The sequence below is a fragment of the Dendropsophus ebraccatus genome, chromosome 11 (genome assembly GCF_027789765.1).
Source record: "Dendropsophus ebraccatus isolate aDenEbr1 chromosome 11, aDenEbr1.pat, whole genome shotgun sequence".
Classification (NCBI taxonomy): Eukaryota; Metazoa; Chordata; class Amphibia; order Anura; family Hylidae; genus Dendropsophus; species Dendropsophus ebraccatus.
This window is the reverse complement of record NC_091464.1, coordinates 65,659,087-65,731,175: the sequence shown is the minus strand read 5'-3', so window position 1 is coordinate 65,731,175 and position 72,089 is coordinate 65,659,087. Positions and strand designations below refer to the sequence as shown.

The 72,089-nt window shown below is 41.0% G+C and overlaps 1 long non-coding RNA gene and 1 pseudogene across 1 annotated transcript; both read left to right on the top strand.

The window, feature by feature from the left end:
• The first annotated feature begins 16,180 nt into the window (after nt 1–16,180).
• Nucleotides 16,181–16,710, top strand: LOC138767420 (large ribosomal subunit protein uL5-like; annotated as a pseudogene).
• A 7,617-nt stretch (nt 16,711–24,327) lies between these two features.
• On the top strand, nt 24,328–45,049 carry LOC138767928 (uncharacterized). The gene is made up of 3 exons (XR_011358883.1): nt 24,328–24,437; nt 25,469–25,575; nt 44,413–45,049. It is a non-coding gene; the product is annotated as an uncharacterized lncRNA (long non-coding RNA).
• Nucleotides 45,050–72,089: the final 27,040 nt, after the last annotated feature.

Genomic DNA, 72,089 nt, shown 5'->3' with positions numbered 1-72,089 from the left:
GCAATGACAGGCTGAATTTTTTCCAGAAAAAAATTCAAGGTGAGGTTAAATTGAAAAAAAAAACTGCATTTCTTTTATTTATTTATTTTTTTTCGTTTTCAAGCCGTTCGCACTGGGGTAAAACTGACTTGTTATATATGTCCCTCAAGTCGTTATGATTACAATGATATGTCCCATGTATGACTTTCATTGTATCTGATGGCCTGTAAAAAATTCAAACCTTTGTTAACAAATATATGTTCCTAAAAATCGCTCCATTCCCAGGCTTATAGCGCTTTTATCCTTTGGTCTATGGGGCTGTGTGAGGTGTCATTTTTTGCGTCATGATGTGTTCTTTCTATGAGTACCTTGATTGCGCATATGCTACTTTTTGATCGCTTATTACAATTTTTCTGGATTTGATGCGACCAAAAATGCACAATTTTGCACTTTGGGATTTTTGGGCGCTTACGCCATTTACCGTGCGAGATCAGGAATGGGATTAATTAATATTTTGGGCAATTACACATGCGGCGATACCAAACATATTTATTTATTTATTTTTATTTATAACATGGGAAAAGGGGGGTGATTCAAACTTTTATTAGGGGAGGGGGCTTTTTATTAATAACAACACTTTTATTTGTACTTTTATACTTATACTAGAAGCCCCCGTTGGGGGACTTCTAGTATAAGTGCACTGATCTCTCATAAAGATCTTAACTGCATAGATATGCTGCGTAGATCGATTACATAGGCACATCGATTGCTTCCGGCTGCTGAAGGTGGAAGCAATCGAGTGCCGAGTTGGGATCAGCGTCATTCTGCGTAAACAGAAACAAAAAAAAAAAAACAGGATTGCTGATTTGATTAAATTATATATCACAAAAAAATTCATAGGGAGCAATCGAAATTTTTCTGCTACACCAATATGATATTACTAAAAATTATAGATTATGTCGCAAAAAATGACACCCCAACCAGCCCTGTAGGTAGAAAAATAAAAGCGCTATGGCTCTTAGAAGGTGAGGAGGAACATTGCATTAATTTGACCCAGACTTTTGTGCATCAAAGGGCTCTGAAGGGGTTAATTTAATATCAAATTTAACATTTTATATCTTAATTCAATTTAATATGTGAGTATAATATTTTTATTTAACTTCCAAAACAATTCTACTTACTTCCTTATATTTTACAACTATCATATGTTTATAATAAATAAATAAATAAAAATATTTTGACTTTTGTCATGTGATACCCGATTGGTATAGTTTATGTTGTGTAATCTTGTGTTGCCTAAAGGCAGCCATGTTATGTTTTGTTAACCTTCATGCTTCTTGCTTCAGAGCTAGCACATCTTATCATTACAAGTTTTGCATGTTAAATACTAGATTTTCTATCTTTAACAACATAGACCTTATTATTTAGTTCTTTGGAGAGGGATCATATTTTGCAATATTAAATTAAATTAAATAAATAAAAAGCCATATAGATATGTTTTCTGCCAATTTTCCACTTACGTAAAACTGAAATAAACCAAACGAAGCAGGAACAGATGAGTGCTGTCAAGATCTTGCTTGGGTGCTTCATGCCTCTGTGAATGCTAAAATCCTGTTATGTCTTTGCCTTTCTAGTTTGTGAATAGTTACCTATCCAACAAACATTGTGCCTTGGGCTTGTGAGTTATTTGAACTTCAACATACTTCGGTCAGGATAAGAATAATATAAAAAAAAAAAAAATGAGTTGAAAAAGCAAATAAAATTCATTGTTGAACAATGGGAAATATTATACAAATACATTTTGATTATTCAGTTATTTAATGCTACCAGCTGAGTATACTGTACCTCTACCAATACCATAACAACCAACAAGGGTTACAAAGGGAAAACAGATTATCTCAGTATTTTGTAGTCTGAGGCTATGTTTACACAATACAATACACATTCATATGCCACTAATCTAGGTGGTGAAAAAATAAATAAATATATAAATATATACACACAGGGCAAACCAGGATATTAATACCCCTCAAAGACGATCCTTTCAAGGTTCAGGTAAGATACAGATATCCTGTAATACCACAAGCCAAGTGAAGTGTTGATACAATACTGATCTCCTACAGCACGTCAGGGCAACCGGACAGACACTGACTGTGCCTGCAGCCCACTGAAATAAATATCTGGCACTGTCAAGGATCAAGATATCAAGTGTCAACCATAATCACATAGGTGTATATAAAAAAAATCCACCAAAGCAGAAATCATGATAAACATTCGGGGGGGGGGGGGGGGGGGGTTATGAAGCGAACTCCAGAGGCATCCGCCAGGGAGAAAGTGCAGATTCGCCCCTTCTCCCTGGCGTACGCCTCCCGTACGCCCCGCTTGCCCGATGGGCGGGCTGGCGGAGCTTGCAGAGGCGTGATAAGGCGGGCAGGAGGCGTGGCCTCCTCCCACGCCTAATTTATCATGATTTACACCTGCTCGCAGGCGTAAATAATGCTAAAAATCTACACTGATGTTTTTACCGCGGACATCAAAATAATGATCATGATCATTATTTTCGGACGTCTTTTGCAAACAGTGGATATTTCACAGACAGTTTTTCTTTTGTCACCGTTCTTTCTCATGCTGTGTTTACACGGAACGATAATTCGCCTGATCGTACGATTGACGATTTCGAAGTAACAATTTTTTTTACAACGATCAGCGATTAGATGGAACGATATATCGTACGGAAAATCGTTTGGCGGTCGTATCTCGCACATTGGTTAAATCGGTGAACGAATGTTTACACGGAACGATCTGCGAATTTTTTGCGAACGACCAACGACGATTGGAGAACATGTTTAAAGATCATAATGAACGATTTCTCGCTCGTCGCTTGATCGTTCGCTGCATTTACATGTACGATTATCATTCGAATTCGATTGTTATTGTGCAAATTTGCACGATAAACGTTCAGTGTAAACGCAGCATCAGTTTTCACTATTAAATTCAATGGACTTTTCAATTAAGCCGCATCCAAAGGGAAATTAGTAATCCCAAGCTAAAATAATGAACCAGGAGCCGTCATTGTACTAAAGGAAGGCTAGACAGCTAAATGACATCTGTTATTTTAGACTCAAAATAACGGACGTCATTTTAAATGGAGCTTAAAAAAGATTGTGTGAACATAGCCTAGAAGTGTCAAAACATTGCTGACATCACAGAGGGGCCTGCAGCTGATTGGAGGGGCGCTAGGGATTATAGTTAATCCCCTTTTTTTTTTTCTTTTGTGTGAATTTCCTTAATAAATTGTCGGGAATTCACAAGCAAGTTGATGGCCCGGTTCGCCGCAAATTTTGATTCGCCCGATTTGCTTCGCTTATATCTAATCAGCAACACATATGAACTAAACTTAGTTTATGTGTTAGAAACGTTCTTCACGGCGAAAGTTATTAGTAAATTGACAGATTTTGTATTTTCATCACACATTAAGAAAAAATGTCAGAATTCTCTCTAAAAATGTGTAACATTCATATTATTTGATGTGAATCATCCATAATGAACTGGGATTTCCTAACACATTATAATTGTATAAAAATTAACAGATTAAAAAACAACATGCAGCTACAAGCATCTATTCTGGCAAAAATGTCTGATATACTACAGGATGTAGTGTTTCAATAGTTAAAGTGGATAGTAGCAAACTTACTGAAAGTTTGAGTTCTCACAAACCTGAATGATCTGCATTTGAATCCTGCTGCCTAAAGAAGGTAGATGCAGCCCAAGGTCTGCCTGAAAAGCCTGGGTACATAGGCCATATTCATGTTCAACAGGCAGTCCTTTGGTTGCATCCAAGTTCTCCAACTTCAGATGCTAGGTTCATTTTGATTCCAAACTGTGTGCCAGATTCCTCATCTCTAGTGCATAGTAAAGATGTTGCCAGAGTTCCTTTAAGCAGTTCCTCTTTAAGTAATCTCCTTAACGGGTTATCCTGAGTTCAAAACAGCCCAGGCCCTTAGAGTATTTTCACACTGAGCAAATCAACAGCAGAATCCTGTCTATGGGAAGTGACATGTCACTTTCCGCCGTGGAATTCCATCTGATTTGCTCAGTATGAACATACCCTTAAAAAAACAAACTTTCAATGGAACTGGAGCTGCAAAACTACTCTCAAACAAGACAAAAGTTAAGCTGTTTCCGGAATAAAAACAGCTACAGTATGTTTTTCTAAACCTAGCTAAAACCTTTAATTCTTTTGAACACTTTAGTGTTGCAAGGAGTAGTGTATGCAGTTAAGTTTTGCTAGTACAGATGTTGCTATATACTCCAGTTAACCCTTAGAGGACCCGGCCAATTTAAATTTTTGCCTTGTGTTTAAAAGGCCATAGCACTTTCTATATGGAATACAACTACTAGGTGTCTCACTTCAAAACGCTAAGGTCATTTGGCCTTTAGTAACAGCAAGAAAAGAGACTGAATGCAGGAAGTGATGTAAGTTGTCCTGCTCTTCACAGAATAACCCAATGAAGATAAATGCTGATTGGCTAGCAGCCATACACGCCCCTGTACACTGCTGCAGCTGAATAAACTAACTAATCAAAGGGCCCGCCCACCAGTGAGTGAAATGCAGAAGCCCCAGTAGCACAATGGGGGCCGCTGGACCATTGGAGCGACAATATTAAACTAACAGCATACATAAGGCAAACATTAAAGCGTAACTGTCATGTTTTTTTTTTTATTGCAGAAATCAGTAGTATAAGCGATTTTAAGAAACTCTGTAATAGGTTTTATCAGCCAAAAAAGCCTCCTTCTGTACTCAGGAAGCAATCTCCCAGCCTCTCCCCCTGACTTCTTATCTGTGCATTATCAGGCAAACACGTCTTCATTACGCAGAAGCCAGTGAAGACGGGCTCTGCTCTCTCCATTGTAAGCCTATGGAGGGGGGAGGGGCTGAGGGAGATGAAGGAGCAGGAAGAGGTGACATGAAGGTCAGCTGTTTGTAGACTGTCTGGGCACCTAAACCGCTAAATTCAGGTGTCAGAAAGGTCAGTGCTTATCTATGAACTTGCTGAGAGAAGATTGCAGGGTGTTGTGCTGTGCAAGACTGCTCCGTGCTCAGTCACTCCTAACAGCCCATCCCCTCTCCATAGCCACATAATGGAGACAGAAATCCTGCTTCATCTGATGTGAGGGGGGAGGCTGGGAGATTGCTTTTTCAGTACAGAAGGAAACTCTTTTAGTACATAAAACCTATTACAGAGTTTCTTAACCCCTAGATGAACCAGGGCGTATAGTTACGCCATGGAAGTCTGTCCCCAGACGACCTAGGGCGTAACTGTTCGCCCTGGGTGTTTCTCCCGCTATGAAGCGCGCTCCGGAGTGGAGAGCGCTTCACAGCAGGTGGGGGCCGGCTGCAATCAGCAGCCGGGACCTCACCGGCAATGACACGCTGCAGCGATCGCGCTGCAGCGATCGCGCTGCCGCGTGTCATTAACTCCTTAAACGCCGCGACCGCGGCGTTTAAGTGTAAGTGACAGGGGGAGTCCCCTGTCACTTACCGATCGGGACCCCCGCAGTGTGACTGCAGGGGTCCCGATCGGTAAAACGGGCCGCCGGAGGTCTCTCACCTGCCTCCGTGCGGTCCGATCGGCAATCTGCTACACTAAGCCTGCACAGGCAGGCTTAATGAGCAGATCGCCGATAACACTGATCAATGCTATGCCTATGGCATAGCATTCATCAGTGTAGAAATCAAACTAATCTATGTAAAAGTCCCCCAAAGGGACTTCAAATGTGTAAAAAAAAAAGTTAAAAACACTAACACACTACCCCAAAACCCCTCCCCCAATAAAAGTTGAAATCACCCCCCTATCCCATTATATAAATAAAACATATAAAAATAAATAAACAAATAAACATATAATATACCGTAGCGTGCGTAATTGTCCGATCTAATAAAATATAACAAGCGTCATTGCGAACGGTAAACAGCGTACACGAAAAGAGGGAAAAAAGTTCGCAGATTACCGATTTTATGTTACATTATATATAAAAAAAAATTAATAAAAAGTGATCAAAACGTCCGATCTTCACATATATGGTATTAATAAAAACTCGAGATCATGGCGGAAAAAATGACACCCCATACAGCCCCGTAGGTGAAAAAATAAAACCGTTATAAGCGTCACAATAGTCCCATTTTATTTATATTTAATTGCCAAAAAAAAGGATTTCATTTAAAAAAAATATATAACATTAGAGAATCTGTGTAACCTGCATATAATTGTGTTCGGACTGACCTATAGAGTAATGGTATCATGTCGCTTTTACCATATAGTGCATTACGTAGACACAGGAACCCCCCAAACGTTACCATATTGCATTCTTTCTTACGATTTCACCTATTTATATCTTCATAAATAATATATTTGGGATTCCATCATACATGTTATGGTAAAATGAAAGAAACCATTACACAGCACAACTATTCCTGTAAAAAACAAGCACTTACATGGCCTGTAGATAGAAAACTGAGAGTGCTAGAGCTCTTAGAAGGGGAGGAGGGAAAAACGGAAACACTAAGATCAAAATTTGCGCGGTCCACTGGGTCATTTTGGGCCTGGTCCTCAAAGGGTTAAAATCGCTTGTACTGTTGATATTTAATGTTTTCAGAAAAATGGCCCTGAAATGACAATTACGCTTTAACTATATATTTGCTGTTTTTTTGTACCTGTCATGACAGGTACACTTTAATTGTCACAAGAGAATTCTTACAATTTCTACCTCTCCTGTCTTAACACATTTTCCTGCCTGGATTAAGAACAAGTGCTTGAAGTGGAGTTTTCCTATCAGCGTGGACTGGAGGATATCATAGGTGATACTCCTAAACTAAACCCAATACCCAATTTACATAATAATGTAAACTTTCTACTCTCTTAACCCCTTCCCGCCGCAGGACATACCGGCATATCTCCCAGGGGTCTCCTCATAACTGTATATTTACAAAATGGAATTTATAAAGTAACAGAACAACACATCAACCTTGGCGAAAAAGTAATACATTCACCGTTAGCTTATGTACACAGAACATATCTATATCATAAAAATCAAAGTCTGTCTGTCTGTCTGTCCTTCTGTCTGTCTGTCTGTCTGTCTGTCTGTCCTCTATAGACTTCCAAACGCCTGAACATTTTGACCCCAAATTTGGCACACAGATACATCGGGTGCCCGAAAAGGTTTTAGCAAAGGTCCCGTCCCCGCCAGATGTACAGGAGGGGAGGGGGAGGGGAAAGAGAGGCGCCCCATAGAGATAAATGGGAAAATCTCCTCACTGCAAACACAGGTGATATAATTAGCTGCAGCAGACACGGCAGTTGGAGCCTTAGCAACCAATAGGATTACTGCTTTCATTTTCACAGGGAGCAATGGTTGCTAGGGAAGCTGCCTCACAACATCCACAGTAATAACTGGTAGACCCCCTACTCCATCTATACAGTATATGTATATACAGGACCCCCTACTCCATCTATACAGTACATGTATATACAGGGCCCCCTACTCCATCTATACAGGACATGTATATACAGGACCCCCTACTCCATCCATACAGTACATGTATATACAGGGCCCCCTACTCCATCTATACAGTACATGTATATACAGGACCCCCTACTCCATCTATACAGTACATGTATATACAGGACCCCCTACTCCATCTATACAATACATGTATATACAGGACCCCCTACTCCATCTATACAGTACATGTATATACAGGACCCCCTACTCCATCTATACAGTACATGTATATACAGGACCCCCTACTCCATCTATACAGTACATGTATATACAGGACCCCCTACTCCATCTATACAGTACATGTATACAGGATCCCCTACTCCATCTATACAGTACATGTATATACAGGACCCCCTACTCCATCTATACAGTACATGTATATACAGGACCCCCTACTCCATCTATACAGTACATGTATACACAGGGCACTACAGGTATACCAAACTGTGACTGGTTAACACTGCCACACCATACCTGACCAATACCGCCATACTGTGACTGGATAACACTGCCATACCAGACCTGATCAATACCACCATACTGTGACTGGATAACACCTCCATACCAGACCTTACCAATACCGCTATACTGTGACTGGATAACACTGCCATACAAGAACTCATCAATACCACCATACTGTGACTGGGTAACACTGCCACACCAGACCTGACCAATACCGCCATACTGTGACTGGATAACACTGCCATACCAGACCTGATCAATACCACCATACTGTGACTGGATAACACTGCCACACCAGACCTGACCAATACCACCACACTATGACTGGATAACACTGCTATACCAGACCTGATCAATACCGCCATACTGTGACTGGATAACACTGCTATACCAGACCTGACCAATACCACCATACTGTGACGGGATAACACTGTCATAACACACCTGACCAATACCACCATACTATGACTGGAAAAAACCGCTATACCAGACCTGACCAATACCGCCATACTGTAACTGGATAACACTGTCACACCAGATCTGACCAATACCGCCATACTGTGACTGGATAACACTGTCATACCAGACCTGACCAATACCGCCATACTGTGACTGGATAACACTGCCATACCACACCTGACCAATACTGCCATGCTGTGACTGGATAACACCACTATACCAGACCTGACCAATACCAACACACTGTGACTGGAGAACACCGCCACACCAGACCTGACCAATACCGCCATACTGTGACTGGATAACACTGCCATACCAGACATGACCAATACCGACACACTGTGACTGAATAACACTGCCATACCAGACCTGACCAATACCGCCATACTGTGACTGGATAACACCGCCATACCAGACATGACCAATACCGACACACTGTGACTGAATAACACTGCCATACCAGACCTGACCAATACCCCCATACTGTGAGTGGATAACACCGCTATACAAGACCTGACCAAAGATTTTCTGGCAAGTCTGAACGGAAGGTTACTGCCCCTCTGCAAGGTGTTACCCTACGCACCAGACCATGGGTGCCTAATGGTAAATACGACCCTGCAGGTATACAGGACACTACAGGTATACAGGACCCCAAAACTATACACTACAAGTTCACGGGACCTCCATCAACTATATACTACAGGTATACAGGACCGCAAACTTTACACTACAGGTATACAGGACCCCAAAACTATAAACTACAGGTATACAGGACCTCCACCAACTATATACTTCAGGTATACAGGACCTCCACCAACTATATACTACAGGTATACAGGACCCCAAACTATACCCTACAGGTATACAGGCCCCTAAAACTATACACTACAGGTATACAGGAACTCCACCACTATATACTACAGGTATATAGGACCCCAAACTATACATTACAGGTATACAGCACCTTCACCAACTCTTTACTACAGGTATACAGGACCCCAAAGCTATATACTACAGGTATTCAGGAACTCCACCAACTATATACTACAGGTATACAGGACCCCAAACTATACATTACAGGTATACAGAACCCCAAAGCTATATACTACAGGTATACAGGAACTCCACCAACTATATACTACAGGTATATAAGACCCCAAACTATACACTACAGGTATACAGGACCTCCACCAACTCTATACTACAGTTATACAGGACCCTCAAACTATGCACTACAGCTATACAAGACCCCCGAACTATATACTACAGGTATACAAGACCTCCACCAATTATACACTACAGGTATCCAGGACCCTTAAACTATAAACTACAGGTATACAAGACCTCCACCAACTATACATTACAGGTTTACAGCACCAACTATATACTACAGGTATACAGGACCCCCGAACTATACAGTACAGGTATATAGGACCTTCACCAACTGTACACTGCAGGTATACAGGACCTCCCTCAACTATACACTACAGGTATACAGCCCCCCCAACTACACACTACAGGTATACAGGACCCCCCAACTTTACACTATAGGTATACAGCCCCCCCAACTATGCACTACAGATATGCGAGACCCCTAAAAACTATACATTGTGGGTATACAGAACCCCTCCAACTATGCACTACAGGTATACACTAATTCCACTGATTAACTTAGATGAAACAATACCTTTAGCTTTTCCTCCTGGGCACCTTAGAACAAATCTAATTAACACACTGACACTTTAAACCCGGGCAGCGTCGGGTACATTTTCTAGTCTATATGATAAAAATCAAAGTCTGTCTGTCCCAAATAGACTTCCAAACGCCTGAACCGTTTGACCCCAAATTTGGCCCACAGATACATTGGGTGACCGGGAAGGTTTTAGCGAAGGTCCCATCCCCGCCAGATGTACAGGAGGGGAGGGGGAGGGGGAAGAGCAGCGCCCCATAGAGATGAATGGGAAAATCTCCTCACTGCAAACACAGGTGATATAATTAGCTGCAGCAGACATGGCAGTTGGAGCCTTAGCAACCAATAGGATTACTGCTTTCATTTTCACAGGGAGCAATGGTTGCTAGGGCAGCTGCCTCACAACATCCACAGAAATAAATGGTAGACCCCTACTCCATCTATACAGGACATGTATACAGGGCCCCCTACTCCATCTATACAGTACATGTATACAGGACCTTCTACTCCATCTATACAGTACATGCATATACAGGGCACTACAGGTATAGCAAACTGTGACTGGGTAACACTGCCACACCAGACCTGACCAATACCGCCATACTGTGCTGGATAACACTTTCATACCAGACCTGACCAATACCACCATACTGTGACTGAATGACACTGCCACACCAGACCTGACCAATACCGCCATACTGTGACTGGATAACACTGCAATACCAGACCTGATCAATACTGCCTTATACTGTGACTGGATAACACTGCCATACCACACCTGACCAATACCGCTATACTGTGACTGGATAACACTGCCACACCAGACCTGACCAATACCGCTATACTGTGACTGGATAACACTGCCATACCAGACCTGACCAATACCGCCATAGTGTGACTGGATAACACCATCATATAAGACCTGACCAATACCGCCATACTGTGACTGGATAACACCGCTATACCAGACCTGACCAATACCACCATACTGTGTCGAGATAACACTGTCATAACACACCTGACCAATACCACCATACTATGATTGGAAAAAACTGCTATACCAGACCTGACCAATACCGCCATACTGTAACTGGATAACACTGTCATACCACACCTGACCAATACCGCCATACTGTGACTGGATAACACTGCCATACCAGACCTGACCAATACCGCCATACTGTGACTGGATAACACTGCCATACCACACCTGACCAATACCGCCATGCTGTGACTGGATAACACCACTATACCAGACCTGACCAATACCACCACACTGTGACTGGAGAACACCGCCACACCAGACCTGACCAATACCGCCATACTGTGACTGGATAACACCACTATACAAGACCTGACCAAAGATTTTCTGGCAAGTCTGAACGGGAGGGTACTGCCCCTCTGCAAGGTGCTACCCTACGCACCAGACCATGGGTGCCTAATGGTAAATACAACCCTGCAGGTATACAGGACACTACAGGTATACAGGACCCCAAAACTATACACTACAAGTGCACGGGACCTCCACCAACTATATACTACAGGTATACAGGACCCCAAACTTTACACTACAGGTATACAGGACCCCAAAACTATACACTACAGGTATACAGGACCTTTACCAACTATATACTTCAGGTATACAGGACCTCCACCAACTATATACTACAGGTATACAGGACCCCAAACTATACACTACAGGTATACAGGACATCAAAACTATACACTACAGGTATACAGGACCTACACCAACTCTAAGCTATATACTGCAGGTATACAGGAACTCCACCAACTATATACTACAGGCATACAGGACCCCAAACTATACACTACAGGTATACAGGACCCCAAAGATATATATTACTGGTATACAGGAACTCCACCAACTATATACTACAGGTATATAGGACCCCAAACTATACACTAAAGGTATACAGGACCTCCACCAACTCTATACTACAGTTATACAGGACCCTCAAACTATGCACTACAGGTATACAGGACCCCCGAACTATATACTACAAGTATACAAGACCTCCACCAATTATACAGTACAGGTATCCAGGACCCTTAAACTATAAACTACAGATATACAAGACCTCCACCAACTATACTTTACAGGTATATAGCACCAACTATATACTACAGGTATACAGGACCCCCAAACTATACAGTACAGGTATACAGGACCTTCACCAACTATACACTATAGGTATACAGCCCCCCCAACTATGCACTGCAGATATGGGAGACCCCTAAAAGCTATACATTGTGGGTATACAGAACCCCTCCAACTATGCACTACAGGTATACACTAATTCCACTGATTAACTTAGATGAAACAATACCTTTAGCTTTGCCTCCTGGGCACCTTAGAACAAATCTAATTAACACACTGACACTTTATACCCGGGCAGCGCCGATACATTTTCTAGTGTTTTAAATAAATCATGTCTGTTGTTGCAATTTGCAACAATGGCTGTGATTTATGTAAAACATACAGTAAGTTGCATTTAAATGAATGGAATTTGGCCGGAGCGTACACCCATAGCATACCCTCCAGCCGGGATTACATCCGGCTGCATGAAGAACACACATGTCAGTTTTCAGCGGCTGCTATTCATTGAAAGCCGGCGCACGCTCCATTGTGTGCAGAGGTAATTTGGAATGTGGGCACAAACGGGTACTGCAGTACCGGCTGGGATGATCTTCAGTAACACCAGCTGGGTCACAGAACGGCTGATGTTATACGTAGTGTGAAAATGGCCTTAAAGGGGATATCTGATGATCAGGATATGTTCCTATTTTTCTACTCTTTGGTGCATCCCTTCCTCTCGATGTTGGGGGGGCATGTTGTGGGCATTGATCAATAGCTCAACAATGTTACCAATACCAATGCAAAATTGGGCAGCTATTAGACATATGTTCGGGTGTGGTACCCCGGGCGTGTACCTGTCCTTATAAAATGAAAAATCAGAATCAGCTTTATTTATACAACTCTTATTAACCTCTGTAGGAGTTTGGACCCTATTGCATGGAGAGATTATCTGCCAAATTAGGCAGATATTGTCCCATCTAATAAAGACAGTGATCAGCTAAGGATCCAATTACCAGCTTAGCACTGTCTTTAAATCACCAAGTAGTAGGAGATGTGCGGCCGACAGCTGACTACAGTAAAGGCTGCAAGGACATCGCCAGTGATTCTTGAGCCATGTGATAGGCATACAAGGCAAACTGTGTAACTCATCCACTTCAGCTGTTTCTGGGTTCCTAGTCACCTCAAGCCGCTACATGAAGATATAAGATGGAAATACCACTTTATATTTTGATGAAATCTATAAACAATCAGTTTTAGGCTATGTTCACACACCGTCTTTATTGTTGTAAAAGACATTCATCTTTGTGTGGCCTAATAACGCTGGTTATTTTTTATAATCACAGCCATCATTATGAAAAAACAAACAAACAGCTGTTATTTGGCTTAAATATTACAACTATCCTAAAAGGCTGCCATTAACGGCAGAAAAAAGTGACTGTTACGGTGTTCCTCTTAGACCAATACTTTTTTTTGAAGAAGAATAAGAGAAAAACACAAAGGAAAGATGCTCTTGAATTGTTGTTTTAAAGGAAATGTGTTTACTAAAACAGACATGTCAGGAGAGCTGACAGATCCTCTTTAAAAGTGCAGAAGAAAAATGCTAGCTTTGTGGATCAGTCTAGATAGCTTCGAGAGCCTGGGGGTGAACTATTAATTCGTCGACCATCTGCAGAGCTACATCTTTAGGATTTTTCCAACTGCCTGTGGGACAGGCAATGTACACTTACACTTCAGCTAAGTAGAATAGCTTGCTAAAAGCCCCCACTAACCAGATCTTGCTTAAAAGATTGAAGAGATCTGCCAATATTCAAGGAATTCATGTGAGTTGTCTAACAGTACCTGAATATATAGGTAAAGATACAGAAATAGATTTTGTTTGTAATTCTGCTTTTTTCCAACTTCTAAGTCTAATATAGCTACATAACATAATCTTTATTTAGACATATTAATTCTATAAGGGAATGGGGATTAAAAAAAAAAAAAGACACACCAACATTGCCATACAGCACTAAAACTAAAAGAGGACCATTAGCCCATGGTCGTGAACGGCGTGAATGAGATTTTTAGACTATGTTCACACAATGTAAAAAATAAGTGCACAAACTCTAGCAATTGCTGATGTTCAAGTTAATTAATAGAGATGAGCGAGTAGTACTCGATCGAGTAACTATGAAGCTGGGTTCACACTACGTATATTTCAGTCAGTATTGTGGTCCTCATATTGCAACCAAAACCAGGAGTGGATTAAAAACACAGAAAGGTTCTGTCCACACAATGTTGAAATTGAGTGGATGGCCGCCATATAACAGTAATTAACTGCCATTATTTCAATATAACAGCCGTTGTTCTAAAATAACAGCAAATATTTGCCATTAAATGGCGGCCATCCACTCAATTACAACATTATGTGAACAGAGCCTTTCTGTGTTTTCAATCCACTCCTGGTTTTGGTTGCAATATGAGGAACACAATACTGACTGAAATATACGTAGTGTGAACCCAGCCTTAGACTGAATACTACACTATTTGAAATACTAGCTCAGACCCAAAATGCTGTAAAAATTAAATGCTCTTCCCACCTTGCCTGGTGCTTTTTTCTAGCCAATAATTTTTCAGAATGGGGGGAGGAGGGTTGACAGGCCCTAGGAGCACGCAGGCATCATAAGAACATTGTCTACAATCATTGGCTGGCTTACTCATGTGCCTCCAAACTTGGCTTTTCTTGCTCATCATCAGATCTTAAAGGTAGTGAGGGAGAGATCCTGGTGTAGGATCAGTCAGGATTTAGCTAACTGTAGGGCTAATACACTATACAGCATAGCATAGGGCTCCAGATATGCAGTGAATAGGCCAGCTAACAGCACATCAGCTGCTTATTCTCACAGACAGGCAGCTACTCATTGTGAAGAATAGGCTTCAGTTCATCTATTTTCTCCTACAGTCTAAGGGGGATATTTATGAAAGGGTGTAAATATAAACCTGGTGTAAACTGCCCACAGCAACCAATCAAAGCTCCTCTTATATTTTACCAGAGCTGAAAGCTGAGCTGTGATTGATTGCTGTGGGCAGTTTACACCAGGTTTATATTTACACCCTTTCATAAATCTCCCCCTTAAGTGTTGTAGTAGTTAAGGGATAGATATTGAAGTAGGGACTGTGAGGATTTTAGCAGATTTTAGGCAGGCAAGACCACAAAAAGCCCTTCTTAGGGCTAATACACTACATAGCAGAGCATAAAGCTCCAGATATACAGTGCATAGACTAGCAGCATATCAGCTAGTTATACAAGCAGGCACACAGCTAAGAATTCTCCTGCATAGACCTGTGTTGGCCTATTTTGTCCTACATTTGAATTGTCGCAGGACAGTTTATTGCGCTCTGCGCCAGGTTAAAAAGACAAAAAAAAAAAGCTCTCACGTATCGCCTGCTGCTATACATTAAAGTCCAAAAAATATACTGTATACTTCATGCTTGGCATAGTTCCGTTGTGATATAAAACTGTTGCAGTAGATTATTGAAATTTGTTGCAGGATAGTTTATGGCTTTATGCACCAGGTTGCCAAAAAATTAACCTCTCTTACGTATAGCCTGCTGCCATGTGTCAAAGTTAATTGAACACTACAGCTCCCTGACTGCACACTGGATGAATGTTGTGGTAGCAGAGACCTGGTCACACCCTGGGACAGCCTACCTGTTAGAACTGCCCACGATTGCAGGCCCAGGTTCTGGTTGTGTCAGGGTTTACGCAACCCCTCCTCTTCCTACTCCTAATCCGGTGTAATGTCGCCCTCAGCCACTAGCGTTTGATCATTTTAGTGCCTTCTGCCTTTTTTAATCAGCCAGGTTTTTTAATCTTGAATTTGAAATTTAAACTTTATTAAATTGAAAGCGCCTCAAAAATGGATATATGGCTCATCAAATCTTGCAACATGGTGGAAAAATCTGAGAGGGAAAATACAATGCTGGAGCTTAGCCGCAATATTCGTGTTGTTGAGAGTGGTGATTGGCTGACCAAAGCCGCTAAAGTGCTGGAACGACTCACCAGGCAGACCCCTGTATTTTCCGAAGCTCGCTACATTGTGAGGTCTTTTGGCATCAGAAGTGAAAACGTTGCAGTTCACTGTACAGTTCAAGGAGATAATGGAATGGAAATTCTTAAGAAAGGTCTTAAGGTCAGAGAATATGAACTAATATGAACAACTTTTCTAACACAGGAAACTTTGGCTTTGGTATCCAGGGGCACATCCATCTGGGAATTAAATATGACCCAAGCATAGGAATTTATGGGCTGTATTTCTATGGGGTTCTTGGGCGACCTTGATTCAATATTGCCGACAAGAAGCGCAAAGCTGGCACTATTGCTGCAAAGCACAAGAATATGAAAGAAGCCATGCGCTGTAGTTTTGGCTGTCTAGGTACGATACAGTTGGAGGGCCTGAGTTTGACACCTGTGCTATAGATTATCGAAAAGGTTCCAGGTTATAGAGCTGTAGGCTGTGTTGAGTGCTCTAAAGATACTAGAGTTAAAAATAGTATAACCTACAGACAAGTATGGACATCATTGGCGTGTTGTTTTAACTCTTTCTTACCTGTGTATTCCTTTACATACTGCACCATATTCTCTTATCTGTGTATTCCTTTACATACTGCACCATATTCTCCCTTAGAATATATATATATATATATATATATATATATATATATATATATGTGTATTTGCCAGGTTTCCATGGATGTTGCATTATGGACATGTATAACATGAGTTTGTATGTATAGGCCACACAAATGCTGAGTAGCTGCAATATACCTTACATTTAGTTGATAGCTTGTCAATCTTTTAGAGACCATCAATTCCAGACAATTTAACATTGGACTTCACATACAGTACATTATTCCATCAAAAACCATTCCCACTAAATCCCTCGTATAGTCTTTCATTTCTGACCAGTTCTGAATAAGAGAGTGCAATAGAACCAAAATCTAGAAAATAACTTGTCATAACCCATGTAGTCCCATCAGAAATTCAGCAGTACGATAAAAAAATGTACTCATGACCCCAAGTTGTCCTTCACACAGTCTTATTTTGTGGTTCTTATTCTTAAAGAAGCATGCATTTTTTTTCCTTCCATATTAATGCCTGTAAAAGCTATGGAGAAAATGCCAATGTTTTGGTAAATAAGTGTTGGTTGGATGTAATTTTTATTTTTTAATTGTCTTTTTTTTCTCTGTCAATGCAAGCTTGGCTCAGAGGGCTTTAAATATAAGGCTGAATCAGTGTCAAATAAGGCATTCCAACCCCTTTCTGACATAAGTCCCCACCCACTTGACTTTTAAAAAGGGCAAAATATAAATGGGCCTTTTTAAATGTCACTTGTTATTTTAAATGGGAAAGCTGTTTTTCTGGAAATGATGTGAAACTAAGTATTATACGTAAACTTGCCTTTCCCCTATTTATAGCTGATAAGTAATGACTCATCATGCAGATGTCTGGAAAGTGTATAACTTCAAATCAACTGGTAATCAATGCTCAGTCTGAAAGGAGCAGAAGTGATCATTAGAATACAATAAAAGGCAGGCGCCACTGACAACATAAATAGTGTTTAGCAAATGATAGAGAGAAAAAAATGCTAAATATTTTGGTCAGAATTTAATGAGCCGGAAAATGTAACTTTTCTGCACGTTAATTAATTTATAATATTTCTTGGCCTCCCCTGAGTCTTTGTATATTATGAAAGCAGTATATTATGGTAAACCATGTATCTGCAGAAAAAAACAATATACTTGTACTGGTGTGCCACTACAAAGCCCAACCACGTGAATAATTAAAAGGAATCAATCAGCACGTTTACGCTGATATGGTTCACAGCTGCACAGTATAGATCTACTGTGAGACTCCCGATGTTACCGGCAGTGGTAGATTTACATCGGGGAAAAATGAGTTTTATTCCAGTGCATGAGACTGACTGGGAAAGGGGCGGCAACTAGTCATCTGGCCAGGGAGCCGCCCATGACTAGTCACAGCTCTCTTCCTGTCAGCATACTCTTCGCAGCCTCTCTGCCTGTCAATCATCCCCGGGATTGAAGTTACTCCACTGTTTGAGGCGAACTACATAAAAGCTTCTCTACTCCCCCTTGTAGGTAATCCCCTAGTAGCAAGCCATGTAGATATGTTGATTTTTATGTTCCCTCTGCCCCTGCCTTTTCCTTTTAAGCGACTCTGTACCTACAAAGTGACCTAAAAACTGCTTGTACCTTTGGATAGCTGCTTTTAATCCAAGATCTGTCCTGTGGTCCGTTTGCCAGGTGATGCAGTTATTGTCCTAAAAAAGAACTTTAAAACTTGCAGCCCTGTATCAAATTGGTGTGGCCTAGAGTACCCATGAAGAATTGCGACACGCCTCCCTCCCTTCTCCCCACCCTCTTCATCATTAGGAATGCACCTAGAACAATTTTGTCCTATTCATCACCTGAGTGAACACTGCACATGAGCTGGATTGTTAAGGCACCTGTGTAGTGTTAAGATAGGTGATGAATAGGAAAAATCCTGCCTGGGTTGTTCCTAATGGTAAAAAAGGGCGGGGAGGAGGGTCAGAGGGGTGTTGCAAGCCTAGGGCACACACTCTAGGCCACGACAATTTGACACAGGGCTGCAAGTTTAAAAGTTGTTTTTTAGGACAATAACTGCATCACCTGCTGAACGGACCCCAGGACAGATCTTTAAAAGCAGGTATCTGACTGTACAAGCGGTTTGGGGGTAGGCAGATTGTGGGTACAGAGTCGCTTTAAGCATCCCCTAAAAGTAATCCCCCCCTAGTGTAAGCTGCAGCCCCTTCCCCCCCTAGCATCCCCATGTTAGTCAACAAACCACACAAGGTAACATCCCTAGCCTGGAGCCCTGGTTGACACCATGGCCAAATTTCTAAAAAAAAATGTGAATAATATGAATTGCTTTATCTATATAGCACCAACATATTCCACAGTGCTGTGTAGCTTGTTGTCACTCACATGGGCTATTACTGTATAATAAATTATCAATAAACAGTCTTTAACAAATAAAGCAAATAAACCAAACTGAAATATACAGTATATAGCTAGTCTTTTGTTCCTAGGAAAAAATTGCCAGCTACATTTTACAGGGCCTCCTAATAACTCGCTCCATATAGTAACTATTGTAAGAAAATAGCTATTTTTTTCCACAGAACTGATTTCCATTCTCTTCTCTTTTTAATTAGAGGAAAACTTCCCCAGGTAATCACATATTTTTAGATCCTTGCACTTCTGACCTCATTATCTTAGATTGTTACTATTGTCTTTGGAATGTCCTTCTAACCTGAGTTGAACTTTGGAAGATGCCTTTAAGGCAGATTTTCAGAGTCAATCTATACCATACGTTGATGAATATGAGGATATATATATATATATATATATATATATATATATATATATATATATAGAAATAAATCCCATATATATATATATATATATATATATATATATATATATATGGGATTTATTTCTTTTCAGCACCTATGTTATAATTTGCACCAAACAGCACATAAATGTTCAAATTTTTTTTCCTGCTAATAGGGTGTTACGAATAAAAAGGCTAAGACATACAGTAGTAGCAGGCATAGGACACCTGCCAGCACTCTGCCTTGCCAGCCACAGGGTTCCCAATCTATTCATTTCCAAGTGAAAAAAATAATCTCTATTGCTCCAGGGTCTAGAACATGTTATATCTCTCTTTTGAGTGTTATGGAGTACTTGTGATCATGAGAAGTGAGTCCCCCCTGGACTGATTATCAGAAAAATCATCGTATAAAGATCATGCATGGCCTCGTCTTTGCAAACTTTTAGTATAGTAAAGTGATTTGCTTTTCATGTGACAGTTCCATCGGGAACTTCCATACCTTTCAGTTTTTTTTTGCAGGTCCACAAAAATGGGAAGGTGATTCCTATTAAAGGTACATTCAAAGTTATATAGATGTCTCTATATAACGTATTACCGTGTCTGTACGGTTCTGCCACACTGGTAGCTGATTGACATCCAGGAAATGAAGAAAACTGGCCTCTGTGCTAGTTCACATTGTCTCCTGCTCCCACTGCTCTCCTACCTTAGAGGACAAAGATTCCATGCCTCTGTCTCACATTGTGTGTTTGCTGAGCACAGTCTGATGATGCACACAGGGGGCAGGGCGTGATGTCACAGGAGGCTTGGCTGGATCCCCCAATCCCCTGAGTGATTTACCATCTCTGACCGGCCAGAAGCAGCTGCTGCAACTTCACTGATTTTTCAAAAGTCTGCAATGAAATTAGGGCTGTGTTCACACATGTTGAAGTCTCATTGCAGTACTGCAGCGTAATCACAAATATGATGCAGTAAAACAATTAAATTAAGCTAAACAGCACAGAGGATCAGGGCCTGCACTGCTAATCCCACCTGGAGAAAAAACAAGGTATAAACAGTCTAGAGCTACTAGAGCTTGTAATTTTTGCGGTTGCAATTTTGGGGGATTGTGGGTCCGTAAATATGCAGACAGTGTAAATTGATGAACTGAAATCATTGGGCCCTAAAGTTTTCTGTAATTGCGGATTCAAAATTATGGACAAAACTACGAAACGTGTCAATTAAGCCTTAGACTTCACACTAAGATACGTTACAGTTATAAAGAATCTAAATGTTAGATGCACAGTGTTGTATTGCAATCATAGATGTCTTTAGGGCCTATGGTACCTACTTCTGCCTCTGGTTTTATACACAGGCATATGGTAGTTTGTATGTGTCTGATATGGGAGGCAAATTCCATAAAGCAATTTAATGGAACTGTAAAATTTACATGAAATTTCAATGTGAGACTCTTGTGCAAACCTACATGCTACATGAGACCTAGAGCTATGACTTCTACCTCATACAACAAGTAAGCATTGTGATCATAAAAATCCAATAATGTGGCAAATATTCATGGCAGCATCATCGTCTTCTAGAGAATAGGCAGCTGGAAATGGAAATAAGCCATTTCTAAAGCTTATATTTCCAATTTTCTTAAAAGGAAAGTACTCTTTATTTATTTATTTTTAAAGTGCCATAATGTATTCCTGTCTTCCAATCTAATAAAAGGATTTGGCCACTTTAGAGTAATATCAGCAACTCCCTGTGTACCCCATAGAGCTTAAATTAGACTTTCCTCCTCCAGACTGTGCTGTCCTGCTCTGTGGTGAGTCTGTCCATAAGATAGCCGACATGGAGGAGCATGTGACTTTGCCCCGAACCCCCTAGTTTTCTCCATAGGGATATGCAAACTCAGTGGTGGACACTGGGGGCAGAGTATTGTCACATGCTCCTCCATGTTGGCCATCTTATGGACAGACTCACCACAGAGCAGGACAGCATAGCCTGGAGGAGGAGATCCTGATTTTAGCTCTATGAGGTACGTAGGTAGCTGCTGTCAATAAGTGCAGTGAGTACACTTACTAATACCATACACTGAAAAATTTTACTTTAAAGTGGCCAGCCCCTTTTAGTTGAATGAACTTTTATTTTACATGCTTTCCTGGACTTTACATTTCAGTTCATGTTGCGTGCAGTACCCATGGTTTTTATGTGAGGTTGGAGCTACTCCACAGGGAAGCCTCTCATAGCACATTTCTTTGATGCCTCAAATGATTTGATCTTTGATCAGAGACTCTATCAACTCAGCAAAGACACAAAGTTTCATTAGTTCTGTGACATATTGCTGTATGATTACAGTACATGCCGCACAGTATGCATGTGAAAAAGAATGTTTCTCTGAAGCCTGATTCCATTTTGTCCCATGATATTACAAAGTAATTTTATGTTAACCTCATGATTTTCATCCCTCTAAATAGAAAGAAGACAGGAGCAGAAATGGACCGACAGCTTCTCTTATTTATGTCAGGTTTACACAGTGCAGCAAAGGAAAATGAAAAAGTATGTTACATATAATAAGCCACGCTTCAAAAAAGTCACATTTCTATCTATCATTATTTGGGTTATCGAGGCTTCAGGGAAAAGTTTTAGCAAAGTATCTAGTTTGTAAATGTGTGTGTGGAATGTTTTGTTTTTTTCTTGTTGCAAATAAAGTTATTTTGTGAAAAAGTTAAAATTGAGACAATCAAATTAAAGGGGTTGTCCAGGAATAATACAAATGCATACATTGATAGGCATGGTGTAAAGAAAAAGAAAAAAAATTGTAATATAATAGTCACTTCTCCCACTTCCCCGCAGCTGACAGTCTAATGTAATTGGTCCCTGATTCTCACTTCCACTCTCTAATAACATATTGTCACACTACCTCTTAAAGGGGAACTATCAGCATGTTAGGCGAATCTAACCTCATGATAGGCCCCTCTAGCACCCAGGACACTGTCGCTGCTGGTCCCACATTGTTAGTCTGTATAATCTTTGGCCAGGAGCACTGCCTTGCCCCTACAGCATTGTCCAGCTCATCCGCCCCATTATCAATGGATCTGGTTTGCCGTATGACGTTTTGGGGGAGGGGCAGTGCTGTGGATGTTGTGTATCTGGACTTTTCAAAGGCATTTGATACTGTGCCGCATGAAAGGTTGGTCTACAAAATGAGGATGCTGGGACTTGGGGAAAATGTATGCAAATGGGTAAGTAACTGGTTGTGTGATAGAAAACAGAGGCTGGTCATTGATGGAACATATTAAAATTGGGTTTTATTTACTAGTGGGGTACCACAGGGGTCAGTGTTGGGTCCACTTCTTTTTACTATCTTTATTAACGATCTTGTAGAGGAGCTACAGAGTAGAATCTCCATTTTTGCAGATAATACTAAACTGGGTAAAGTAATCAGTACAGAGGAGGATAATATCATATTAGAGAGGGATTTGGAGAAGCTAGAGGCTTGGGCGGTGAAATGGCAAATTAAGTTTAATGTGAATAAATGCAAGGTTATGCACTTGGGCCGTAGAAATAATAAGTACAGTTATGTGCTAAATAATAAAACACTGGGTAAAACTACTTCCGAAAAGGACCTGGGGGTATTGGTGGGCAGTAAACTTAACTTTAGTGATCAGTGCCAGGCAGCAGCTGCCAAGGCTTATAAAATAATGGGATGCATAGATGCTAAAGATGAGAACATAGTTTTGCCTCTTTATAAATCACTGGTCAGACCACATATGGAATACTGTGTACAGTTTTGGGCACCGGTATATAAGAAGTACACAGCTGAACTGGAGCGGGTGCAGAGGAGGGCAACAAAGGTCATTAAGGTCATTGCTGTATGCACCCTTGTTCGTCCTCCCCCACCTTCCTGATGCCCTAGTGGATTGTTTTGTACAGAGAACCCCAATAAAGACTGAAGATGAGTTCGGTTGAGTGCCGCATGTTCATTTTCTATATGCTATAAAGGTCATTAAGGGAATGGGTGGGTTACAGGACCAGGACAGGTTATCAAGCTTGGGGGTTATTTACTCTAGAAAAAAAAGACGTCTTAGGGGCGATCTGATCACAATGTACAAATATATGAATGGACAGTACAGAGATCTTTGTAGTTGTCTTTTTACTCCTAGGTCTGTAACCATGACAAGGGTGCATCCTCTACGTCTAGAGGAAAGAAGATTTCATCATCAGCATCGACGCGGGTTCTTTACTGTACGAGCGGTAAGACTGTGGAACTCTCCGCCACATGAGGTTGTCATGGCCGATTCATTAAATAAGTTCAAGGGAGGCCTGGATGCTTTTCTTGAACAATATAATATTACAATTTATGGGCATTATATTTTCGGTGATACGTTGATCCAGGGATTATTCTGGTTGCCATTGGAGTTGGGGAGGGGAGTTTTCTCCCTGTGGTGGGGTGATTGTCGTCTGCCTCATGGGGGTTTTTGCCTTCCCTGGATCAACACAGTAGGATTTCCCTAGGTTGAACCTGATGGACTCTTGTCTTCTTTCAATATTATTTACTATGTTACTATGTTACTAACAGCTCCCGGACAAAGATTACACTGATTAACAGCATGGGACCAACGCCTAGGACAAAGGTAAGCGTCATACCTTCCTCTTTAGCATTCTATGTGCTTTAGGGGTCTCTCAGCAGGTTAACCTTTAACTTATCACTGGCTAAAGCTTGTACCACCTTGGTCTGTCGGCTGAGCAGAGACTTGCTAAAACAACACTTCTTCAGGATAAAGGAAGTAAAGGTGAGGACTGGGCACCAATTGACACATCAGTTGAGGGGAACTAGGAGAAGTGAGTATATATATATATTTTTTTTTAAACTGGAAGGCTGGATAAACAAGGCGATGCTAGTAAGACATAAATAATGTGAGTGCCGTGTTGGAACATAATGTTACTGTGAGCAGTTTTGTGTTATTGGGATCATGTTAATGCAGCATAGATCTGCATATGCAAAAAAAAAAGCAAAACACATTGCATTTATGTTTTCACAGGTATTTTGGTCACATAATACACGCGGAAATGTGATAAAAAAAAATGTGAGGGAACAAAACCTAGCAGTAACACAAGGAATATATGTTTATCTTTTCTTGGATCCATTTAGGATGAGCACATTGACAAGTTTTGCTTCCAAAAGCGTGCTATGAGAGGGTTGCTTTGCATCTTTTTCTTCCTCACAAATTTGAAATGACATTGAAATTTACTTTTAAAAAGGAAGTAGTGAATGGGGTTGGTAATGATGGTGTAGTACTAATATAACTGACACATAAAGAGAACAAACCTTCTTATTGTCTTCTCGGAGCTCAGGTAAAGCCTGTGTTGTGCTTTTCTACATTAATAGCTGCTCAGCTGTTGTGTTTTGACACCATTTGTTTTACAAATTGTTCACTGGTTCATCCATCCATCTTTCAGTATTATAAGTGACAATGACATTTCTGTATAAATGAAATAAGCCTCTAAAAATTATTATACAGTCCCACAGAACTAGAAGCTGGAAACAATAATTAAAATCATCAGTCTTTCTGTCAATAAAGTCAGCATTGGCTATTATAGCATAAAGTTGTCGGCAGGAGAGGAGCAAGCTGAATTGTTATTTTCTGCTTTGATTTATTTTGCGGGAAATATTGATGACTTTAACATTCTCTAATAAGACACATCTTTGTTCACCCAAGTGATATCACACATAGAGACTACACTGCATTATATAACCTTTTCTTTAATACATTGTATGCAAAATATTTGATGCAACTGTACAATCTGGTACATTGCTTTAAAGGGAACCTGTCACTCCGACTGCCGGGATGAAGCCCGTCCGACCCACCGGTGGAGTGCCTTATACTTATCCCCCTCTCGAAGTCCCTGTCACAGTCATTCTCTTCTCTGGTGAGCGCGTGCACGGCTTCTGAAGGGGATTTCCCGACGGTGGGAAGGGGTCCAGGACAGGGACTTCGAGGAAGGGGTAAATATAAGTGGCTCCGCCGGGGGGTCGGTGGGCTTTTCATGGACAGCCAGGATTTCAGCACTGGGAACAACTATAGATATGTCTGGCCGTATCTATTCATTAGTTACATGATGGAATGTGATTCCTCATAACAGCCTTTCATCACAATATGAGAGCAGACAAAATGCCTGATACACATACCTGTATCTCCTCCATAGACTTTTGTTTTAAAAAAGACGTCCGTTATTTCCTAAGTTTAAAGTGTCACTGTCGTATCTTTATTTATTTATTTATTTTGCAGAAATCAATAGTCCAGGCGAATTTTAGGAAACTTTGTAATTGGGTTTATTAGGCAAATCTGCCATTTTCTGCATTCAAAAAGACTTTCCCCAGGTACCCCCCCCCCCTCCCTCCTCTCTCTCATCCACTGTTCATTATCAAGAAATCTCACCTCTTTTACATCAGTCGACCCCTTTGTAACCTATGGAAAGGGGAGGGGTAAGTAGGGAGATTAGATCGGTAAGCAGCAGAGAACAAAGGATTACACAACTGGACCTGTGTGAAAGCCTGTATTCAGAGGTCAATTCTGACTTCAGAGGAGATAGCCCTGTGATGTAGCTGTACATTAACTCTTTGTTGTCCTGTTTTTGGGCCTCATCTCCCTCAACCCCTTCCCTCTCCATAAGAGAACCAGGAAGAGACGGGGTATAGTTCAAAAAGCGATTTCATGATAAAAATGCTTTTTACAATTACAAAGTTTCTTAAAATTGCCTATACTATTGATTTCTGCAAAAAAAAATTAAACAACAGTGACACTTTAAGGTACTTCAGTAAAATTGTCAGGATCATGCAGTAACCTGGTGTGAACTGGGCCTGGTTTTTGCATTTATGTGACACACCCAAGTGATTCTCTGCATACGGCAATGCAAGAGTTAACAAGAGCCCTGCAACGATCTAATTACTGCAGCTCAGCGGGCTTCTTGACTGACTTGTTCATCTGCCTGTCTGGAGACTGGGAAATCAGAGCACCGGTCCAAAACTAAGCTGAAGGAGTTTCTCAGAGCTGGCTATTAGATTAACACCCTGATCCCAGCTTCACCCTGTCTTTTCCTGCGACCCCGTACCTAATTCCTCTGGTTGCTTGTCTTTGTTACCTGACTTCTGGCTTGACTTTTTGACTATGCGACTGTTACCTGATTTTGTACTGTGCTGCCCATTTGGTTCTGACCTTGTTTGTTTGACTATCCTTTATTGTGTTTGTTTGTCTGTCTTGTTCTGTGTGCACGTATCCAGTACAGAGAATGTCTTCGTGGTTGACCACGACTACCTAGGGCTGTTTGAGGCAAGTAGGTAGGGACAGTTGGTGGGTTCAGTATTAGGGCTCACTGTCGTGTCTTGTCCCTGCCTCCCTGTCCCTGACAAAAATGCATTGAAGTCTATGGAATACACAGTGTATTGTATTACGTCTGCCTCAAAAGAAGTCAATTGTTCAATACAATGTGTGGGAAAAAAAAGTCTGTTATTCTATAGGCTTCAATGCAATTTATTGAAGTCACTTAAATGGATGTCTTTGTTCAAACAAAATTGGACGCTTTTTTCCTTTTTAGATGTTGTATGAACATAGCCAAAGGCTGTTTGCTGCACAAGATGCATCTGAGTATATTGAGACTAGAGATAAGGTGAAAAGGTTTATATGACTCTGTTCACACGTCATTATAATTCAGTAAAGAACGGACTCTGTTTGCAATGGAATCAGCATCTTTTCTCTACTGCAGGAGAGGCATTGCATTAATGTCAATGCAATGCCGCCCGCTATGTTCACACAGCATTATGTTAACGCCCGTTCTTTAGAATAATATACCTGCCTAATATTTCTAGACGCTTTCCACCGAACACCGTCCGGAAATAATAGCTGTTCACAGAATGTAAATGGCTAAATGATTTGCGGGCACACCCAACAGTGCCCCCAAGTCAATTGTGAAAAAAGAATGTCCATGTGGCTAATACAGAGGTATGAGCTGCAGGAATGTCCTGAATGCAGCCCGGCGGCTGGCAGTTTGACAGTTGCCATGCAACGGATGCTGTTAAGCGCTGCCTGAACATAGCCTATGGGTGTATATGTTTTCATTAAAGTGCTCCTTTAGGCTATGTTCCCACACAGTATGTTTGCTCAGTATTTTGCAACTAACATCAGGAGTGGATTGAAAACACAGAAAGGCTATGTTTACACACTGTTGAAATTTAGTGGATGGCCACCATTTAGTGCGAAATAATATATATATATATATATATATATATATATATATATATATATATATATATATTTAACAATGGCCATTGTTTTCAAGTAACAGCAATTATTTGCCATTAAATGGCAGCCATTCACTAAATTTCAAAAGTGTGTGAACATAGCTTCCTTCAATGTTCAAGTCTTCAATTTACTTCTTGTGTTGGTTGCAAAATAGTTACCAACATAGTGAGCAAACATACTGTGTGGGAACATAGCCTTAACAAAGATAATAATTCCATCTTCTGGTAAAAGAATACTGAATATATCTCTGAGCTGTAAAATACAGTTAATACATAATAAATAGTGATGAGCAAATAGTGTTCGATCGAATAGTACTCTATTCGATTGCATTCGAATGTTCGAACGATAACACCGTAAAAATTTGATTCACCCCCCTCCACATCCCCTGGTGCTTTTTTCCAGCCAATAAACATGCAGGGGGTAGGGACAGGCACTAGTAATAGGCAGGACTTTAAAAAAAAAAACCTCTAAGTGTGATTGGCTGGCTAAACCATGTGACCTTCTGTATATAAGATTAGTGGATTTCAGATTCGTGTCAGTTGCTGGTTGAAACTAGAGAGGTTCAGACTGTATACCAGGGAGAGAGAGCTTTTAGGGGATAATAGCTGTTATCTTGCTACTACTGATTTGAGCAGACTGCATCCTGTAAAAGAGTTGACCAGCTCTTTAATTTTATTATTTTAAAAACCAATAATATATCCGGTATACGGCTGTATACTGTGATTGTGGGATAATACCTGTTATCTTGCTACTACTGATTTGTAGTTATCGTTAATTTTCGTTATCACGTATTTTACACTGCAACTGACCTGATATGTACGCAAGTGCATACTGCTAGACTGAAATGTACGCTTCTACTTTACGTTCATAATTTGTTTGTGAATCTTCGGCCTACACTTGGGAAAATTGGAATGTTCGGTTATCACTAGTGTTAGATGTACCCAGGCATGCTTCCCCTCCTGTCCCATATGCATAGCAGAGGTGTTGGCATAATTTCCTGAGGTGTCATTGGGCACTTGGTGACCTCCTAGTGGTCGAATATTGATTTCCAGAACCCAAGTATTTTTTTCCCTTAATGGGACTATAATGGGATTCAATATTCATTCGAATATACGAATATCAGGAGCTATTTGAATAGAATTTCGAATTATCGAATATTTCACTATTCACTTATCTCTATTAAAAAACAAAACAAGTGAGTGCTGTAAACTTGAAGGTTTGCAAACTTACTTTGATAATTGTATATCAACAAAATACTCTAAATGGCTATTTAAAGGGGATGTCCATGAAGCAGAAGACATCTAAAGCCCCCCTTCCAAGACATGAAGGTCTTAGTCTTGATCGTCATCATGCATCATGCACACGCTATGTCCAATAACTGCACGGTTTTGCTGCAACACTGGAGACTCTATGCAGCTGTTTAACATTGTGTGTACTGTTGAGAATTATATCTCCCGCCCGGGCCGTAGTAATGTAGGGCTTTTTCTTTCTTTTTTTTTTAATTTTTGAATATTTCATCAGTTGAAGGGATGGTCAAATGAAATTTACAAATATTAAAATAACAAAAAAACAATAGGCTTCTGCAAAACACATTAGAACTCTATTAGTAAGTTTTTTTGCAGCACGGACAGACTAGCAGCAGGGTGGGAATGCCTAAAATGTGCACATATGGAACACACTTTATAAAGCAGATCTGGCATATTGAGGGAATGCACCAGAAAGCTCTGCACCAATAAGTTCAGCATATGCCCCAGGCAAGGGTTGTGCACCAAATAGGCAATGCCCAGAGCTGGTACCAAAGTGCTCCTGCACTGTGTGGGTTTGCCCCCCAGAGAGATCAATTTAAGCACAGTCTGCTGTGACTTCCCCCTAGCTGTGCTGAAATAGGTGGTGCATGGGCTATGATGGCCAGAAGAGGAGGTGGCAGAGGAGGAAGCAGAGTAGGAGGATACAGGGGGCAATGATTACTGTCCAGCAAACTTGGGTGATAGACAGACATGTGGCAGGAACATTCCCTTGTCAGGTCCAGCCACCACTACATTCACCCAGTTGGCCGTTAGGGAGATGTAATGTCTCTGACCGTGCTCACAGATCCACACATCAGAGGTAATGTGGACCTTGGCACTGGTAGCTTTGCACAGCGCACACAATATCTTCGATGTAACTTTTTGGTGCAGGTGAGGGATGGCCTTCCTATGGGGCAAAAAAATTACACATCAAATAGCCCCAATAGACAAAAAAAATACATAAATAAAAGGATCATTATAGCTCAATTTTAAACTTTTTTTTTTTAGGGTACAAACCCACTTGCCGGATCCGCAGCGAGTTTCTCACTATGAATTTGCAGCGAGCCTCGCTGCGGATCCCGACCCTGTTTACTCAGTGGCAGACAAACTCGCAGCAGGGATGTACCATTAAGTTAATTTTTTTTTACCACAGAGCAAACCCTCCTGAAATTAATTTTTTTTTAAAAAAAAGTAGTTTTTTTTTTCCAATTTTCCAATGAAAATTATTTTTAAGTACAATTGGTATCACAAAAATCAAGACCCTTTTAAAAACGAGGAAGAAAAAACAAAAGTGCTATAGGAGAAATCCATCTAAAATAAAAGTTTACTTGCAGACAAGGGGTGCAGGAACATAATAAAGAATGTATACTTACCCTTCCCCATATCCAAGCAGTGCTACCTTATCGCTCTCTGACAACTGTTGGCCTATTACAGTTCCTGCTGCTGCAACCTCACGACTCGGACAGAAAACCGCTGCAGTCACTGACTGGCTAAGCGACAATCTATCAGCTGGGTCATGACGTTGCAGCAGCAGGATCCAGTGCCGTGACGTACCAGGAAGCCAGGAGAAAATGACATCCGGTTGCTGTCAGGTCAGAGAGCAGTTAAAGCGGTCCTGCAGGAGCATGGAGGATGAGTAAGTATACATTCTTAATTATGTTCTTTATTAATTTTTTATTTTTAATGGACTTCTCTTTTAAGAGGTAATTTGCATAGCGCACATCTTGGAATAAAAGTATTTTGTGGATTTGACATAACAGGAATGTTAGATGACGGCACAGTAATGAAGGTTGTTTCAATGTAGTCTGAGCAGTTTAATAGGCAGAATCCAACTGACAGGTCCCCTTTAAGAAGGATAAATTCTTTCATCTGTTGACTCTTAGTTACCTTTTACAAAGATAGACTCTCTTGCTGTGAAAAAAAAAAGTGCAATCGACTAGAACCCATCAAAGATGTATCGGGTATGCTAAAGCCATGTCCATGAATTCAAAGCTGGTTAAAAAAATACAGCACTGCAGAATGTGATCCGAGCCCTAGTTTGTCTGTTGTTTTGCTATTCTATATTGTAATCAGCTTAAAGCTGTGAAGAAGTAGAAAATATAATTGTACTATATTGAATTTTCTTTGTCCATTTTAAATGGCATCTGTTCAAGTGAAACATAGGACAGGTCCTCCAGACTCTTTACAAACCTTCACGTATTTGATTCGCCAATGCAAAGTTGATAAAAGTTCAAACAACTTTTTACATTACAATGAAATGAAATAAAATTAATGAGTTTGTTCGCCGCTGTTTAAGTTGGATTGAAGTACCTGTGCATTTCAATTCAAAGATTTCATGTTTCTTACTGTTTTTGAAGTTACTCTTTTAATCCAAAATGTAAAATTAATATTACAATGTTACTTCATAGAAAAATTACATTGTGTGACATTGTGTCACCATATATGAGATATATAACATGTTCTATGAAAAAAATATATATATTTGCGTGGGAGAAATCACATCACTGTTAACCTGGCTAATCCATGTTCATTTAAAAAATAATAATTCTTTTTCACCAGCACCAACAAGACATCAAGTATTCAAGGCATTTCTTAGTATTGTTCTTGCAATCACTTACAGAAAACTATAGCAAAGTATAAACTGTAATTCATTGTGTTTTATCTAATAAGGAATCATTTCAAAAATACAATCCTACAGTGAAGTATTTATTAGTTGAAATTATAAGATAAAATTGTACATCATATTTACACCTTCTTATATAGGGCAGGAGTATGGACATTAGAGGGAAATTAAAGGAAATACTACAGCAAAAAAAAAAAAAAATTCTTACAAATTGGCACAAACACACTTACTGTACCAGCATGTGACGTGGATGCCACTGCAAGGGATTAATCTATTTCCACTCACTGAATCTTGCACTCACCTACCGTTCAGGTGGCAAATTGAGCATAAATCACACCCCAACCCAGTCCAAGAACCTCAACAAACACGCTGCCACCACCTTTCAAATTAAATGTGAAAGGACACTGTCAACCCTCAACACCACTCACTGGCACTCACAGGGTTAAAACACTACATCCAAAGGCTATGGATTCTTAGACCATACAAGGACTAAACTTATTAAAGTTTCAAATTTTAATAGACAAAAGGTACAGTGCTTACAAAAATAAAGGGAAACTAAGATGACATACATGCAATAACAGTATAAAATAAAAGGGAAAAATAAGCAGGAACTATCTAAGACTTACAATAGTTGTTGCCTTCCCAGGGGGTAGGAGAAATCATGGATCGCAGCTCAGTCAGACTGACTCCCTACACTACCACCAGGTTTTGCTGTTGCCGCCATATTTTATACCATCAAAACTCAGCCTAGATTTCCGAGCTGCCCATCAGGTGATTAGGATAATCAGTTGTCCCTGATTGGCTGATTAGGTGACAATGGGGAAGGACCAGGGACACCTCATTGCATATGTCCTGTAATTAAACCATTGCCCTGGGGTTGGGGGGTGTTGTGCTTGAGTGGGTCTATCCATTCTTTGAAGTAGATAAGAACTCTAGGTTTCCTAAGACCCTCAATAAACCAGGCCTGGTGTTTCCTGATCAGAGACCCTCAATAAACCAGGCCTAGTGTTTCCTGATCAGAGACCCTCAATAAACCAGGCCTAGTGTTTCCTGATCAGAGACTATCAATAAATTGCCCAGAGTTTATGATCTTTGGACAAGCTAAGGTATAGTGAGTGGAATACACATAACAGTCTATAGTGTTTGAATACGTAAAACACTTTCATAACCACCTATAATATGACTGTACACACTCATGAATAGGGACAGGGATGTCCATATTCCTCACACAAATGAACTGGTTTAGAAAGTATAAAATAGATTTGTAAATTCCTTTTATTTTATAATCTCAAGTCTTCCCATATTTTTTAGCTGTTGTATGTCCTGCAGGATATGGTGCTTTCTTTTCAGTGCTCTCTGCTTAACTCTCTCCTGCTCCGGACAGTTCCTGACATGGACAGAGGTGGCAGCATAGAGCACTGTCTCAACCTGAAAAGAATACTTCCACTTCCTGCAGGACATACAGCAACTGATGAGTATAGGCAGACTTGATATTTTTAAAAAGAAGTAAATTACGAATCTGTATACCTTTCTAAAACAAGTTGATTTGAAAGAAAAATATTTTCACCAGAGTATCCCTTTAAACTTGCACATATGGAATAAAACCAATTATGAAGTCATCTGTAAGCTGACACCTTAGCAGTGATATATATAGAAGACAATATGCCTACTTTATTGCCATGATTAAAATCTACCCTCATTATCGTTTAAGATGTTACATCTAGGGATGAGCAAACCTTGACCAAACCTCATCGGAACCAGAATGTTCTGCATTTAACTACAAGTGGCTGAGGAAGTTGGATGTAGCCCTACGGCTTCCTGGAAAACATAGATAGAGCCATAGGCTGCAGACATGTTTTCCAGGACTCCCAAGGTTGCATAAAACTTCTTCAGTCACTTGTAATCAAATGCAGAACATTCAGGTTCAGAAGAGGTTTGGTCAAAGTTTGCTCATCTTTAGTTGCATCCAAAAGGACCAGCATTTATTTCTCCCTCTAGGACCCATGGGCCAATTCCCAACTCTTTTTTGCTAATAATGCAGTTCCTTTGGAGAGAAGAATCTTGCCTAAGCTTAGGACCCACCGGCACAGAGGGTGGGACCCTGCTCCTTAAGGTCTCCAAAGCAACCAAATGACGTGTCTATGTTATATACGACACTGTGTGAAAGTCTAGGCAGGTGAGGAAACATGCGACAAAGTAAGGAAGCTCTCACAAATGGAAGCGTTGATTGTTTTATAAATAAACAAAGTGTAAAGTGAATGGATAGAAAAATTATACAGTATAAACCAATCAGTATTTGGTGTGACCGACCCATACCTTCAGCATCAATTCTTCTAGGTAACTTGTACACAGTGTATAAAGGAAATCAGAAGAGAGGTTATTTCATTATCTTGGAGAACTAACCCCAGATCTTCTCTGGATGTCATGGCTCAGATCCTTCAGTCTCTTCTTATAATCCCAGACAGGGTGATGATGAAATCAGGGCTCTGTGGGGCCATATCATCACCTCCAGGACTCCTTGTTCATATTTACCTTAAAGGGGTTGTCCAGCAAAAACCTTTTTTTTTTCAAATCAACTGGTGTCAGAAAGTTATATAGATTTGTAATTTACTTCTATTAAAAAAGTCTTCCCATACTTATCAGCTACTGTATGTCTTGCTGGAAATGTTGTTTTGTTTTCAGTCTGACACAGTGCTCTCTATTGACATCTCTAGCCGAGACAGGAACTGTCCAGAGCAGAAGAGGTTTTCTATGGGGATTCATATAAAGAGTTCCTGTCTTGGCCAGAGATGTCAGCAGAGAGCACTGTGTCAGACTGAAAATAAACCACTTCCTGCAGGATATACAGCAGCTAATAAGTATGGGAAGACTTGAGATTTTTTAATAGATGTAAATTACAAATCTAAATAACTTTCTTACACCAGTTGATTTGAAAGAAAAAGATTTTCGCTGGACAAACCTTTAACAATTGTTCTTAACCTCTTAAGGACCCATGACGTACCGGCACGTCATGGATCACTGTCACTTAAGGACCCATGACGTGCCGGTACGTCATCCCTTTAAACGGGCGCCGCGGCCGGCCGGGTCCCGATCGGGGGAGATAGCCTGCTATAATACATAGCAGGCCATCTCTCCCTGTCGGCATGGAGGGTTGTTAACCCCCCCCATGCCGACGATCGCCGCTATTGGCTGATAAGCCCATAGCGGCGATCGGAACCTTTCCGGGCCATCGGTAGCCCGATGACCCGGAAAAAAATGGCGGTCGGTGCTGTCCGAGGACGGCACCGACCGCCATTACTGTAAAAAGTAATGGTGGTCACGGTACCACCGTCCCGATCGCCGTGAACGGCCGGCCAGCCGGCCGGCCGTTCACGGCGATCAAAGTCCCCACAAGTAATAAATACCTGCTCCGGACCCCTCAGCTAGGTAGCTGAGGGGTCCGGAGCAGGTATTTGTACATTACTCACCTGTCCCGGGGTCCTGATCGGCGTCTTCCGGGTTCCCGGCGTCCTCTTCCTCTTCGGCTTCTTCCGTGAGTCCCGATCGGCTTTTTCCGGCTCCAGTGTCGTCTATTTTCGTATTTTTCCGGCTCCAGCGTCGTCTATTTTCGGATCTTGCGCTCTGCTGCCCCCTAGCGGCTGATAAGTGTAATACACGTATCAGCCACTACAGGGATGTTCAGAATGTAGTAAAAAAAAAATTTTTTTTCCCAATTTTTTTTTTTTCTATTTTCCGCACCCTATCGCCGCTGAGTGTTGATCAGCATCGCACGAAAGTGCGCTGCTAATCAGCAACTCCTCCTTTTTGGCGTAGGGTGTTTTTTTTTTATATCCTACTGCCACGGTCTGCTGATAAGTGCCGAACATAAGTGCGGCATTCATCAGCAACACCATTTTTGGCGTAGGTTTTTTTTGTATACTTACTGTAAAAAACACGTAAAAAAACACTACATTACACCACACTACATTGAATAAAGTTTTACACTACACCACTACATACCCCATATACCAATCCCCATATAAAGATGGCCCCCAGGGTGTTTTCGGTGTCGGACGCATACATTATTATTGCCTCCGACACCGAAACAGCCAGTGAGGATGAATTGGGGGGATCCTTCTTTCCTCCATTCATCCTCATCCTCCTCATCATCCAGTGACGTGTCTGGGAGTAGCGTAGCGTACGCTGCCCCCCAGACACGTCTTTTCCGCCAGTACCGTCCCAATAAGAGATGACGGTATGGCGTGAAATTCTACAAACTCTGTGAGAGTACCTCAGGGTACACTTACAGATTTAGGGTACGTGCACACTGCGGAATGGCGAAGGATAACCCTTTGTGCATTCCGCAGCTGGCACCCGCCGGCGGACTGATGCAGGGGCGCGTCTCCGCCTGTGTCATAGACTCTATCCTATGCATGGGCGGATTCCATCATCCGTCATTCCATCAACACGTTGGACGGAGAGCGGAATCCGCCCGTGCATAGAATGGAGTCTACGACACGGACGGAGACGTGCGCCTGCATCAGTCCGCCGGCGGGTGCCAACTGCGGAATGCACAAAGGGTTATCCTTCGCGATTCCGCAGTGTGCACGTACCCTTAGAGTGTATGAAGGAAGGGACACTCGAATCCAGCCGCCAGATGCCCCCCCCCCCATCCTCGGAACAAGTGGGAAGATCGTCCGGGAACTGATCATCCCACTGCTGGATAAAGGTCACCACCTGTACGGGGATAACTTTTATACCAGCACCCCCTCTTCCGGTCCCTCGCTGCCCGAGCTACTGTCGCTTGCGGCACGATCCGAACATATCAGAAGCCGTAATAGAGCCCTAATATTTAGCAGCCATGGAGCGGACCCAGCGCTTCTGGATATGAAGGACCCCGTATCGCACCAGGACAACATTTTCCAGGTGACGTCCCCCACACTGGAGAAAGAGAGACCCCAGAAGAAGCGCAGTGTGGGGCGTAACAGGGGGATCAGGAAGGACACCATTTACCAGTGTGACACCTGTCCTGATCCCCCCGGCCTCTGCATACTGGATCGCTTCAAGGCGCACCACACGTCACTGGGGTTCTACATTATCTAAATTCTGTCCCTTATTCCTATTTCAGGGGTCACGTTGGTCCGGGGATTATTCTGATCGCCATTATGGAGTCGGGAAGGAATTTTCCCCTGTGATGAGGCTACTGTCGTCTGCCTCACGAGGGGTTTTTGCCTTCCTCTGGATCAACACAGGTTGAATTTGATGGACACCTGTCATTTTCCAACCTTATAAACTAATAATTGGCCTAATACCCCCAAAATAAATTAGAATTGTCCCTTTTCCCCAGCTAAATAGGTATGGCCGCCATTCCCATTAGAGGATACCATGATGCAATTACAAAGCCTCTGTGCGGCCAGGACAGTAGAAACCCCCCACAAGTGACCCCATTCTGGAAACTACACCCCATAAGGAATCTAACAAGTGGGGCAGCGGGTATATGGCCCCCTGGTGACGGCCACATTTGGGACGTGAAAATGAAAAAAATGGTATTTTTTATTTTCACGGCACATGTCCTACACATGTGCCCATCACTAGTGGGGTCCATATGCTCACTGCACCCCTTGTTAGATTCCTTATGGGGTGTAGTTTCCAGAATTGGGTCACTTGTCGGGGGTTTCTACTGTTCTGGCAGCACAGGAGCTTTGTAATTGCGACATGGCCTCCATCCCCCATTCCAGCCTCTAAATGGCGCTCTGTCCTTTTGGTGACTTGCCCTGTGCCCATATGGCAAATTATGTCCACATGTGGGGTATTTTCGTACTCAGGGGAAACTACCCTACACGTTTTGTGTTCATTTTCTTTTTTAACCCCTTGTGGAAATGGAAAAAAATCAAGGCTAGACCAACATTTAGTGTAATTTTTTTAAAATTTTTACTCTAAATCATTGATCTTGTCTTGATTTTTTCATTTTCACAAGGGGTTAAAAGATAAAAAAAAACACAATGTGTAGAGCAATTTCCCCTGAGTACGGAAATACCCCACATGTGGACATAAAGCGCCATGCGGGTGCAGGGTAAGCCTCCAAAGGGAAGGTGCGCCATTTGGTTTTTGAAGGCTGGATTTGGATGGAATGGATTTCGAGGGGCCATGTTGCATTCAAAAGGCCCCTGTGTTGCCAAGACAGTTAAACCCCCCACAAGTGACCCTATTATGGAAACTACACCCCTCAAGGAATGTAACAAGGGGTGTAGTCAGCATATGGACCCCACTGGTGACGGGCACAAATGTGGAACAATGTGGCGTGAAAATGAAATATTAAATTTTTTACACTATAATGTTGGTCTAGCCTTGAATTTATCATTTTCACAAGGGGTTAAAAGAGAAAAAAACACACAAAATGTGTAGAGCAATTTCCCCCGAGTCCGTAAATACCCCACATGTGGACATAAAGCGCCATGTGGGTGCAGGGCAAGCCTCCGAAGGGAAGGAGCGCCATTTGGATTTTAGAGGTTGGATTTGGCTAGAATGGATGATGAACGCCATGTCGCATTTACAGAGCCCTCGTGCTGCCAAAACACTGTAAACCCCCCACAAGTGACCCCATTCTGGAAACTACACCCCTCAAGGAATCTAACAAGGGGTGCAGTGAGGATATGGACCCCTGGATGACGGGCACATTTGTGCCATGAAAGTGAAAAAATGAAAATTTTCACTTTCACGTCACATTTTTCCACATTTGTGCCCGTCACCAGTGGGGTCCATATGCTCACTGCAACCCTTGTTAGATTCCTTGAGGGGTGTAGTTTCCAGAATGGGGTCACTTGTGGGGGGTTTCCAGTGTCTTGGCAGCACGAGGGCTCTGTAAATGCGACATGGCCCTTGAAATCCATTCCAGTGAAATCCAGCTTCCAAAAGCCAATTGGCGCTCCTTCCCTTTGGAGGCTCGTCCTGCGCCCGCTTGGCACTTTATGTCCACATGTGGGGTATTTCCGTACTCGGGAGAAACTGCACTACATGTTTTGTGTTTTTTTTTTCCTTTTATCCCTTTGTGAAAATGAAAAATTGAAGGCTAGAACAACATTTTAGTGTAAAAAATACTTTAGTCTTTTTTCAAGCCATATTGTTTGGAAAATCTGTGAAGCACCTGTGGGGTCCAGATGCTCACCGCACCCCTTGTTACATTCCTTGAGGGGTGTAGTTTTCTAAATGGTGTCCCTTTAGGGGTGTTTTTTAGGTTTTGGCACCCCAGAGCCTCTGCCAACCTGAAGTGGTACAGTCAAAAATGACCAAAAATAACGGAGCCATTGAAATGCACTAGGCGCTCCCTTATATCTGAGGCTTGTGGTTGCGTCAAATAGCGCAATAGGGCCACATATGGGGTATTTCTATAAACTGCAGAAATGGGGCAATCAATATTGGGGTGCATTTCTCTGGTAATAGGTTTATAATTATGAAAAATATTGGATTACAATAAAATCTCTGCACAGAAAATTAAAATTTTCAAATTTCTTACACACTTAGCTTTTATTTCTGTGACTCCCCTAAAGGGTTAAAAAACTTTCTGGATGTGCTTTTGCAGAGTTTAGGGGGTGCAGTTTCTGAAATGGGGTGCTTCGTGAGGCTTTCTAACACACAGTCCCCTCAAATACACTTTAAACCTGAACAGTTCCCTAAAAATATCTGATTTTGAAATTTTACTGAAAATTTGGAAATTTGCTGCTAATGTTTTAAGCTTCCTATTGTCTAAAAAAAATGAAATATAGTTTAATAAATGCCGCCAACATAAAGTAGACATGTTGCTAATGCTATTTAATATATAATGTATGTGGTATAACCATTTTCTGTATAAGCAGAAAAGTTTTAAAGTTGGGAAAATGCATTTTTTCACAATTTTTCACGCTATTTTGGGTTTTTTCATAAAGATTCGTTATAAGTATCGACTCCAATTTACAAGAAATGTGAAGTACAATATGTCACGAGAAAACAATCTCAGAATCAGCCGGATAGGTAAAAGCATCCCGAAGTTATTAATGAATAAAGTGACACTGGTCAAATTCATAAAATTTGCTCCGGTCCTTAAGGCCATTTCAGGCTCTGTCCTTAAGGGGTTAATAGAACTTACCATATGTTGTGGGTTGTTGTTCTGCTACAGAAGAAAGACTTCAATCCAATCAGACTATTCCCTGAGATGTGTTTCCACTATTTTTTCCATACCTGCCTGGTACAATATGTGTTTGCATATCTCTTGCACTGTGTGGCCATATACAAAAATGTTTGTGCGCATACAGAGTACATTGTATACAATTGCGTGTTTGAATGATTGCGTTTTGAAGTGGACAGAGGAAAGGAATGAATGTGTCCATTTCTCAGCAGGGTGCATGAAAACAAATACCAAATTTACCAACCTTTTGAGAAGACTTTTTTTTTTAACTCATAAAGATGTTTTACATTGTGTTTTGTTTTGTAACCATCACAAAATATGTTTTAAAATAAAAACATCATTAAAGTGAGGAAGTGTAAGTAAATGATTTTTTTTTTAAATGTTCCTGGTGCCTTGGCTAGGGTAAAAAATAATTGATCTTTTAATCTGCAGCAGCCGAGTCAATGTGACATGGCCTAGAAGGTCTGTGCCCTAGGCCTACAATGCTTCTCATTTCTTCCTCCCCTTCCTTTTCATCATTAGGAACGTCCCTGGCAGGATTTCTCCTGTTCATCACTTGTCTAAACAGTACACATGTGCCTTAACAATCCAAAGCGGCAAATGTGCACTGTTAAGACAAGCAATGAATAGGAGAAATCCTGCCAGGGTTGTTGCGTATGATGAGGGTAGGTAGGAAGAGAGCAGAAGCGTTGCAGGCCTAGGGCACAGACCTTCTAGGCCATGTCACATTGACTAGGCTGTTGCAGATTCAAAGATCATTTTGTACTCTAAACAAGACAAGGTTGGAAAGGACTTTCTCTCATCAAATGGACAGTACCAGAGTTTTGGGTGGGTGGGTTGTTGGATACAGTTAGAGATGAACGAAGCAGCAGAAGAAATTTGTTTTAAGAGCTTTGCGAATTTTCAGTCAAATGCGATTCGATTTGCGAGTCTTAATGAATTTAATTAAAACAGGCCAAACTATTGTAGCTACAGTACTGGGACTATTACAGAAGGGTAAATTTGTTAAAACACATTGGGGGGGATTTATCAAACTGGTGTAAAGTAGAACTGGCTTAGTTGCGCCTAGCAACCAATAAAATTCCACTTTTCATTCCTCACAGAGTCTTTGAAAAATGAAAGGTTAAATCTGATTGGTTGCTAGGGGCAACTAAGACAATTCTACTTTTCACCAGTTTGATAAATCTCCCCCATTATTGTAAAAGTGTCAAAAATCGGAAAATCACAATTAAAAAGTCAATCAGCCAGTCAATAATCAAATTTACACATTCTTATTCTCTCTGTTCCTATATCACTCTGTTAGTCTCTCCCTGCTCTGCTCTATCTGCCTGCTGCCATCCTGCTCTCTCCTTCACACACAGCCGACTCGCCACCTCCAGTAACAAAGCGTCTTATATAGAAGGTCAGGGGGAGGTGCTGACATCACAGAGGGGCCTGCAGCTGATTGGACAGGCGCTAGCGATTATGCTTAATCCCTTTCTCCCACCCAATGACACTCCAGATAGCATGTGTGGCCGCTAATTTTTGTTTTTCCAAATTTCCGTAATGAATCAGCGGCAATTTGCTTCACAAAACAAAGCAAATTGACAGCACAATTTGCAGCAAATCTTGATTTGTCAGATTTGCTTAGCTTATCTTTAACTGCAATATTGCTTTAAAGAGGCACTGTGGCAAAAAATTATTTTAAGAACTTAAGGGGGGTTTTGATCGCAAGCAGTTTTGCAGTATGCTTACTTTTATTTTTTCTTTGTTTAAATCAACGCTATATACACAGCCAAACTGTGGTTCATGTTACCTCTGCGCTAAAAATTAGTTTTTTATCTGTTCTGTAGTACTTCCTGTGCTTGGTCTCTTTTGTAAAAATAATTAATGGGTAAAAAAGGGAGCGTGGACCACAGTTTGACAGGAAGGTAGACACCTAGTGGCCATATGTATGTTGATTTAAAGGGGTACTCCAGCGTGGGGGCACTTTTTAGATGGGACTGGGGAGGGGGTGGCTGAGGTAAAAGACGTCCTCTCACCTCCCCGGTTCCAGCGGCGGGTCCCGGCGGGTCAGTGAAGGAGGCAGGATCCGTGTCAAGTCCGCTCAGATCTCGCCTCCTTCACTGTATGGCTGAGCGGACCTGAGACGTAGCGTCTTGGGCGGCGTCAGACACCAGGAAGCGGCCGGAGCGGACCGGAGCGGCGCGATGCGGGACCCACCGCTGAAACCGGGGAGGTGAGTGGACTTCTTTTTCCTCAGCCACCCCCTCCCCGTCCCATCAAAAAAGTGCCCCCCCCCCCGCCGGCGTACCCCTTTAAACATAAAAAACAAAAACAAAAAAAGCGTATATATCAAAACTGCCCGTGATTAGAGATGAGCAGACTTTTAGTTTTTTTTGTCCCTGAGAACCAGGAGGTATCCACCCGCTGCACGGAGCAAGCAGAAAGCGGGAATCTGACGCCGATCGTTCTGGTTCTCACGGACCAGAAATCCGAAAAGTCCGCTCATCCTCATGTTTTCATATATTTTACACTAGTCGAGTGTTTTGCCATATAATATAAAATTGTAAAATTAACATTTCTTTCCAAATGTGCACCCTCTTCTATTTTATTTTTATTATTAGTATGTTAAATATTTAATAACTTAGAACTAAAAACAAAACACACAAAATCACAGTGTCTTAGAAGGATTTACAGGCGAAGTTAAGACAACCCCAGAAAGCTTTCTGCTCCACTGTATAAAGTTAATCTGTAACTTTTATTCTTCAACCCAACCGCTTGTATGTCTGCGCTAGGACTCTGGGACGATCATGTTTAGGCTGGGTTCACACTACGTAAATTTCAGTCTGTATTGTGGTCCTCATATTGCAACCAAAACATTGAAAACACAGATTGAAAACACAGAAAGGCTCTGTTCATACAATGTTGAAATTGAGTGGATGGCCGCCATATAACAGTAAATAACTGCCATTATTTCAGTATAACAGCCGCTGTTCTAAAATAACAGCAAATATTTGCCATTAAATGACGACCATCCACTCAATTTCAACATTGTGTGAACAGATTCTTTCCGTGTTTTTAATCCGGTTTTGGTTGCAATACTGACTGAAATATATTGACTGAAATATACGTAGTGTGAACATAGCCGGGTTTAAACCTGTAAAGTCAAGGCAATTGAATTCTAATTTCTTTAGTAGCTGTGAGCTTCTGCAAAACCTCCTTTGATCTAGTCTCCCTTTGGTATAAACTTTAACCACAATATCTAGCTTTGTATTTAATGTCTTTTTTTTCAGGATAGTAATGAGGATCTAGGTTTTCTTGTGTAAAAATGTCCTGTTTAAATCATTTATGATCAAAGGCAGCTAGATGGTTGGAATCAATTTGAGTGTTGTTTTCTATCTCCTATCTATCTATCTATCTATCTATCTATCTATCTATCTTTCCAATACTATTTATTATTATTATTATTATTATTATTATTATTATTATTATTATTATTATTATTATTATTATTATTATTATATCTGTGGAATTGCTGTACTAACAAACATAGAACATGCTCCAAGCAGATGAACCATTTTTTGCACTTTTGACCTGTCTGCCTTTGCACTTGTTTTGGATTTGACACTGTTAGGATTTATGTGCACCTACTGTATATAATTTTTATAGCATTACTTCTTATATTACTACTTTCTCTATCAATATTGTATTTGGATGTACTGTATTCAGTTTCACTTCTGTCTACAATGGCTAGTGACTGGGGCTATCTATGTAATAGGGTGCGTTCACACATACGGGACCTGCAGCAGATCTGCAGCAGATCCGCAGCAGATTTGATGGTGCAGATTTGATGCTGTGTTCAGCTATTTAGATAAAATCTGCTGCGGACCTGCAGAAGAAAATCCGCTGCGGATCCTGTACGTTTGTTTGGATATAGTGGTTTGTGAGATGCAATTAAAGGATAACTATTATTGTATTGCAGAGGCAGGATGCAACTTCAAAGCTAGCTGCTAAAGCGAGCAGTCCTATTGATTTGCATTGCAATACACTTGAATGATAACCAATGGATTATCAAAACAAAAATCCAATATTGTGCAGTGCAGTCTGGGAGAAAAGCCTTCACACAGAAATGAGTGAGCCCACATTTGTTGCCCAATAGGAGACCTAAAATATCCTCTCCATCCCAAACATTCCCTTCATAAAATAAAAGGGAGATTTGAAATTTATCTTTATTGTCACTTCTCTTTTTGATCTTTAATGTTTACCTTTACGTCAGCTTCGAATGACCAAAGTTTATTGTATTGTTACACAATGTATAATACATTTGCTATTTTTTTTTTCATTGCACTTTTTAGCGTGTTAATTTTATGGAGTAGAGTAGAGCTGAGCTGAAATTTTTGCAACTTTGTAAAATGTTTCATTGTTCCCTCTCTTTAGGACAAAAACTAAAAATAAAAAAGTGGAGAAATCTCACAAAAAATGGTACAGATGCTCGATACATTGTCTGAAAAGTCAAAGAAAGAAAAAAAAAACAATACAAAAAATTCTCCCTAAAGATTCTGAATGTGTACAAGATGAATACATTGTGGGGTTGGATATAAAACAGTACTTATTATTTTTATGGCAGTGAATAAATAATATTTTTTTAACTGATATGTCCCTAAGAAAACCATGCAACATTTATGTAACTGGTATATTAGGTCCAGATGCGATTAATTACGTTCTGTTTGTTATTCCCCAATCTGCATTACAATCTGTTGCACTGTGGCTTGTTGCACTTTGATCTGAGGATGTGGGAACAAAGTCAAAGTATTCATTTACAGATTGCTTTTTCATCTATTAAAGCACATCAGTGTAAATCATTCTAAAGCCCACTGAAATTAAGTTGGTGACAGTTTTCCAATTAGATAAAATGCCGGTAAATAGAGTTCAAAAGTGACCAAACTGCTTAGGGGTACACGGCTCGGTGTGGCTTAATCACTCACCTATTACCTTGTTCTGTTTATTGAGTTCTGTTATTTTGATACATAAATATCTACTCATGCATATTCATACAACTCTGTAATTCTTTGGTAAATAGCTAATAAGAGTATGAAATGGCAAAAAGGGTCATATTTATCTTACTAATCTTATAATACTCTAAATATACGGTTACTTTTTTAACCAAATTTTCTGTCACGTTTTGCTTTTATTGTACTATATGTGAACTTTTTAGAGTGCACCTGTAATGCCAGCCAACTGCCGGATCAATGGCGAGTTTTCTTTTTTTGTTTGGGTCTCTTTTGATACCAACATATAATGAGACTGCAATGCACACAACCACCGTTGGATCCAATGGGGGTCGCATTCATTATGGTCTTATTATGTGTTGGTATCAAAGAAGACCCAAACTTCTGGTCCCATTTTTCATCCTGACCTGAAACACTTAAAAAATATAGGCCCAGATTTATCAGAGGGTGTAAAATATAGACTGGTGTAAACTGCTGTGGGCAGTTCACACCAGTCTATATTTTACACCCTCTGATAAATCTCGCCTTTAAAGAGAACATGTTCCCCGGGAAGCCCCCCGGAACCCACCCTACCCCTGGACAGGGCCCACATACATAACCGTTCCTGTGTGTCCCGCTCCGGGTCCCACTGTAGAGATTTGGCCGCAGCTCATCTGCACTCAATATGCAAATGAGCAGAAATGAGTTTAATGGCCATAGTAAACCACTCCAGTCATTTCCTTTGGCCATCAGAATCCTCTCTGTTCATTTGCATATTGAGCGCAGATAAGCCGCGGCCAGAGCTCCACAGTGGGACCAGCACAGAGAGCGGGACACACAGGAGTGTTTATTTATGCAGGGCCCTGTCCAGAGGTGGGGTAGGTTCAGGGGGGCTGCCCGGGGTGCCCATGCCTCTTTGCCAGACTAGGCTCAAGGGGGGAGATTTATGAAAGGGTATAAATATACACCTGGTGTAAACTGCCCATCGCAACCAATCACAGCTCAGCTTTCAGCTCTGATAGAACAAACGAGGAGCTGTGATTGATTGCTGTGGGCAGTTTACACCAAGTGTATATTTACACCCTTTCATAAATCTCCCCCCTTGAGCCCAGTCTGGCAAAGAGGCATGGCTTTGCAGCATAGAAGTGGTTTTCTTGCTTAACGCATCATAGTAAACCAACTAAGGTTTAAACTAAGTCTAAGTAAAATCGAGCAAATTTGTGACCAATATAATAATAATAATAATAATAATATTTATTTGTATAGCGCCAACAGATTCCGCAGCGCCCAACAGATTCCGCAGCGCAATTTTTACATTAGACCACAGGTGTCAAATTTGCGGCCCTCCAGCAAATAATTCCCATCATGCCTGGGAAATCTAAAGCTATGGCTGTCCAGGCATGATGGGAATTGTAGTTTTGGAACAACTGGAGGGTTGTTGGTTTGATACCCTGGCATTAGACAATATTAGTTAGCCTGTATCTTTGTTCCCCTATACTTTATAATTTTCAAAATCTTTCTTTTGTCCTTTAAATGCAAGTATACTCTTTATTCAGCTGAGACATTGTTACATACAACTTGAAAACCCCCTTAATAAAACAAAGACCCGTGAGTTTATTATTATTTGCCGGGCTGTGATTTATTTTATTTTTTTTAAGTCTTGAATCTTTTTGATTTTATTATACCCTAGAATATTATACCCTAGCCTGCATATTATTACACCATAAAACATGTATCATTACCATGAATCGCACTGTATTTATAAATCCAAAACCTTCGTAGCCCTACAGGATTTTCTCCACTTGCCTATGAGGTTACTTAGAGTATTAATGTTTCATATTTAGCAGACATGAGCTGGAACCAGCAGGAATCACAGATCAAGAAACTGCAAAATGGCAGATTCACGTGGAGATCTCAAGAAGGAACCAATTCATGGCAGGCTTGTTATGTGAAGCAAGGACACTGTATCTCACATTAGAAAGTTCTAAATCCTCTCATTAACCCTGTCAGGAGCTGTGGAAGTGTTTGAGGATTGCTGGCTGGCACAGACATAATTGAAAAGGAATTAAGTTATCAAAGACTCAAGCCCTATGATAGAAAAGAAAAAAAAAATGCATTAAAAAATTGTTTTCTCCCAACCTTTTCCTTTTAAAATGCATTGTGTTTTTGTCTGGTTTATAACCACCTATGCCTGGTAGTTATCTAAAAATAAGTATGCCGAGAGATTTAGAGGCTGGAAGGTTGTACTGTAACAGACTTTAAATTAGGAAAGACATAATGATAAGGAACAGGAAGAGAGTAGCCGGTTTGTTCTCACAAAAAAAAAAAAAAAAACATTCTGTACCTTCTTAATAGTGGAGTTTCCTGGTGCCAAAAAGTTAGCAACTTAAGATGGTCTTTTCATCTTCCTTGAAGATCTCTGCCCTCTCCTTTGGATTTTGGAGAAGGCCAAACCTTATATAAGGTTATTCTATTGAGTATAAGCCACGTGTACAAGGGAGCACACAGAGGGGAATTTGTGAAAGCTGTATGTCAGAAAACTGGCGTACAAAAGTTCAGGTGAAAAAATATTTTACTTTTTTTGCTTTTCTTCACCTCCTATGTCAAGTTTCTGAAAATTGCAAGGGCTTTGCGAGAGCAAACATGTCCTCTTATAGCCTGGAGGATTTAAAGTGGCTCTGTACCCACAATCTGACCCCACCCCAAACCACTTGTACCTTCAAATAGCTGCTTTTAATTTAAGATCTGTCCTAGGGTCCGTTCGGCAGGTGATGCAGTTATTGTCCTAAAAAAATACTTTTAAACTTTAAGCCCGTGTCAAACGGGAGTATCTGTGCCCTAACTTTGCACCACCCCCTCCGTCCCTCCTCCCCACCCTCTTCAGCATTAGGAATGCCACTGAAACATTTTCACCATGCTGAACATTGCACAGGTCCTTAACGATCCAGCCCATGTGCCGGGCTAAACAGGTGGGGAATAGTAGGCAATCTGCCTGGAGCATTCCTTATGATGAAGAGGGTGGGGAGGAGGAGGGACATAGAGGTTGTGCAAAGTTATTGCACAGATACTCCCGTTTGGCACAGGCTGCAAGTTTAAAAGTATTTTTTTAGGAAAATAACTGCATCACCTGCCGAACGGACCCCAGGACAGATCTTGGAATAAAAGCAGCTATCCGAAGGTACAAGCGGTTTGGGGGGGTCAGATTGTGGGTTCAGAGTTGCTTTAAAGTGTCACTGTTGTTATAACTTTCAAAATCTAAATCAGCAGAAGATGTGATATAAAGCAAGTTTGCAATTTACATTCATTATTATTATTATTTATTTTTATGTTTTTGTTATCATGGAGAATGGCACGTCCTGTTGTCTGATTTGTTTTCCCCTCAAAAAACAGGAAACAGTAAAAAGGAAGTCGTGTGTATCCCAGGCCATCTGAGCGCTCACCGAGAGAAGGCAGTCATGTGACTGATGGACACATTGAGCCGTGACTCTCTGTACTGGCTGGAATTCCTGTGTTTAGTCTGTTTTTTTTTTTTTTTCAACCAGCACAAGTCTAAAAATCTGCCTTCAGGAGACTGGACCTGGATTTCTGGTAAGTTCAGCTTTGTTTTACAGCATGATAGGAAAAAATGAATGTATATGGTAAACTTACTTTATTTCACATCTACTGTTGATTTAGATTTTGAAAGTTATAATGACAGTGACACTTTAAGATAACTTGCTCTGTTGCATGGGCAGTGCAATTTTATTGGTCTCCTTTGTACAACTTTATGCTTTTTTGGGGGGGGGATTAAAGTGTACTATTTGCTTTAGTATCGGGGTGTTAGAAAGAAATCAATACTCTACTGCATGATACACATTAAAAAATATCAAGTCTCCTCCCATGGCATATCCTGCTATGCCGCACTTGGCTGCTGGTCTAAAAGTGATTTGCCAGCCGTATCAGGTGACCGGGGTGTATTTAGACCCAGATCACCTGATGCTTGATTCACTTGTGTTCTGTTAGCTGAGAGAGAGAGCTGTGATATTTAGGTAGGTGACTAGCTAACAAACACTCAAAAGCCCTTTTCAGAACTAGTAATATCAGTATCACACCAAAAAACAAATATATTACATAAATATACCAGTACTATATGGAATACTAATACCTATAGTGACATATTGTAAAATATACCAGTATTAGATGGTCTATTCAGTCTGAAAGTGGTCCAGTATACAACTAGTACAGCTAATACAATGGCCTGGAAGGCTTAATGCATCAATGCATGCTCCCCCGGCTGTTCCCATTCCATTTTTATGATGTTTCCATAATTTCTGAATGTTTAAGGTGGACCACTCTCCCCTCTGCATAAAAGGGGATCCTAAAATAAATGCTTGATTCTCTAATTTACCATAATAAGGTTTCTAATCAAGAATCGAGTATCGAAAAATACTTAACAGGAATAACGAGCATTCCAGTGTTTTATTGCTCTCTTATCTCCACGTAATAAGTTTGAATATGGTCATTGAGATTTTTATGTTCATCTCTGCATATGCAATATTCAATATTGAGTCATATATTTGGTACATAGCAATAGTTCTTCATATTATACTAGCATTTTATTTGGTCATGCATGTATCATTTTATGATCGCAAATCTTCCTTCTAGTTGGCCATCTATTACTAAACAGGTCACATAAATACTTTTATACGATTGGATGACTACAATTCCTTTTTTGCCCTACTGGTCCCCTGTATGATATTTATTTTATTCTATACTGCAGTTCTTCTACCCCATGCACTGACTATATATCTGTTCTCTCTCATTGCCTGAGGTATATGTTTCCTGGGCATGCTCACACTAGGCCACCTCCCCAGTGGGCCCTGAACACTAGGCTTGCTGTTTAGCAGCTCCAGACCCAACAAATTCCTCCAGCATTGCTACAAACTATATGCTGCTGTACACTCTAGTCACCTGGTCACTCACTGTCTCTATATAGTAACCTGGGGTTTCATCTTATTGTATACAGTAGGAAATGACCAGAGTGACTGGCAACAGCATGTAGTGTACAGAATCAGTGCAGCCCTTCCCCTCTAACCCTGGCTGCTCCACCACATCCTCCTAGCCTGCCACTATCTACTTTATGTGCTGCTGGCAGTTGGGACACAAAAGGAGGGGAGTTGGAGGGACGCCATTATAGAAAACTTTTGATATGTGATAGACATGTCAAAAGTCTAGATTTGTCCGGGTCCCATACCGATTGGGAGAAAAAACTGGGAGGAGACTGCACTAAGCGCTGTCCTCTCCTGGCTCTGTGTCACGTGATCAGTGGGGCTCATAATGTAAGTCTATAGAGCCCAACTGATTATGCTGACACAGAGTGGGGAGAGAATGTGCGATCTTCACCCCACTCGTTAAAGTGACTGTACCACCAGGCCCAGGCTGAAGCACTGGAGGCGGGCCGACCCACCTCCAGTGGGATGAAACCCCAGCCCCTCCATGACGTGACTCCATTAGAATCAATGGAACCCTATCATAGAGGGGCTAGGGTTTCTTCCCACTAAGGGTGCTTCTGCCTGGGCCTGTTAGTACAGTCACTTTAAGTGTGGTCCTCTCCCCACTCGTTCTGACGATCGGTACGGGTCTTAACATTAAAACCTAGACCGATCAAAACTTTTGACAGGTATCTATGATTTCATAGCTGTGTGTCTGCCTGTACATACAGTATAGTATTTATGTGAGTGTGTGTATTGTTAATCTGTGTGTGTGTGTATTATTTATGTATATACAAAATGTGCATCTGTTTATATCTGTGTACAATGATGATTGTATTGTGCATGTTTGGGTGTAATATGTATGTACTTTATGTGCACTAATTCTTAAGGTATGTGAGTGTGTGCATGTAATTACCTGTGTAATGTGCAGATCTGTGTGTATGTACATGTGTATAAATCAATGTTCAGCTGTTACTAAAAAAAAAAAAAAAACTTTTAATATGTCATAGAGATATATTAGAGATATATAGAGATGAGCATAGCGCAATTTGTTTTTCTTCATATGAAGCTAAATGATCAGCATTTGAATCCTGCGGTCTGCCAGCTCCATGAATAGGGTGGATACAGACCAAGGATCACCTGTATCCATCCTCTTCATGGAGCGGGCAGACTGCGGCATTCAACCACTACACACAAAGCTAAATGAATCCTGCTTCACTCATCTCTAATAAAACCTTTTGATCGATTGGGGTGTGTTCAGAATGTTCAGATCACGACTGAAACAGAAGAATGAGAAAGGAATCAGTGTGTTCTCTCCCGACTCTGTGTCACGTGAACAGTACAGCCACATCATGAGCCGTCTTGCACACTCAGACACAGAGCGGTGAGAGGAGCGCACAGCAGCACACATCTCTTCCAGCTCATTCTCTTGATCCGTAGCAGTCTAAACACTCAGTTCATGACCAAAAAAAACTTAGGACATATCTCTCTCAGATGTAAAAGAAAAAAAAAAAAGTACTTGTCATGACAAGAACAATTAAAAATGTTATATGCGATTACTGCCTGAAATTGTGGCCAGTATATAGGCCTATTCAAGTCTATGGGATGCCATGGAATTTGCCTGCAGCCCAGACCACAAAAAAATAAAATAAAATTAGGACTTCCATTATATAGTCTCAGCAGCGTAATTTGGTGGGGACAGAGGGGTCAGCTGTTCCCAGGCCCACACAGGCAGGGGGCCCACTGAAGATTTGGCCAGTTAATGCTGTCCGCAAAATCTATTGCTTTTGCAGGCAGACTTAACAAATGTCCATTGGCTTTAGGTGGCCCCTGGCCAGCAACCAGTGCTCCTGGGGAGCCCACACGGCTACCGAATGTTGTGTCTGGCCATTTAGCTGCATGTGCTTGTATGCGAGGAGAACATACAGTTGAATGCAGCAGGGTGATTGACAAGGCGAGAAGAGCATTGGCTCTCAACCCTGCCAATCACTGTTGTGGCCACAAGAGGCTGTTCCCTCCCTTAGAGCAGTGGGACATGAGTGATGTCACTTGTGCGCTCACAGAGCAGGGAGAAAGTTGACATGAGAAGACTACAGTACTGCAACCACACAGCAGGTAAGTATGGCTTTTTTCTTTAGTTATAGAGGAGGAGACCTATGTAAAAGGGTGGGGCTAACTCCTGGTAAGGATGTTATCTATGGAGGTCGGGTATGGGGTGTGCTGGTTAACTGAAAAGGGGGTACCTAATCTGGAGGTACAGTCTACTCACAGTGGTGGTGGTGGTCTCTAACCACCAGGAGGATTACCAGGAAGATTACTGCTTGGGAAGGTGGTGGCTGCATGGGGAATATATACCAGGGGGATTACCTACATGAGATGGTGCTGGAGGGCATGCCTAGAATACTCCCTTTTTTTTGGGGGGGGGGGGGGATTGCCTGCACAGAGAGGTCTAAATAATAGATAGATGCACAGAGGGGAGTCTAACTTGTATGTGAGGGCACAGAGGGCCCTAACTACTACTACATGGAAGCAGAGGGAAATAATTACTATATTGGGGGACAGAAGGCCTAACTACCACATGGATGCACAGAGAAGCTGAATTTCAACATGAAGGTACAATGTGGCCTCACTACTATATGGGGGTGTACAATAAGGGTCTATCTTCTATATGGAGGAACAAGGGGGGATAATCTACTATGTTAGGGTATAGATGGTGGCATTTTTACTATATGATAGTATTAGTATTGCGGATATACCCTTCGGGTGTTCCTAATTTGGTCTTTGACCATCAGTCCTCATGCTGCCCAATAGATATTAGACAGATAGACATGAGATAAAGAGATAGAAGAATGGATGAATAGCTGGATAGAAAACAAACCGTGCCACAGCTTCCTCTATGTTGTTTATGGTATTACAACTTGGTTCCATTCTCTTTTAGTGGAATTGAGCTGCACTACCACATGCAAGCTTTGTAGGAGAGTAATGCTGTTTCTGGAAAAAGGCAGCTATGTTTTTGCAAAGCTGGATAGCCCCTTTAATTTCTAAATGGTTATATATGTGAAATGTAGAAAGTCTCTATGAATAAAGTAGTAGAAAATACCCTTTATTATTCGGAAAGCAGCAGTGTCATCTACTGAGGTTCCCTATGGGTAACATAATCGGTTGGAGACTCACTCCCCCCCCCCCTAGACTGGACCCCTAGCTATGGCTATAGGATTGTTGTCTGGACTCTATAGATTTGTGCTGCCTGTGTTTGTTGGCAGCATGCAGAGTGTCATCTTTGGGCTGCCCGCTCACGGACAGTGTGACAGAGCCATACACAGTGCAAGGTGACGATCCAGCCATTGATGGGAGTCATAGCACTGAAACTCTGGACAATCAAACATTTTAACTAATCCCCCTACATGTCAATTAATTTTTTTATCATGCCATTAAACGAGAAGTCCATGGGGGAAAAAAAACAATACTATGGCCAATTAATGACTAGGGTGGGACAGTATTGCAGTCACTGACTGGCTAAGCGGGTAATCCATCAGCCAATCCATGATGTTGCAGCAGAAGGAGTTGGGGCTGTGATGTAGAGGAAGAGGAGTGAAAGTGGCGCTATGGGGGCAGTGGGAGGGGTAAGTATACTTTCTTTATTATGTTTCTGCACACCCCTGCCTGCCTGTAATTTTTTATTTTCACTGGAAATCTTATTTAACATTTTAATGATAACTGAAATGCATATATATGTACATATATATATTTTTTTTCCCTCCTTTGTCCCCATACTTGTATTAATTCATCTGTTGGTATTTAGAGTCTACTCAGAAGGATGTGGTCCTGGGGGTAAGAGACTTTAGACTCCAAGCCAGGTAAGCTTTGTATCCACATGCTTTTATACCTTTTAATATAAAGAGTTGCTGAATATCTTTCCTCATTGTAAGGTTTTCCTATTTTCTGTCTGTGTTGTATGAGGTCTTCATCTGCAGCAGATTTCCTAACATCCTTTCTTAGGACCTGTTTCCATTTTAATTTTCCATATATTCTCATTCCTACCTGATACATAGAGTTGAATTAAAGAATCTATTTGGACATGAACAAAAACTGTTCAGAGTGCACAACAAAAATTATTTTATGTTACTTTTTCACACATCTATGCAACATGGGAAAAATATACAATATAGAGGAGATACAGTTATGTTTGTCACAATGTTTCTTCAATTTAGATCCACCTCTGGCTTTAGCAAAAAAAAAAAAAAAATCAAATATTGCTGCAAAAACTCAATATTTGATTTTTAAGCAAATAATGACAATGATATTTTTTTTTTTCATTTATGAAGCATTAACACTCGCCATAGTTAAGTTGTATAGTATACTATGACATACATTGTTGACAAAATGTTGAATGTTCAAAATGCTCTGCCCAGACACTAACAGACTACAAGGGATTGTCAAGTTATACAAGACAAACAAGACTCTGAAAATTTTTAGAAAGTGCATAAACATATCATCGGTTTACCTAGTTTATTTATTTGCTACTTGTTGTTTATATGTCTTCTGAATTGGAGAAACAAGATACTGTAATTCATAAGTGTCTACAGTATATGAAGGGTTCAATTTATTTTACGCATTTGAATTAGAATAATATAATATGTGGAGGGGAAAAAAGAAAAATGTTGTTGGGTATCTATAAACGTAAAATTAAAAGATCTTGTTGAAATAGCCGGAAACACACATACAAAAAAAAATCTCACTACTGTTGAGCGAGTATGCTCAACCAAGTATAGTGCTTGATAAAGCACCAGGGCGCTCATTCGAGCTAGATGCTCGACTGAGCACCACTCGGGGTGCTTAAAGCGACTCTGTACCCGCAATCTCCCCCCCCCCCCCCCCAAACCACTTGTACCTTCAGATATCTGCTTTTAATCCAAGATCTGTCCTGGGGTCCATTCGGCAGGGGATGCAGTTATTGCCATAAAAACAACTTTTAATCCAGCAGCGCTGTGTCTAATGTCCGGGGCTCACATTGTGTATGCATTAGGCTGGCACCACCTCTCTGTCCCTCCTCCCCGCCCTCCTCATCATTAGGAATGCTCCTGGCAGATTGCTTCCTATTCCCCACCTGTGTGTATAATGAACATTATACATAAGCTCAAACAGCAGTAAATGGTCCTGGATCATTCCTAATGATGAGGAGGGTGGGGAGGAAGGATGGAAAGGTGGTGCCAACCTAATGCATATACAAATGTAAGCCCCGGCCATAAGACACAGCGCTGTAGGATTAAAAGTTGTTTTTTGGACAATAACTGCATCATCTGCCGAACGGACCCCAGGACAGATCTTTAAATAAAAGCAGCTATCCGAAGGTACAAGTGGTTTTGGGGGGAGGGGGCAGATTGTGGGTACAGAGTCCCTTGAAATGTTCTAGCATCATCATCACCATTATTCAACCGGAGCTACAAAACTGTTAAGGGTAAAGTAAGAAAGAATAGACTAACCTTACTTTCCTATTTGCACTCCTCCCAATGCCCTCCAGTGCAAGCTCCAGGCTTTCGCTCACTGACAGCTTGCTCAGCCAATCACTGGCTACAGTGAGTGGGACAGCACACTGTTTGGTTGAGCAGGATTTAACTGAGTGGGGGACCAGAGGGCATTGGGAGGAGTGCTGACAGGTAAGTATGGCTGTTATATATATATATATATATATATATATATACGCTGCATCTTGTAAAGTGTGTCTTGCCCATCTTGTGAAACCTAGGATACTGTGTAAGACACATTTTACAAGATCTTTCTGCAAGACACATTAGAACGATTGATTGCATACCACCATAGTTCTCATGTGTCTTGCATAACTCTATTGCCATTTTTTTCTATTCCTTAATTTTTTCGTCACTTAAAGGGATATTTAAATTAAATATACAAAAATTAGAACAAAAAAAATACAATAGGATTCTCCAAAACACATTTAAACTCTGGAAGGATGCAGTCGATTGCCTGCAAATACTGCCAGAGTTCTAATGTGTTTTGCAGAAACTGCAGAAAATATTTTGCTTAAACATCAATTCAAAGAGCCAAATATATAAAACTTAGAACAAAAAATGCAGTAGGTTAACAAGTTGCCCTCTGCCTAAGCATGGGACACCTACTTTAATACTCAAGTTTCCTATTGATTTCAATGGAGCTCATCACTTGGGTTGAGCACTCGACCATTGAAAAACGTTCGACTGTAGTTACAAGACCTGGAAACAGGACTCTGTACAGATATGTGTCAAGGCAAACTCTTTCTAGCCCTAAGAGAGGTATGTTTGGGATGGTTAGCCGTGACAAAGTGCACCTGCGCACGAAACGGCAGTCGCTGTATGCACCATTGTTTATCCTCCCTCACCTGTCCCGCGTCCTAGTGACTTTTATTTTTAGTGAACTACAATAAAGCTTGAAGAAAAGATTAGGTGAGTGCCACAATTTCATTTTCTATTTGCTGGTACTGTTTGTTTGGGATGGGATGAGTCCTCCTCTTAGTAATGCTTTTCAACAGTAGTTGTGAAATAAAGCATGTTTGCAATATACATTCATTATTTTTTGTTGTTATCATGCTGTAAAACAAAGCTGAACTTGCCAGAAATACAGGTCCAGTCTCCTAAGGCAGATTTTCTGACTTGTGCTGGCTGAAAAAAACAGACTTAACACAGGAATTCCGGCCAGTACAGAGTGTCACGGCTCAATGTGTCCATCAATCACGACTACCTTTTCTCTGTAAGACTCAGATGACCTGGGATATACAGGACTTCCTGTTTTCTGATTGTTTCCTGTTTTTTGAGAAAAAAGAGTCAGACAACAGGAAGTGCCGTGTGTTTCATAACTAAAAAAAAATTATTAGTATATCATCTAATGTAACATCTACTGTTGATTTAGTTTTTGAAAGTTATTACGACAGTGACACTTTAACTTCCGATTCACTGGACCTTAAGCGGTTAGCAGTAATCATGACAAAAATTGCATACAAATTGAAAAGCTGCAGTTTTCAGTCACAGTGTGTGAAATGGACAGTCAGTAAATCGTTTCCTTTTCTGGGTGGGGGTGGGGGAGCGGGGCACAAAAAAATAAAGAAAAAAAAACACAAAGAAAAGGCAATATCAGATCAGTTTCTGACTGGAAAATCTCTAAACTGTGGGTTTGCTATAAAATGGTTTCAATTGTTAGACTGTCATTATTTGTGATTGGTGTGCACTATATAGGAGCTGAAAAGCTATCTTAAAAAAGGATATAGCAGCCTGCACTGTAGCAGAATCTATTAAATAATTGGAGAGCGCTGTTACTGCCATTTGAAAGAAATTTTAAGAAAAATCTGTGTAACAAAGTTAACATATTTTCTTTCAAACATCATTTTCTCTGAATTCAAATTTGGGAACATGTCCAAAAGGTTATTTTATTAGTTTTTTTAAAATAAATAATGTCAAAAATTGAGAAATTCTAACTCTCTTCTAAAAGTGAAGTGGAGAAAGGAACATTACCTTTGTCCCAAAATTATTTTTTTATTACTTTTTTAGTGTAGAAAATAATGTAATCTCCAAACTCTCAGGAAAGGTCAAACATTCTTATGTTACCAATGAACTTGAAAGCCACATAAAAAGAGTCACTATTTTTGTAATAACACTCATTATTATCTGATCAACTTGACTTTGCTGGTTGCTAATGATCCCTACTGTTTAGGGATTATGGATTGTAGAACATTGTGCAAGAAATGGACAACAAAGTTGAATATTAAATACATTAAAAAGCTTTATAATTTCTAGTGTTCTAGTTTAGTTCCACACATCTAGATTAATCAATCCTACGATTTTAGTGTTTAGAAATATAACATAGTCACTTTTAAACTAAAGTATGTTCAGTTTTTTAAAATCAATGGACAGTTTACCTATCTTTGTCCCCCAGTGTCTTCTGTGTCTTGGGAGTCTTCAGCCACCTGTAGCTCACTCAGTCAAATACTAGCTGAGATGGCACAGCCCTCAGCCAGTAATTGGCTAAACAGGCTGTCACTCTTCAGAAAGGAATGACAGCCGGCTTAGCCAATCTCTTGTTGTTGTGCTGTCAGATCTCAGTCAGTTACTGATTGGCTGAGAAGGCTGTCACTCCAGAGAAGAGAGTGAAAGCCCACTCAGCCAATCAGTGACTGACTGTGATGGGACAGCCCTGCAGCCAGTGATTGCCTGAGCAAGCTGTCACTCTCCAGACTAGAGTGAGCTTCGCCTATTCCATACCCTGCCAACCTCTGCATAGCATTTTTAATTGCTCTACTTATCTGAATCTAGAATGTCTTAGGGTTAACTTTTTACTTGCTGATTTGGTTCATTTATGCTCTCTAAGTTCTGACCTTAACAAGTTCATTATTTGTAAGTTTCAGGACCTTAAGGTGTGGTTGTGATCATGTGTCTTGCACCATAATTCTATCACCTGATTCCATAGATGTAAACTGGGTGCCCAGCAGCATAGTCAATCCTGCCTTTCAGCTGGCTCTGGTGAACACCTTGGAGGGGCCTTATAATGTGCTTGATTTTGACCATCATTCATTCTGAGATCCCTGTAGGCATGACACAAAAGAATTTCAGCAGAAAAAGCCCACAAGGTCCATCTTTTCCACCCCTATATTATTCCCTTTTGTTTTCATCTTAGCATAGATACATGCTTATCCCAGGCAACATTACATTCACTTAGTGTAGATTTACTAACCACTTCTGCTGGAAGTTTTTTCCAAGCATCTACTACTTTTTCAATAAATTATTGTTTTCTTGTGTTGCTTTTGATATTTTCCCTCCTGAACCTTATTTGGCCATTTAACATATTTAAAGAGTTCAATCATGCCCCCCTTTCTTTTCTTTCCTCCAGACTATACAAATTTAGATCCTTAAGTCTTTCCAGGTTTTATGCTACACACCGTCTACCGTTTTTTTTTTTTTTTAGCCCGTCTTTGGACCAATTCTACAGTATATTATCAATATATTTTTGTAAGTGAGGTCTCCAGACCTGGACACAGTATTCCAGACGTGGTCTCACTAGAGCTCTGTCTACCTCTAGCTATAAAGCCCAGCCTAAGATTAACTTTCCCTACTGTCTGGTTGCACGGATGACTTATTTTAAGTCATAACTCACTACCCCTAAATCCTTTGCTAACACTTTTCATTTAAAGGAAATTAAGGATATGCCAGGGTAAAAAGTATGTAGACATACCATTGTAAAAACCGATCTCTACCACAGTATGCTGTCAGCTCAATAACAATCATTCACCAAAAAGCGACATGTGATATCATAACTACAATATTTCCCAGATGCTATATCTTTCCTCTTTACTTCATACACTAAAAAGTCTATTTTGGCTAAAATGAAACAAACAAACTTTATTTATGTGAGGTGTATGGATCGATCATAAGGTTTATGCTTTTAACTCTGTGTACATGAGCCTTCCAAATCTTATTATTGATATTAGTCTATATTGTGACATTGAATTATTATTATTATTATTATTATTATTATTATTTGCCTATTTTTTTCTAAGCTGTGACATTTGTTGAAAAGAAAAAGAAGCTGCTAAGATCACTTAATATTTTAGTTAAAGTGACTATGTACCCACAATCTGCCCCCCCCCCCCAAAAAAAAAAACAAAAAAAAAACACTTGTACCTTCAGATAGCTTCTTTTAATCCAAGATCTGTCCTGGGATCCGTTCGGCAGGTGATGCAGTTATTGTCCTAAAAAACAACTTTTAAACTTGCAGCCCTTTGTCAAACGGCTGTGGCCTAGAGTATCTGTGCCCAAACTTTGCACCATCCCTCTGTCTCTCCTTCTTGCCCTCTTCATCATTAGGAATGCCACTGGCATGGGAGAAAATCTGCCTGGAGCATTCCTAATGATGAAGAGGGCGGGGAGGAGGGACAGAGAGGTTGTGCCAGCCTAATGCATACACACTCTAGGCCATGGCCATTTGGCACAGGGCTTCAAGTTAAAAAGTTGTTTTTTAGGAAAATAACTGCATCACCTGCTGAACGGACCACAGGACAGATCTTGGAAATAAAAGCAGCTATGTGAAGGTACAATCGCTTTGGGGGGGACCGATTGTGGGTACAGAGTCGCTTTAAATAAGGCTCAGTGGTTATTTATCTTACAACTTAGGGAAAATAAACTAATGATGAGGTAAATGAACTGTTTATTTGCCCTGACACCCTCCAAAAAAATTCTAAAGTCCTGTGTTTCGAGACTCTTCAATGAGCCTCCACGGGCTCTTCTTTTGCATATTCATATTTCCCAGGCGGCAATGCTCCTTTTTTTTCACTGCATTGAGCGCTTTCACTAGCAGCTGGCAGTGTTATTGTTTGGCAGGTCTCCCTGAGATCAGCGATCTGTTTCTCTTACAGCTACAATATACACACACAATCAGCCACATGCTGCTTTTCGAGCAGAGTGGTGGTCAGTAACGTAAACAGCAAGCTGTCAACAATTGGAGGAGAAGAGCAACATATCAGGAGGAGACACGTTTGCTAGATTAATGTGTTTTCAACTTGATAAACTCTACACATATTACTATATTTTAAGTAGGTCTACCACTAAAGGGGTTATCCAGCCTTAGAAAAACATGGCCACTTTCTTCCAGAGACAACATGACTCTTGTCTCCAGTTCAGGTGTGGTTTGTGATTAAGCTCTTTTGACTTTAATTGAACCTAGTTGTAAAACTCCACCCAAACTAAAGACAAGAGTGGTGCTGTCAGTGGTGCTGGATAACCTATTTAACATATACTCCTTTACCCATTTCATTAATCTCAATCCGTTCTCCTAATACCACCCTTCACGCAGTCTCTTATGCACAACAACCTTACTGCCCATATTAAACTGTACCTCTGTAAGCCAAACTGTGTTTAGTGAATGGGCTAGATCATTAGACTGAACCTTTAAAGGGGTAGTTCACAAAAAAAATCTCTCAAATCAACTGATGCCAGAAAGTGTTGTAATTTACTTCTATTAAAAATTCTCAAGTCTTCTAGTACTTATCAGCCGCTGTATGTCCTACAGGAAGTAGTGTATTTTTTCCAGTCTGGAAAGCAGGAGAGGGTTTTTATGGCATTTGGTACTGCTCTGGACAATTCCTGACATGAACAGAGGTGGCAGCAGAGAGAACTTTGCCAAACTGGAAAGAATACACCCCTTCATGAAGGACATACAGCAGCTGATAAGTACTGGAAGACTTGATTTTTTTTTTATTTATTTTTTTTTATAGAAGTAAATTACAAATCTCCGGCACTCGCTGATTTGAAAGTTTTTTTTGTTTTTTTTGTGAGCAACCACTGTAAGAAAGATCTATTTATTTGGTACTATTGATTTGGTATTATATCAGCTGTATAGTGCAGTGTTAACTTACCACTTTATGGCAACATCATATCTACTGTATATGTTGCATCATTTAAAGTTGTATTATTGTAAGGGCCCTATTACACAGGCAATGATTGAAAAATCTTTGTATACCGTTGGTCGTTGATTTAGATCTGAACCTAAAATTATCATTAATCGTTCGCTGTAATTCCATGTTCGTTCGCTCAAGTTCCGCATTTTTTCACTAATCGTTCAGTGTAATTGCACATTGTCCATTGTTATGCTGGGATCGCAATGACGATCATAGTAACGGTCATAACTAACGATTATCATTCTGTGTCATATGGTGAACGATGTCAAGTTAACGTTAAACAATCTCATTTGCGATCATTTACCGTTAGTCGTTTATCGTTAAAAATCGCTCAGTGTAATTGGACCCTAACTATATCTAGCCTACAGATTCTACATGAAAAGGAAAGGTTAAGATAAAGATATTAGTTTGTTTGAAGTTAAATTATATCAAGGAGTTAAGTTAGCGTGTGTGTGTGTGTGTGTGTGTCATACTATAGCAGTCACTTCAGGTATTAGGTAATTTATTTAATCTATCACCCTAATGGAAATCCTCATTTAAAACAACCCAGGAGGTAAAGGAATTCGATTGCATCTTTATTTACTTCTTTTACTTATTATCTTCAAAACTTTCAATATTCATGGGGAGCCCTAGTAGGATAGACTACATCAGATGACATTTTGAAAAAATAAGTTGAAGTAATATAGGTGGAGGATTATTCACGCTGTGCAAAGTTATGAAAATCTGATTCGCAAAATATATTATGTTAGCTACAGATGCACCACTGTACTTTTAACGCAGTATTGGAAGTCCTGTAAAGTCATGCTGGATTGCATTTTTATAGGCTCATTCCTCAATTCTGTTTCGCTAGGTTCAGCATTAATGCCATGATCAATTGCTTGTCGAAATGAGAGTTGATTAAGTATTAGCGAAAGTTCTAAAGAACATTTGCAAATACTGTTAAATTAAATGGAAACTACAGTTCCTATGCGAGCCTAAATTCACCTGGTAGATGCAGCCACTGTTCCCAAATGCCAAACACTGTGTATGAAGATGGGAGTGGCAAGATGTTTCATAGGGAACGCCCAGTGAGCACTAAAACTGCAGCTACACATGCCTTAACATCAAAGAACAACCACATCTGTAAACTTAAAGAGGTTTTCCAGGAAAAATTAACTTTTCCTCTAAGTAGGATTGCGGCCGGGGGGGGGGGGGGGGCGTCAATCACTGTATCCTCCGCTGATCTCCATATTGGGCCTGGATTCTCTATTGTGAATAGAGTTTCGAGTACTGCACGTGACCCGCAGCTCTATTTATTCCTATGGAGCTGACGTAAAGAGCAGAGTACAGCATTCTTTCGGAGTACTAATCTCTTTCTGTCAGCTCCATAGGATTTAATAGAGACCTTGGTCACATGCCGTTCCTGCAGCTCTAGTCATAAATACAGAAGCCGGGGCCCGATACGGAGATGGATACGGTGAATACAGAGGTCGAACTTCCTGTGATCTCCTTCTTTCTCTGGATAGAGGAAAAATAGTTTTTTCCTTGGACCCCTCTTTAGCTACCTCCAGATACAAAGAAACATATTTTAAAATCATTTAATCATAATTCAAGTTGAAACCCTGTTTACAAAGAAGGGTGAGACAACATTCTTCAGAGGGAATGCCCACTAAGCTCTGAGCTTGCAACTCCATGAACTTTAATGTCAAAGAACAACGGTGAGCCGTGAAAAGAACCCAGCCTACTGTCCCTGTCTACTTAATGACTTGCCCTAAGTGGCAGTCCACAACTGGGTGACATTCCCTACACTAACTAGTTGCAGGGCCCATCAGGGATAGAATGGTCAAAAGTCTGGGTCCCAAAGCCAGTCTGGTACTGATAAACCAATAGCGCAAAGCAGAACAATCAAAAGAACAAACCAGGGGTGAAACTAGAGAGTATGTCAGTCTGCAGCGCTCAGCAGCACTAGAATCCCAGATGGGGTGGGAACAAGGCTAGATAATTTCCTGACAACAACCATGTAGTTCAACTTAACCAGCATCAAATAATAAGGCATACTGTATATCTAAAACTCATTTTTACCATGATTTCAGTACAAAAATTGTGTAAAAAGATAGAGGAGATAACATGCTATAAAGAAAAAGGCCCAAAAAGTTTTGGGCTTCCAGCTCCATAATCTTTAACATAAAAAAAAAACATTAAATTCAACTTAAAGGGGTACTTCAGCAATTTTTTCTTCTTCTTCTTTTAAATCATCTGGTGTTACAAAGGGCCAGAGATTTGTAATTTACCTCTATTAAAAAAAAACTCAAGTCTTCCAGTACTTATCAGATGCTGTATGTCCTGCAGGAAGTAGTGTATTCCTTCTAGTTTGGAGAGCAGGAGAGCTTTTCTATGGGAATTTCGTACTGCTCTCAACAGTTCCTGTCACGGACAGAAGTGGCAGCTGAGAGCGCTGTATCAGACTGGAAAGAATTCACCACCTGTAGGACATGCAGCAGCTAAGTACTGAAAGAGTGAATATTTTTTAATAGAAGTCCCACCGAGCGCGCTGACAGGCAGAGCGCTGTGACTAGACACGGGCAGAGAGCCGCCCTGATGACTACTTTCCCGCCCGTGTATAAAGCTCTTGCTCTTGTGAACATAACCCTAATCTGCTTATCAGAGGCCTTCTGCCTCTGGAGTCCATGCTGCTCTGCCCCGGGTGGCTGGAGAAGCTGGACCAGACCTGGCAGAAGTTTCTCAGGAATGGATCCAGATTTTCCAGTCACCCAGGGTGGAGTGCCACAGAGCGGCACAGACTTTAAAAGCAGCAGGCTGAGAGGCAGAATATTCTGACCAATATACTGCCATATGAAAGTTACTATAGGGCAAACAATAGGGTAGCACAAGGGCTCTGTTGCTTTTTTCCTCCCAAACTCAAAAAAATATACATATTAGTTTATTTTGAATTAGGATGATGCGTACTGGAGGGGACAAAGACTGAAGTGAGTGATGACAATATTGGTACATTGCTAGGGAATATGCTGGTGCTATATAAATGAATAAACTATACTATAGCCACATGCTTATATAACTGTATGAATCCACTTGAGCAAGTTCTACTTCTGTACATAGCTGTGCCACTAAAAAATATTCATGGTGGACCATACGATGGACCAGAAGGAACATAGAGAACATCACAATGCTATCCTGTAATGATTGCATCTGCTTCTAGTGATGCAGTATATCACTTAGTACTCACATCATCCAGTATTCAGTATGGGCCTCCTGTGCACTGGGATATAGAGACTCACTTTTAGTAGAGTAATTTGTAGACTCACTTATCCTATTACAAATATTGGAAACATCTGTCCAAAAATATTGTTCTAATTCGGTTCTTATCTTGTGCACAGATGTGTTGTGTAAAATGCAAACCACATAGAAAGAGCGGAGCGTCTCATCAGGGGAGTGAGATTTACATGGGAGCATCTAGAGCCATAATGTAGTTTACTACTGTGAAAAATAAAAGCATTTTCCTGTTGTATCTATCTGAGCGCAGTCACAGCATCATTTTTTATCATTCGGGCCTTGCAGCACTTTCTCACCTGATGGTTTCTTAGCCTCTCGTCCTGCCAATTATTGTACAATATGTCCAAATATATAAACATTTCATAGCAATTTTCTCTTCCTTTTATAATTAAATGGCACCAGACAGTGCCAAACAGCCTTCAAATGCAAGGTGCGCACTGGAAAACAAAGGCTTCTCTACAGGAATGTGTTATGTCCGCACAATAGGAGACAATACTGTTTCCAGTCTTGGATCTTGTAAAAAAAAAAAAAATTCTAGTACTACTTCTGTAACTAGTAATAGTAATAATTATGTATACTATACTGTAACTTGTATGTTTTATGTTTACAAAATACTTGAAACGAGAGATGAACGAAGTGAATTCAATCAGATTCATTAAGAAAATTTGCAAAAAAAAAAAAGGCAGCCACACATTCTGTCTGGATGGAGTGTTACCAAGCGAAAGAAAGGGATTAACCATAATCCCTAGTGCCCGCCTAATCAGCTGCAGGCCCCTCTATGATGTCAGCACCTCCCCCTCTATATAAGGAAGTTTGTTAATGGAGGTGGCCAGTCAGCTGTGTGTGGAGGAGAGAGCAGGATGGCAACCCGCAGTTAGAGCAGAGCAGTGAGAGACTAACAGAGCGATATAGGAACAGGGATGAGAGGAAAGGATAGGAGGGCTGATTGTGGGGGATGTCAGCACCTCCCCCTCTATATAAGGCAGCCAGTCAGCTGTGTGTGGAGGAGAGGGCAGGATGGCAGCAGGCAGTTAGAGCAGAGCAAGGAGAGACTAAATGAGTGATATAGGGACAGAGAGGAGAGGAATGATGGATATTGCATGATTGACTGGCTGATTGATATTGTAGGTACTGTAGTTTGGCTGTTCGTTACGATTCAATACGCAAATCTTAAAGCGACTCTGTACCCACAATCTGCCCTTCCCCCCCCCCAAACCACTTGTACCTTTGGATAGCTGCTTTTAGACCAAGATCTGTCCTGTCATCGGATCGGTAGGTGATGCAGTTATTGTTCCCAAAAAATACTTAAAAACTTGCAGCCCGTGCCAAATGGAAGTATCTGTGCCCTGTGTAACTTTGCACCACCCATCATGAGGAGGGTGGGGAGGAGGGACAGAGAGGTTGTGCAAAGTTAGGGACTAGATACTTCAGTTTGGCACAGGCTTCAAATGTAAAAGTATTTTCTTAGGAAAAAAACTGCATTACCTGCCGAACAGACAGATCTTGGATTAAAAGCAGCTATCCGAAGGAACAAGTGTTTTGGGGGGTCAGATTGTTGGTACAGAGTCGCTTTAACGAGTTTGATCGAAAATTTGCGAAGCTACCAAAACGAATTTCTAGATTCACACAAGATGTGTATGCTGGCACTGTCCCCAGTTTTAGGAAACTAAACTTGGACCTCACCGTGACTATTCCTTGGTTTGTGTAACTCTACCGTAGGTGGTGCTCAACTTGAGAAAACAGTCCAGTAAAAACAGGCCGTCGCTCTGTTTATTTGTGGATAGTACCTGCTATTGATGCCTTCTATGTCCAAATAAAGTATCTTTTAACTGATTTTGGTGAGCTGCCGCACTTCATCTTATCCTTTTGTGCAAAAACGAATTTCTGCCTGCTTCACTCATGTCTACTTGAAACAATCACCTAGCATGTATCAAGAGTCATTTGGAATTTTTTTTTTTTACTGATTAAAGACAGATACTGATGAGTTTATCCTGGTCATGTGACAGAGAGCTAGAAGTGCCACCTCTCCCAACCCATTCTTAGCGTGTACTGAAAATCGTGACTGTTATCAGAATTTTGTCGAATGGAAAGCACATATAAGTAAAATTATAATCTGAAAAATAAAATTAAATGCATTTGATTTCACAGGAAAGGAGTTTGCAGAGATGAATTTCCTAAAATGTTGTCAGTGGCTGGCACTGTCATGTTGATGGACTTGGTTTGATGAGAATTTCGTAGCTGCCGGTTTGATTCGCTTCATTACCGATTCTGTATATAACTACAGCTCGGTTTTTATTTCTGCCACAGCAAATTCCACTTTCCCTGTCACTTTTTATCTACAATATTTTGTTATCTGCTCTAATACATACAATTCTATTGCAAACTTTTGTTGTTTAAAGGAATATCAAATAAATCATAAACCTTGAGAAAAGGCCCCTAAAACACTTTATCACACCGCTGCTTTAGATATTTACAAATTTATGGCAAAAAAAAGGTTTGCAATCTGTTCTCAGAAAAAAACTAAAAAATATTACATTTGCCATCTTATCAGAAACCTCGCTTGTGGTGCTTTTGTTCCCAGTTTTCTCTTTGGCCATAACAAAACAATAAAGTAAGTAATTTTTCTTTGTAATAGTTTATTTGTTTTCTCTTTACTGCTGAAAAGTAATAGGGGACACTATACAAGTAAATCATCATCCATCTCTATTGTATAGATATTTGAATTATATTTATATTGGAAAGGAAGTTATTATTCATTTTTATTTTTTTCATCTCATGATCTTCTGCTTTACTGAATAAAGTAACACTCACGTTTTTTGTGAGTGATACATAGTCATTTAGAGGGGTACTCTGGAGGAAAAAAATGTTTTTTAATCAACAGGTCAATAAAAGTTATACATATTTGTAAATCATGTATTTAATAACTGAAGTCACTTTCATTACTTATCAGTTGCTCTATGCCCAGGATGAGGTTGTGCTGTATGCCCAGGAGCAGGGTTGTGTTGTATGCCCAGGAGGAAGTTGTGCTGTATGCCCAGGATGAGGTTGTGCTGTATGCCCAGGAGGAGGTTGTGCTGTATGCCCAGGAGCAGGGTTGTGTTGTATGCCCAGGAGGAGGTTGTGCTGTATGCCCAGGAGCAGGGTTGTGCTGTATGCCCAGGAGGAGGTTGTGCTGTATGCCCAGGAGGAGATTGTGCTGTATACCCAGGAGGAGGTTGTGCTGTATGCCCAGGAGGAGGTTGTGCTGTATGCCCAGGAGGAGGTTGTGCTGTATGACCAGGAGGAGGTTGTGCTGTATGCCCAGGAGCAGGGTTGTGCTGTATGCCCAGGAGGAGATTGTGCTGTATACCCAGGAGGAGGTTGTGCTGTATGACCAGGAGGAGGTTGTGCTGTATACCCAGGAGGAGGTTGTGCTGTATGCCCAGGAGGAGGTTGTGTTGTATGCCCAGGAGGAGATTGTGCTGTATGCCCAGGAGGAGGTTGTGCTGTATGACCAGGAGGAGATTGTGCTGTATGCCCAGGAGGAGGTTGTGCTGTATGCCCAGGAGGAGGTTGTGCTCTATGCCCAGGAGCAGGGTTGTGCTGTATACCCAGGAGGAGGTTGTGCTGTATGCCCAGGAGCAGGGTTGTGTTGTATGCCCAGGAGGAGGTTGTGCTGTATGCCCAGAAGGAGGTTGTGCTGTATGCCCAGAAGGAGGTTGTGCTCTATGCCCAGGAGGAGGATGTACTGTATACCCAGGAGGAAGTTTTGCTGTATGCCCAGCAGGAGGTTTTGCTGTATACCCAGGAGTAGGGTTGTGTTGTATGCCCAGGAAGAGGTTGTGCTGTATGCACAGAAGGAACAAATGCCTATTGAAACCACTCCTGCTATTGACAGTTCCTGATATTGACTGTGTTGGTAGCAGAGAGCACTGTGTTAGGTTAGAAATAATACACCACTTCCTGCAGGAAGCAATTTACAAATATCAATAACTTTCTGCCAACAGGTGATTTCAGGTCCTAAATACACTTCTATACCTCCTTACAGGGATTAACATCACACCCAATCTAACAAAAGCTAAACAGATTATAGCTAAGAGAGTACCAATAATTGTTATGTCACTGCAACAGGAGATGTGTAAAGCCCCTTTAAACAATTATCGGCCATACTTGACTGATTAGTGTCTGTTTTCTGGCCAATAATTGGTGTAACAGGCCGCGATCAGCTGACATTGTGCATGTTGAAAAATCCTGTGTCAGTGATGATCTGCTGTGCGTTGCTCTGTGCTCTGTGTGATAGGAGCGGTAGCAATATACCGCATCTGACTTCAATGGGCAGCCCGGACATTCTAAAGGCCCTGTTAAATGAAATGTTTATCGGCCCTTGCAACCGATAATCATCATGAAAGATGTCGGCTGATCATTGTCTTTTAACATGTTGAAAGACAAACTACCTAGATAGCAGCAACATGCTGCCAACGACGCTCTGTGCAATAGAAGCTGCGGCAGCAGACCGCTGCTATCTAGCGATCACCTGGGCAGTCCCCCCGCAGCTCCCCGTGCCCCCCGCTGCACTGACCCTCTCGCTGCTGACGCGTGTAACAGCACCGTCAGCGAGCCGGGAACGAGAAGCAAGCAAGCGCTGACAGTGCTTGTTTGCTCCTCTCTATTGCCCTGTGTAAAAGGGGATTAAGGATCATCCAGGCAGCCCCTCCCACTGCTCCTTACGACCCTCCCATTGCTCCCTGCTCACTTTCTGTGCATGTAATAGCACAGACAAAATTGTGCCATGTAAAACAGCACAGGGATGGATAAGAACAGGGATAGATGTCTCTGAGCTAAGGCACGAGCATATGAAATATTTAGTACAATACTTTAGCATAAGAATAAATAATAAGCTGAGAAAAAAATTCCAATGCAGTAAAAAAAATCCCAATGCACAATTCAATACACATAAACAGAAGGAAAGAGTTTATAGGGAAAGTATGAATGTTCTTTAATTAATATTTAAAAGAATATAAAAAACACACTCACACAGGCACCAAAACTGGGGGCGGTGTGATGTCACATGGAAAGAATTTGTTACAAAACGCACACTTATGACCACAAAAATGCAAAAAAAATTGGATACCAAGAAACCCCCAAATAAATATATCTAGGGTAGTGATGTTGCCATTGTGCACTGTTCCCTCTTACACATGGAAAAAAGATCAAGAAGTGTATATACAGTTAGAGTGCAAGTGCTTGAACATGTAACACGGCTCAAATGGCTAACACAACCAATGAGTAGTAACTTGAGGGAGAGAAAATACATAAGGTATGCAATATCACAAGGACAGGGGGGTTGACAGTAAGGCACCAGTGTGCCTGTCACACATCCCCTGCCACAAACCTTTAAATCAGCAATGGAGGGTCTCGGGATTAGTCCAACCCTAGGCCTTACTCTGTGTGCTGATAAGTGTAGCAGAAAATGGAATAGAAAACTTGACATTGCAGCTGCCATGTTATTATATGTACCAGGCTCACCTTCACTGCTTTGTCAACACCTTATAAATTATTGATGCTTTGTGCCAAATTTCTGCTATATCTATATTGGAGCATGCCTATAACTGTGGTTGTAACACATAGGTATTAGGCCATATACTGTAAATGTAAAGGCTTTACAGGTGAGCAAGCATGGTTGCCCAAGATTACTACTAGCTCAAACAGCCTGCTTGAGAGTGCTCAATGCTCTAGTGAGTAACTCAAGGTGCTTGGATTTGTAGGGGGAAAAAAAGTCTGTTGAAAAGCTGCTGATGCATTTCCACAGCCTTAAACCCATGGGAGGGGAAGGGGGGTGGGGGATAAATTGATATGGACTGCTCCTGTTTTCTAGCCGTCTTAACACCTCAATCTGGTTGCAAAGGTGTTAAGGAAGGGTTTCAGAGCATGTACACTTAACCCCCTGGCATTTAGGGAGAGGGCACATAGTGAGGTCACATAGCTGGTGGCCAAACTGTTCAGTCTTTCCGCTAGGGGTTTAAGTTAACTTCCTGGGGGCCAGACTGTGCTCTGTTGTAAAGGGGAGGGAGAGATACATTTACCCCTCCGTTCTTCTATCTAGCTTCTAATTTCACTCAGCCGGTTTTTATCCGCTCAGCCAAACAGCGGCTAAGAAAGGGCTGAAGAGAGACAGGGCTGAAGAAATAAACAGAATACCGGAGCATATAATTAAGTATATCAGTATAATTAGTTATATTAGTATAATAAGCGCCACCCCCCCCCACCCCCCCCAACAGAGCACAGCCTGGCACCTGGTAAATACCTAATTTGTCAGGATATGGTACAAGGAAGACAAAAGACCGGTGCAGCCCTGAAGCTTGTGCCCGCCCCTCTGTCCCTGCCTAACTGCCTCAACAGCCCTAACTGCAGCGGACAACTGGTCGACAGTCCCTAATCCTTACTACAAAAGTCAGAAGTCAGAATACCAAGTACACAAATGCAGAAAGGAACGCTAGGACACACTAAGACACACTAGTAAACTAGGCTCTATTGCAGGCAAGGTAGTACACAAGACAGGATACTTCTAAGGCCTGGAGTCCCAGCCCCAGGTTTGATTGGGGCTAAGACTCCAGCCACAAGGCAATACTAGCCTCTAACTGGCGGTGCCGACTGTCAGTCAGCTCAAACAACTTTAGACACCTGTGCCGATCGGTCGGGGGCAGTGAAGCCCCGGCTGCAGCTACAACAATCAGAAAGCAGCACCACCAGCAACAAAGACGATAGCTAGTGATGCTGTCGGCGTGCCCCCAGCAACCGGCCCTTCACCAGGGATGCTGTTGGCGCTGGCAGAGGGCAGGCCGCGTGCCCCGGTAGTGCGGGAAGCCAAATGCGGCGGCACAGCTCCTGACACCATTTTTTTCAATGGGGCTCGTTACTCTAGCTATGCATAGAAAAATGCTCAACTCAAGTATTTTATCAGTCACTCAACACTAACAGCTTTCTTACCAGCAAGGGTTCAATTCTGTAGCTTAAAATAGGTTTTTTTTTTTTTTCATTATCTATAAACTTTCTAACCTTGACAAGTCTATATTAATGATTATTCATTTTCTTCCCGTTTTTACACTTCACATTTAGTGAATTTGCTTTGGTTTGTATTTATTCGCTGCGTTTAATAAGGTTCCAGTAAGTTAACAGACCTACACAGTGCCGGCAGTGTCAGAAATGGCAGCGAGCTCATATCCACTTGCCTTAGCTCATTAAGCAAATAGTCTTTTTTAGCAAATAATTGTAATTCTGAATTCATACACATTTCCTCATTAGCTATACAGCAGCCACATAGTTTGTCATTTACAGGAATTCATTAAATAGCTCCAGTTAATGCAACTGCTTCTAACAAGAGTGCTATGTTAAAGACGACTTTGTGTGACATTGACTTTTCTCAAGTTTTTATCTAATCAATTAAACATATATTTTCTTTTCTTTCTTAATGCA